The sequence below is a fragment of the Diadema antillarum genome, unplaced genomic scaffold, assembly GCF_040938485.1.
Source record: "Diadema antillarum isolate AM-2024a unplaced genomic scaffold, OU_Dant_1.0 scf00000067, whole genome shotgun sequence".
NCBI classification, from domain to species: Eukaryota; Metazoa; Echinodermata; class Echinoidea; order Diadematoida; family Diadematidae; genus Diadema; species Diadema antillarum.
Window position 1 is genome coordinate 1,021,016 of NW_027270956.1, and position 72,089 is coordinate 1,093,104.

Below are 72,089 nucleotides of genomic sequence, written 5' to 3' on the forward strand. Positions count from 1 at the left end.
ATTCAAGTTACCCAGGGTGGTCCAGGAAGGGTTTCAGCATGTCACTGTAACATGCTCAAATTCTTGTGCAACATCCTAAAATCTTGTGCAACATCCTCAAAAGCCAGCAACATTTTGTGCAACATTCTCAAGAAATGGCAACAAGCTCAAAATAAAATGTATTCAATTATGTGAAAAACAAGTGGAAAACATACTGAAGAAACATCATACTACCTGGTACTTAGATATTGTGTGCAAAACATGAGAGAGAACATTGAATGTAAGCAGCACGAAGAGATATTATAAGGTGCGAAATATTGCTTACTACGTGCTCGTGTTGTGCGCTCCGCGCACATACAATTTCTGCAATATTCTCAGATTCTGAGCTGCTGTCAACATGCTCAGATTTCAAGTTGTGGACCACCCTGAGTTACCTTCAACGAATACGGCACAATCCAACGAAAAGTAGATTCAGAAGTTTCATCAAAGTCAGATTCATTAAAAAAAAGTTTCTAATAAAAGGGAATGCATTGAAATCCGACATCAAATTGAAATAATGGTTTGCTTGTTCTGCAAGAATTCTATCAGGATTACCCACATGACACAGGTGCACTTCTAATGATCAAGGTGTTCTTGGTCAGCCGATCCCATCAAATCAGTAAACATCAGCCAGAATTCAGATTAATCAATTTCTTATCTAATTAATTATTCAAGCATCGAATTGTATTTTTTAAACAATCTCTATAAATTGATTGATAAAATTAACCTTCGTCGACGTTGTACACTCCAATTATTCAGTGTTTCGAGTAGTTATATGATAAAAAACACAATAATAATAATGGGCATACGGCCTGCATATTAGGCTGGGATGTGATCCGTGACACCCTAATTGTCAGATAGGCGTCATATCCACAATACTATAGAGCTACCGCCAGATAGCAATACAAAATGACCGGTCAACGCGAAATTCCGCAAAGACGATTTAATAGCTAAATCACACAAACAAAATGTAATATGGTTGCCCAGAATCGGTTTCCAAGAATACGGTATTGAATGATTGTAAAGTTGGCACACAGTAGGGGCCTATACCCTAACTACTTTTACTGCATGTACTGCGTTTCCCTGATACTTCAATTCTTCTTTCTTTTTTTCGGAAAGACAATTTGTCAAGCATATTTGGCAAGAATGGTCAAGATCTCCAAGAAGATCGAATTGTTTCGAAACGCACTTATCTTCAGAAAGATTACTATCAACTGCTAGGACACATATAAGACAACAAAGTCCTTACGCCACCTCGTATAACCGCTTCCACAGGATGTACGTTATCTTTGTCAGAGAAGGCGACTGACATGGCCCACTGGTCAATAAATGCTACGTGTTTGTAGTCCGCGAAGATTTCTCTTAGCTTCAAGTCAAGCGAGCGCGCGTACCAATCACTCGTGGTCAGGCAACTTGCCACTGAATTCTGCTCGCGAGTATTGGCGCTCTTTATGACTACCAAAGTTCTCGGACTTCGCGCATGCAATCTCTCAACTGCTTTTCGTATGAGGCGCACGCGCTCCTCGTACGATTCTAACGTGACCGTCGTCATGTGCGCCCAAATGGTGAAGAAAAACACCGTGTTTTCCGTGGCGACCATTTCGTCGAGAGCATCGGCGATATATTTGACTTCGGTGGCGTTGGTCCAGTTGTTACGTATCGGGTAACCATGGTGTCTGTAGTGAATCGAACAATTCAACAGTTCACTCTCCGCCAATGAGGGTCCGACTTTCCAGTTGGACTGTTTGGTCGGGGGGTTAGGCTTCAGTTCTGGTAGCGTCTGGACGAGAAACTCGTAGTACTGCCTGGCGGTTGAGTCGCCGTGAAAATAGAGAGTTTTGTTGGTGAGACACTTGTAAGCGTCCGGTGCCTTCCATGTCCGCAGACTGCAGTGGTTTGAAAACCATTTCAAGTCCAAGTAATACCCAGCAGCTACTGATGAATTGATGTGCGACCCAACGGTACATGGAGGAAGATTTTCGTTCGGGCAACCCCGTGCAGTAGAGTCATCTGAAAAAAAAAAAAAAAACAGGAAGAGAGAGAGAGAGAGAGAGAGACAGACAGACAGACAGGCAGTCAGAGTTAATCGGATCAGACTTCGAAATCTTGTCATAATGAAGTAAAACCCTTTTTATATGCATTTTATAAGCCATGATCATATGTCGATTCTATAATATATCGGCATACATAAACCATTACACGTAATGAAAAATTGTGATTATTGTGTGTTTGTATATATTTACATATGTATGTATGTATATATATATATATATATATATATATATATATATGCATATACAGAGGGCTCGACACTAACGGTGGCCCGGGGCCACCAAAAACGCACGTCGGGCCACCAAAGTTTCAGAAATGAAGAATTTGATGACCTGATCGGGCCACCAAAAAAGGTCGGATGTTTGCCTTTGGGCCACCAAAAATGAAAGTTTGTGTGGAGCCCTGATATATAGATATAGAAATGTAATGGAACTCTTTCAAATGAGCTGCTAACATTTTTGATAATGATAACGATTACCAGTTTCTGTGTTGAACTGTTTATACGAGAGAATGCAAATATTTTGCAAACAATACATTTTCATAGACAAAAAGTAAATAGGTACGCAAAGCACAGTTGCCGTTGTGACAGAAATACGTTCAGTAAATTTTCAATCCGCCACCATTAATATCCTCTCCAGCACTTCCTTCATCGTCCATGCATTCCGGACTTTTAAGATTTACCCGCAAGTCAGCCTGTTCTATACCGAGAATAAAAGAATTCTCCTATGCAGATGAACTACACTGACAAGCCCTGCTTTTGGAGACTCATTCGTATTAGTTATTTTTATCTTTATCGATTTTGGTAATATAATACCTGATAATTTTGTTCCTCTTAAAATTATTACCCGCTGCAACTCAAGCGATTTTGGTAATATGACTCTTGATTTCTTTTTTCGTTTTGCTTTATGGAAATGAACTGCTTGTAAAAGTTTGATTGTTCTTCACATCTATAGTATACTTGTAATGTAAAATAAACAAAGGAAATTAATGAGACACGATATTTTCATACTTGCACACTGCTTGACGAATTGTCTTACATTGATGTAAATAAGCACTGAATTGATCAATGTTATAGTAGTAGCGAGCTCCATGAGACCGCGAAATATTCAAACGCCTTTTAGTCGGTGCTTCTTGGAATCAAGGCGTTTCTTAACGAGTTAAAGCTTGTAAAGAGGAACTATATACTGTACTCCGCCTAACAATATACTTATGTCATGTAACAACTGAAACACATATCTCTGCATTTCCTTTTCTTAATTCAACAAAGAATCACGTATTACACGTTGCAGCATGAAATCTTTCAGCATTGTAAGTATACGATCCTTGAAAGAACGAGTTTTAAAATCGATTTTAAAGAATTCAAACACTCACACGCACACTCACGCACACTCACACAGGCGGGAATCGAATGGAGAGTTAGATCAAATTCCTTTAATAGGCCTATTCAATTTTCATAGATTATGATTATGGCCAACATTACTGTTTTGAAAATTCTTATTGAACTTAAAATTCCTTAGGTTAAAACATGGCGCGGATTTTCACCTTCTTAGTAGTAATTAAGCAGTAAAATAAAATGCATTCTTGTTACGGCGAGCATGATAAATTTAAAAGCTACTTACTTCCATATTGTTGAATGACAGTCACCTTGTCAGGGCCTCGGGCGCCTATTGGTGACTTTCGTCTTGAAAAGGAAAGGACAAAAAGCAACAATTACAGATACGGGAGTTTTATCACGTATGCAAATTTTATGTCTGAGAACAAAAAATGTCTGGGTAATCTTCGATCTTCGAATGTCTGGTACACGCGCGCCTGCGCGTGTAGGTATAAGTAGGCCTGCGTGTGAATATGATTACAATGTGTATACGCATACAATATATATATATATATATATATATATATATATATATATATATACTAATATATATATATATATATATATATACATATATATATATACTAATGTATTATATAAATTTATATATATATACATATATACATATCTACATATCTAGTAATGTATTTTTTTTGTTCAGAATAATGTGTGTATGAAATGATTTTTTTTTTCATTTGTTTGACAGCGTTTCAATATACTTTTTTATTTCCTCAAACAATGTTACATATGGTTGGATATTACGAATTCTACACCATCAGATATGATATTGATTGAAACAGGATTTTTTTTTCTCTCTCTCATATGCTATAGTATTTCAGTAATTATATATAATGAATGAAAGAAAGGTTTTGTGAGCAGGAAATTTGTGTTTATTTAGCTAGCCTGTTTTTAAAGGCCCTGTTATTATAAAATTATAAAAATGAATAAATTTGTGTGTTGATTGTTTCCGAAAAAGATTACAATTATGTAATCTGAAGTGATATGAAGAATTATGGATTATGTAATATATACATGTGCTGTAACCTAGACATTTTGATTTTTCATAGGTATGTCTTAGCATATCACTTTTCAGTGAACTGTAATGATAAAAATGATGTTATTTATTTATTTTCTACCATCCTCCGCAATGCTCAATTATTTGGCCATGTTGTAAGTGTACAGTAATTGTACATTATGTTATTTTTCTTGGTAAATGTGTCTACAATGTATTTCGTGATGTACGTTATTATATGTGTAGGGCCTCTGAGAATAACAGTGTTAAGCCACTGACAGAGCTACCCTACTGAAACAAAACAAATAAATAAATAAATAAATATATATATATATATATACAATGGAGTATACATCACTCTGTTTATCTTTAACTCAACGATGCCCAAGCTATTTACCCCTTCCAGGTCCAAGGGGATGGAGGGCACAATGTACCTCCTATAACTTCTTTGTTGTATCACCGTCATTTTGCACATGGGTAGAGCAGCTCATGCTCTACATAATGCAACATTTGAAATTTCTGAAGATCATCCATTGAGGGTTCTAATTACCAAACTATAAAGAAATACTTAGGAAATATGCTAAAATCATGTTTTTTCTTAATATTTCTTTATCCCACGTCTATACGTTTTTATTTTTATTTCTTTTACCAATCATTTTTATATTTGCCACAAAGGAGAAGGAAGCCAATCTTCACCATTTGTTTTGGTTGAAAATGTTCAAGGTCAACACATGGGGGCGCTATTCACTACAATATGATGATACATAATGATGTATTGTTTAGCATAGGTAAATTTGATTAGTATTACATTTCATATTTCCGTGATGTTAGAATTTTGAGCTTGCTGATTGATAATATGATGAATGAATGATACTTCAGGCTAAACTTGTGTGAAAATGACCCAAAATAAAAAGGTAGTGTTTGGAAAATGCTGTATTTTCAATGATTTCTATTTTATCTATGTTGATGCCTATGTCATATAACAATACAGAAAATAATAAGGAGAACATCTCAGAGTCATTCACGACCATAAGTACTTCACATTTTAATCTTTCAGCAAATTACAGCCAAGAAAACCCTCATTTCATCCGTTTTTTATGTATAACTGAAATTGGAATAGAAAAACGTGCAAAGTTTGACGGACATGGTTGTCAGTTTGCAGTTGTCAGGGCAACCCCTAATATTGGATATAGCTGAATATACCAAAATGTTTGCAATTACATTTTAGGAAAAGTCACCAAATTTGGTTGAAATTGGGTAAAGGGTACGTGTAGGAGTGGCAAATGAAAATATGGGAGGGGACACTATGTGCCCCAGACATTGGGCTTTATGGTTCAGTGTAATAATATCAGAGGTAGAAATGTCAGAAGTAAAAATGTCAGAAGTAAAAATGTCAGAAGTAAGAATGTCAGGGGTAAAAATGTCAGACGTAAAAATGTCAGCAGTAAAAATTTCAGAAGTAAGAATGTCAGGGGTAAAAATGTCAGAGGTAAAAATGTCAGAGGTGATGTAAGAGGTAAAAATGTCAGACTGAGGTAAAGATATCAGAAATAAAAATTTCAGAGATAAAAATTTCAGAAAAAAAGTTCAGAGGTAAAAATGTCAGAGGTAAAAATGTCAATGGTTAAAATGTCAGAGATAAAAATGTCAGAAGTAATGACAGAGGTAAAAATGTCAGAGTTAATTATGTCAGAGGTAAAAATTGGAAGAGGTATAAGACAATAACCTAGCCAGCGTGAACTGCATTTATCGAATTATAAAATCCAAACTGCGGATTTGAAGAATATTATAACGGTGTTCGAACAATGCCGCAAACCCCTCAAACAGTATTATCCGACGTTGTTACGCCCAATGAAGTTATCACAACAATGACCACCGCACTTAAGAAAGGGAAAAATTAGGAAGGGGGAGGGGTTGAGCCAATTCCAGTAATTTTGCAACTACTACTTTCCATCATTCATCACTACAACACGACATATATATTGCGACTCATCGTTTTACATCTGAATTATGAATGATTATGTGTCATCGAGCGAAGCGCCCAGCGACTTATTAGTATACAATAAAAATTATCCTTTATGGATGCTTAAGACAAAGATATATTTCTCCCTCTGTTATTAACCCGATAGGATATTTTTTATTGTATATTGTTTGTATTTTTTTACTTGTATATTTATGTCGAAATCGGGCCTTGCGAGATCACGACATCTGAATTTGAGAAAATAATATAAAACAGGTTGAAAATTAGCGGTTGTAGACTATGCCTCATTCACGTCTTCACACTAAACAGGTAAAAAATGAACAGTACTGATTATATATTATAGCCGTGATGGGCGTAAGAAGAATCCGTTTGTGTAAGAGTGTGTATGTAAGAGTATATCTGTGTAGAAGTATACGTCAATACCAAAAGTGGGTTCGTGTGTGTGTGTGTGTTGTGTGTGTGTGATAACTTCATCGGGCATAACAACGTAAGATCATACTGTTTAAGGGATATTGTTGGAACCCCCTTATAACATTCTTCAAATCCGCAGTTTGGATTTGATAATTCGATAAATACAGTTTGCTCTAGCTAGATTATTATGTTACACCTCTTCACATTTTTACCTCGAACATAATCTCTTTAATCACTTCTGACATTTTACATCTGACATTTTTACCTTTGATACTTTTACCTCTGACATTTTTACCTCTGATAATTTTACTTCTGACATTTTTTATCTCTGACATTTTTACCTCTGACATTACCTGTGACATTTTTACTCTGACAATTTTACCCTGACATTTTTCTCTCTGACATTTTTCCCTCTGAAATTTTTGCCTCTGACATTTTTACTTCTGATATTTTTATTTCTCACATTTTTACCTCTGACATTTTTACCTCTTACAATTTTACATGTGACTTTGTTTACCTCAGACATTTTTACTTCGGACATTTTTACCTGTGACATTTTTACCTCTCACATTTTTACCTCAGACATTTTTACCCAGCACCGCCTTGGTAGGGTTAATCATGATATCATTGATAAAGAATACATAATGAGGCATACTAAGTATCCTGTAGATGTAAACATTCATCAACATTTACGGAATGAAGGAGATACTGAACGTGCCTTGAAGTGAGACTCATGACAGGCACGAAAAAATAACGAACTACAAACCTGTGACTAACGTATTTCTCAAGCGTCCTCTTGGAACAAAATATTATAAATCTGCCGGTGTTCACATTAATGATCGTGCCTATATATTTAAATGATAATAAATAATATGTAATATGTAAACTGTGTAATATATCATTCCATATGTTATACATGATATGTAATATGTAAACTATGTAATATATCATTCCATATGTTATACATGATATGTAATATGATTATGATATATGATAGATACTGAGAACAAAATTTGATATAGAATGTAGCTTTATTTCAAATTCTATTTACCGAAAAGGCCTATTATACAAGGCTGTACAAAATAATGATTTCGCTGGATATTGTGTATACAAATGTGTACGTGTCTGTGTGTGTGTGTGGGGGGGGGGGGGGGGTCATCCTACGGGAAACGAGTGCAGCGTATGTCCACAACATGTGGAAGACACTTATCTCATATGGGTAATAATTATCAATATTTACCCCTCAAAAAACTTCTTGTCCGTGACTTCTCCAACTAACGGGCCCAGGATCTGGTTGCTGTAGGCCGAGTTTGCGCTGGTCCAGGCGAAAGAGGAGCACTCGAATCCCGCTGGCTTGGCGCAGAACCAAGGACCGTGCACTCGACTATTCGTCAAATCACAAACCGCCTCCTGTATGAGTATTATGACCAAGAATGATTTGCTGGACATAATAATAATATAAAATGATAAGCTGCAAGACATTAATTCTGTCATTCGCTGGTGGACATCATGGCCAGCGGAACCGGCCCCCCTTTTTTGCACCATATACAAAGGAATACATGATTATTAAGGTGTCATCACTTTACCCCCCCCCCCCCCCCACTTTTTTTTTCTTATTTCGGAAGTGCGTAGGTGGCACTATAATATAGAAAGAAACCTTGAAGTGTGAGCGCGGTAAGGTATATGTTTTTGCGCTTATTAGACCTTTTTTATCATTTTTTTTTTTTTGCTTGTCAGCTGAAGAAACCCGAAAGTGACACCAGAAATTGCGCTGATGCCTTTTTTAAAATGTATTTATTAGTATTATTTTTTTTTTCCTTTTTAGCTCATGAAACCGTGAAGTGCCCCCCCCCCCCCCCCCTCCCCACTTTTGAAAACGTTCCGCAGGCCTGGCATATGCACTATGATACAGCGAATGGAAACAGCTGATGAAGATCGGTCGGTATCACTGTGTCTTGTTCGGCTATGCGAACAAACAACTGGGACGCAAGTACTGTACGCACAATCACAGGTGAACAAGTTTGGCAAACTGTAAGCAAAGATATATCATTTTGGGAGTTCGATGTCAACAGACATAAAGATTTAGAACCCTTGACATAGTAATAAACATTGTCAGGAGCGGATCCAGGAATTCCGTAAAGGAGATGCGCCATTATATGAATTAAAGGGGGCGCACCTCCCCCCCCCCCCCATTCTTTCTGTTAATTTCTAAAAATAAATAAAGGTGCGCCCGCCTCTGGATCCACCACTGATTATGATGTACTCTTTTCTTTAATAAGACGAACAGACACATAAAATCTTAAGTCCATGCATGCAGTCCATAAATTATACGTAATTTTACGGGAAATACACGCCTGACACTTTGTGTAGGTCAGTATGATGAAAGGATGCAGATGCTGGACTAAATACAAAGTATACACTTGTGAATTTGGTAATGTAATTTATCACTTATCTCAAACTTAATGTTCCATTCTCGAACTTCCCTTCTCACAGCAATTCTTGAGGTTTTTCCAACAAAAGCTGGATGTCATAAATTTTCCAGATCAATATTAAAGTTGATATACGACTGCGACTATTGTAAAGTCGATCGTAATCATTAGAGCAAAGTTCTCACCGCTTCTGGTGGGACCACATTACATTGCACGTCCTTCGCAACCCTAGTGCTGCCGTTGGTTTGCACGAACCTCCCGGCGTACCCATATCTCGTCGGGAGAGTTTCCCGCGCTCGCTTCAAGACGTCTACGGCCTCTGCTGAGTGCACGAGGATGACGCGAACAAAGACTTCCCCCGACCAACGGGCGGTGAATTGTGCCTAAACAAGATAAAATGAGATGATGATTTGATTACGTCAGTCTATCATACATGTAATTACTTTCAAAGCAAGAGAAAGAACAAGGAAAACAATGGAAATACATCACAAATGATCACTGTTATTGTCATTAATTTTATCATGCAGTGCATAACGATATTATACAGGCCTACATGCAAATGTATTGTAGTATTCTTTAAACCGCATTGCTATTTCCCCACTGCGCAATGTGCACAGATGCTAAATGAGGGCAGGAGAAAATGTGTGTGTGTGTGTGTGTGTGTGTGTGCGTTTGTGCGTGTTTGTGCGTGTTTTTTTCTGCAGATTCTGTGATTCTGGAAAATGAATGTGTGTGTGTGCGTGTGTGCGTGTGTTTGCATGTAAAAATTGGGATGAGCTTGATATAGGCCTAGTTAGCCAAATCTGCATAAACTCTTCTTCATTAGAAATCTGAAAAGAGCTAGGATAATATTCATTTCATTCAGATAAATGAAAGAGATGATTGATTGGTAAAAAATTCTCCATAAAAAATTAGAACTCAGTCCTAGTAGTTGCAAGGGGGTTCTCACGCCGCTCAAACTATACATTTAGCAAAAATACGGCTTTACCACTCAAGATTTACAAATTTAATGTTTGGTGCATCTAGTAATTGTTGTAACTTGAAGCCAAAGGAAGGTGTACTGTTGAGTCGCGACATGAGGTGCATTTTGTCGACAAATTCACCCTCATTAATTTTGCTATTGCTCCCTTTCATCAAGCTGCTTTTGATGAATTTCCGATTTATTTCAGCATATGGTATGGAGATGGTCCATTTTATGTACAGTATGTCCCCCAAAAAATTACAATCAGATTTTCGAATTGATAACACCCAATATGATTGACCTGTCTAAATGCTACTTCAGGGTCGTAAAATATAACACCTTAGCTCGCTCTATTTTTCAGAAAACCCCATTCAATCTGGTTAAGCGGTAACAGAGAAATGTAGATTGTTGTAAAGCATGTCATGAGTCTGATTCTTCCAATTTTAGTACTTTGATGCTCATGTGTGTGAATACAATAGACAGAACTTGGAGGGAAGAGATTCCTGACATCCTCTACAAAATACCTCATTTTTCTTTGACCACTGAAGCAAATCGAATGGGGTTTTCTGTAAGATGTATGCAATGAGTTATAGTTTCATACTCTGAATTTACATTTAGATTCATTCACTATCTTTAAAGATAATTATCATTGAGGAGGGTCCCGTTGTATTTCTTTTTGGACATACAATATAGGCAAGATAGGACACCAACAAGGAGGGTTCAAGGCGTGCGTGACGAGCAAAATATTCAGGAGCAAGACGAACATCTCCATAGATGACAATATTAACGTTGTCTTCAATATGACAAGCTGAAGTACGGTTTATTGATAGACCATAATTGTATTTAGATTATTTGTATACTTCTTTGAAATGCAAAATGCCTTGTGTATTTCTATCTGCCGTATATTGGCATTGCCTATATGTTTAGCACCACTTATTTTATTGCATAAATCTAAAGTGCACGGGATAATGGACATAATATGCCTTGCCTAAAAAAGAAGATTCAGGGCCTCTTTATATCAAAAGTAATCGATTGCAACTTCAAAAAAATCAATTACAATTACTCCCCAAAAACGATCAGAAGATCATGAATTAATCATAACTTACACGACTTAACAATTAATAAAGGCATCAAGAGACTTAGAATTGAAACCAATTTCCAATCTCTTCGTGAAAGTGACTATATTGTCGATCGAAAGTTATATTTGATTTCAAATGGCTCAGAGATATAGATGATGTTAGAATCAATCATAACTCTCACTTGATAAAACAAGGCCAAGGTAAGATACAATGCCCTTTACAGGGCCTAGTGTGCTCTTCTATAGATGGACAGTTTAGTGAGATAAATTGTTCCAAATTTTTGAATAAACATTTTAATGACGGGGAGAACTCTTAGTTTCGATATTAAGTAGTACAGAAACTTGGCACCAACACTTTCTCGATAAGGGACTACAGTTACTTTGTATAAGATTTTGTCATCGTGTGATTTTATTCTACCTCAATACAGTGAAAGATGCTGACGCCATATATATGATATAGAGCCATTAGACCTTATTTTTATTTCACTTTTATATTTCGTTTTTTATTGGGTTTTTACTGTCAAATGAATGAACATGTGTATGTATGTGTACGTGTATGATGTTAGCATCTATAAATTGGTTAAATTTGGTATACAGAGTTACAGAATTTATGGTGGTTGGGATATGGACTAAGAATGTCTTCAAAATTGGAAGAAAAAAAATCGCAATGAACGAAGATGATGACATTTATAGCAGCTACACGCGTAGCTGAGTACAGAGTAGGCCCTATTCGTTTATCTGCTAAGGAACCACAATAAATTTTACATATACATGGAACCATCGATTTATTTACTATACGTGATGTCAAATCATATAAATCGTGTAAAATATCTCTTCAAATCCGAAGGCGGCAGTAATACTGTATCCCATGGAGATTCAAAGAGAAAGTTCACACACCAGAGGCCATGACAAACCGGTAAATAACCCTTTTTGGAGATAGTGCTTCAAAAATATAATGTAAAAAGTTCCATAAAATACACGAAATGTTTCGTTTTACATTGTCTAAGTGAACCACCTTGTTTCACCTAATTCCTGAAAATTGACTTGCATTTTGTCCTCATCAATTCTGCTCAAACTGCGCTCGGAGGCCCTTCAAAAAACCAAACCAAAACAAAACAAAGAACCTGTCACAAAAGAAAAACATATAAGAAATTCACGAAAAATTCAATGGCTTTCATGCTTGATAAAAGTATCAAGTCCTAAAAGGTAGAGTATAATATCTTCAGCACTCAAGATTTGTAAATGTTGGTGCATTTACGCTACAACACGACTGGCCACGCAGGAAGGCATATTGAGTTTCGAAATTATGTGCAGTTTCAACGAATTAAAATAATGATACTACTACTTCTTCTACTACTACTGCTACTGCTACTACTACTACTAATAATAATAATAATAGTAATAATAATAATAATAATGGTAATAACGATACATGTAATACCTTCTTACCTAGGGTAACCTCTACAATGTTGCCACTGGTATACCAGAGGGACCTGCCATTATTATTACCCTAGCGCTGTAATGTACACATTTATACACCTGGGTTGAGAGGAACACTGTGGGTGAAATCATCTTGTCCAAGGACGCAAGCACTGGGCGAGAATCGGTCCTCCGATTGGGAGTCGAGAGTCTTATCCATTATATGCCACAGCGCCCCTCATCTATACCGTCCGATAGCATGGTATAACGTTCGTTAATCAAAGAATGAAGAAAAAGGAGCGATTTGTTACTCTAACTTTATTTCATTTTCGGATTAACGAACCTCCTGAATAACAAACCAATTTTCTTTTTTTTTTCGACTAACGAACCTTCGGAATGCCGAACCTTCGGAGTAACTCCCCAAGTACTGTTCCAAAATGTCCGACTTTTTGGACACATCATAGAAAAGCATTATATGGGGAAAAAAACTTCTTTAAGGGAAAGTGGAGGTATAAAAAGGCGAGAGAGACCAATAATAACTTGGATTGGAAACACTAGCAAATATACAGGACATAGGCAACAGATATCATAGGAGACATTAACGTGAGCTCATCCATGTCATTGCAGCGAATGTGCCAACTGAAATGATTATGATGATTGCCTAAATTGCGAGTACGTCCTCAGCATTAATGGAGACAGATTTGAAATCTGCGATGCTAGACCCTACTAAAACAATGATGATGATGACATTGCTTATTATAATGGTAGCCCCAAGGGAAAAAAAACACGACTTCGCTTCAGCGTTGTTTCGTGGGACATTTACTGTCATGAACATTTCAAGTTATACAAGCAAACTTCGGTAACCTTGTCACGCCCCTTAAGTTCATTTGTTATGCCGTATCATCTTCCTCGCGTGAGTGTCTATGTTTGGTGTGTGTCATATTACTTCGATCGGCTGGCTGAGTTTGCTTTTACAATATATTTTCACAGTATTCTTCCCATGAAATCAATCTATCTTTCGGTATAATCGAAGCTACGTCCGGGATATCTTTTTTTTTTTCCCATAAAGGTGACTTTGATGTTCCAATGTGAAGCGGAGACCGGGTTGGCACAACTCTGATCTTTATGCAGAAAATCATAACAGATTTTGTCAACATCTAACGAGCTATACAACCATAAAGATGTGCGGTAAGTATTACAAAAGAGAACACACTTCTGAAAAGCTAAATGATAACGGTGATAATCATCTTTGATTTTCATGTGACATGTAATCCTTACTTGGCTTTCGTTAAAGATAATAAAGTTTTGGTACCTCAAAAGTTTCCCTGAGTTTCCATGTCTTAGTTTGTGTTTCAGGTTAAAGTACCTTTCATATAACTAACACTGTGAGACTTACTCGCCCCATAGTGCTCTCATGTCTTTAGTAATCATTATTGCAATAATGGTTTCGTACAATACGTGTACATTGATTATCGCGGTACCGCGTCGAGTCAAACGGCTCGTTCGAATTTTTCAGAGCCCGCTCTGCTCTGGTGCGAAACCATTATTGCATGATTACTAAGACATGAGAGCACTTTGGGGCGAGTAAGTCTCACAGTGTTTATAGTTATATAACTCAAATAACTCAAAATGGATATGTGCAACTTGTTTTATGCAGTATTATTGTAAAGTCGAGATTAAATTCTTGAATTAAAAAAAAAAGAAGAACTGGACGTCTTTGCTGTGCATTCGTTTTACTATACAGGGGGACGATGAATTCTGCTTTTTCCCTCTCTGAAAGGAAACTCAGAAGGCTGCTAGTTTTCTGGAACTCGGCGAGTGTCTAGGATTAACGAAAATGAATTTTTTTAGTTCAGTTTGAGTACGATGTATCCCCCTAGATTTGACTACTATCGAACCTAACTGTAACAACTTTTAACCTTAAATACAGTATCCACCCTGAATGTCACTTTCAACCCATCATGTAACATTAACCCTAAATGTGCCTTTTTTAACCCGACATGTAACATCAACTTTAAAGTAATAAGTTTTAACCGTCGTGTTATGTCAACCCTAAATTCAACTAGTATTAAAATTTGTCAAGATGACAAAAAAGGTTGTCTGTTTGATGCATGAAATGAGATTGTAAGTTGAGGTATAGTCATATCAAAAGCTGAAAAACTTGGCCAAGGATAAGCGATCTGCTGCTAATTTGACAAAGTCAGGCTAAATGATATATATATATATATATATATATATATATATATATATACACATACAAAGAATTGCATGGAGATAACGTGTAAGATGTTAAAGTTTTTGTAGGTTCACTTTAATTTGTCACAGTGAAGACGTCATCGAAATGAGGAAAAATGTCTCACTGAATTAGAATAGACTTTCATAGACTATGACATTATGACCGAATATGCATAGCCAAGATAGCCTCTGATCAAGGTGGTGTTATTTTATAAGAATGATTCATCTGATACAGTTTAAATTATCAACGCATCATGTCATGTATTGCATGAAACGGCATTAGATAAGAATATTAGGTTTCAGGAAACCAAAACCCAAGGAAAATCATGTGGATTGATTGAAAGCAGCAACATTATTAGAACGCATCAGTGAATGTTTGAGGAAAATCAGACTAACTATGCAAAAGTTATGAATTTTTAAAGTTTTGGTGTTGGAACCGCTGGATGAGGAGACTGTTTGAGTTCATGACATATTGTGTGTGGACAACAATATAAGGAAAATATAAAGAAAATTCAATTTGCTTCCAATTTTCTAACATAATGAAAGAGCACTTGACTAACGACTTTCAGAAAGTAGGGGAATAATCATCTACCCATAACATAATATGTCAGGATCAAGTTGATTGAATATGCAATTTTCATGAAAAATGAATTTTTGTAGAAGTTCCTTTATACTATTTTAAAGTCATAAAGGGCGTCTAATGCATGATAAAGATGTTATGTTAGGAAATGGTGCATTTGAGTTGCTCTAGATGCGTGCGAAATATAGCGGCAATAGGGCATGTTTCTTTTTTTTTCCAAAATACAGTAGTTACGTCTTTTGACATTATCAATTCTAATTGGTATGGCCAAGAAAGTTCTGATCACGAAGTTGATATTTCATGAAATGAACCGTTTGACAATGTATATCAACGTAATACGCAGATTACAAGGGTGATACGTCATGTGTTTCACCAAAGTACAGAAATGCATATTTTGTTTTAAACCTTTGACCCTAGAATTCATACCCTTAATGTGATATCTTGCAACCACAATAATTGTAATATTGCTGCTTTAGAATTAAGTGTCGATATTACATTTAGGGGTAAAAGTTGTTACATTTAGAGTAAATATTACATGAAGATAATCCGTCAAAAGATTGTATACGTACATATTTACACTTATAGATTATTATAATTAGGGAAGATATTCAATTCAGGGTTAAAAGTTATGAAATTTAAGGTAAAATGTTTTACATTCAGCACTGTTTAGGGTTTTGCGGTGATTACATTTTAGTGTTAAAAGTTATTACATTTAAGGTCCATGTTATATTTATGTTTGAAATGTTTTACATTGAGTTTCGATATGTCATTCTTTAACCGTTTTAAATACAGGTCCCATAAAAATTTCGCGCTTTTCTTTCACTTGGGTGATACAATGTACATGCGAGACTGCAAGTGATACCCGTGAGAATGCAAACTCTCTGTGACGGGCCCAATCGGCGTCGGAATCGCGGTCATGCCTGTCCGGAGATGCAGTGCCTTGACCTGGGGGGCGTTTCATGAAGGAACTTGTCAGATAAAAATAAATGTCCGACAAGTCAATTATATCCGACAAGTTCAGAGAAATCAGCCAATCAGACTAAAGAATTTCTCAAAACTTGTCGGATATAATTGACTTGTCAGATATTTTATCCGACAAGTTCCTTCATGAAATGCCCCCGATTGCCTTCATTCTTTCGAGATACCGGTTGTCTTCCAGTCTGTAATACCCACTTGCATTATCTTAGCGCTTAATGGTTTCCCCGGATATCCCTACCTATAATATAGGCCATATTCACATATATCGACACTAATGAAATTGTGCGTCGCTTATACCTAGCCACTCCAGAAAAGTTTGATATCATGCATTATTGCACATCATTTTGCATTCGTATTATACTTGAACACGCTCTTCCATGATATAACTTGGTCCCACATTAAAATTCACTTACATTTAGATCGATCTTATTAGGGAGAAATTCTCCGACTTTTAAGCTCGGTAGAACAACCTACAACCACGTGCCCTAGAAATTGTTCACATATTGTGTATAGGCCTACTGTCTTCATGTTTGTGCTTTAATCTGATCCGAGACCGATTACATGCGATATTCGCCATTTTGCATCATTCTAAGACCAGCCGCATCTTCCAACGTGTTCTAAATGAGCTCGTCGTCTCTCACTAGATTGCAGAGTAGCAGTGGATTATGGTACATTCGTACTGAAAACATTATTCAGGGATACCGCTGAAAAGCATGCAGGCGTGTAACAAAATTCTTATGTGGATTGCTGACGTTACAGCAAAATGGTGAAAATATACAACAACAACAAAATACAAGCCTGCATGCGCTGCTGGTTTTATAACAATCTCTTTATAAGTTAAGGTTGACAATGGCGCCAACTTTTCCAGTAACTCTACGCTTATATCAATAGATAGGAAAACTCAGATACACTTACTAGTCCACGCCCATGCAGTATATTTGGAAATGATAGATTACTGCCAATATATTGATATCACATTGTTTGAATTGTATGAATTACACTGATAGAAGTGTTTAATATCAGTGACGTATGACTAAAGCATTTATAACTCTTCTACATACTACGTAGAAGGATCTTTACTTTGCAGAAAGTTTAACTTAGGAAAGCACAGCAGTGTCTGAAAACAGAATAAACACAACAATTAATCATTTACAGATCTTTCCCTTATAAAGTTAGATGATCAATTGCCATAGCAGGGATGACTAAAGTAAAGACCACGAAGTTTCATAGATTCAGCGTTTTTATGTATTTTGTCAACAGTTGGAGGTGAGCTTATCAACTAACAATTGGCACAGATACTTTTGATAAAGTTACTGAAAATACGGAGTTCTCCTTTATACGAAACGGCGCGCCGTTTTAGTATAAACGTTTCGTATAAACGGCGCGCCGTTTCGACGCCGCGGCGTCGTACGTGCAATGAGTCTATTCGAACAACCATCTGTTTCAGTAAGACCAACTGTCACCTAATCAATATTTTGTCTTTCTGTTTCTTTCTGTGTACATTTTTTTCCTTTGATGAACTGATACGTGAATACAATGTTTAAGTAATATGGCGCGAAACCGGGTGTTATACGGGGCTGCACTCCATCCCCCTTTCGCACTTTTTGGCTATACACAAAGAGCACGACAGACTGCCTTAAAACATGGCAATCGAAAAAGCGGGATACCTCCAAATTAACCTTTGGGTGAAAAGTGAATAGTTCTGAACAGTGACATTATTCCAGGGGCGGATCCAGGAATTCCGTAAAGAGGGGACAAAATTAAAGGGGGCGCACGCACCCCTCCCCATTATTTCTTTTTATTTCTTTTGTTTCAACAAAAAATAAAAGGAGGGCGTGCGCCGGTTGCGGTCCTCCCTGGATCCGCCACTGTATTCTACGTTCCACCAAGCAGACAGAGTTGGTAGATTAACAGTCTGCATCACCTCAGTTCATATAGTGCCGATATGTTCCCAAGGCGAATACTGATGATTCAACCACTCTTATAGGTAGATACACGCGAATATTACATTTATCACATATAACATTACATAATTACATCTATTAATATGTAAAGTTTTGTTGGGATTTTTGTTTGATTGTTTGTTGGTTGGTTGGGTTGTTTATATGTTTGTTTGTTTGTTTGTTTGTTTGTTTTTGGAGAGAGAGGTTCTTATAGGTTGTTCATAAAGGGAAATTATGTAAATTACGTATCACGAACAAAACTGAGGTTGAAGGTAAGTAAAGGTAGTATTATAAACCTAAGCGGGGCGCCAACTAGTCTTACAAAATCACTACACGGGTTTCGTTTATCTAACTTGAGAGAGAGAATCACGTTTTAAAACGCGTTTGGAACGGTGTTTGCAAACGTGGTGTGAAACGCGATTCTCAGGGTGCCGCGTTTATCTAACGATCATACAATCGCGATTCGAGTGATGTCACTGCGCAGCTGCTTTGCGCCGTTTGACCCGGGAGGTAAAGGTCAACTGCATACTACCAAACATGCCTCATCAGTCACACACAAATAATGGGTGGAGAGTACAGCCGGAAACAGCTGGAATTTGACCTTGAGATAAACGCGTTTCAAAACGGCTTTGCGTTTATCTACTCACAGAATGGCGATCGTGATCTCAAACGTGTTTCAAAACGCCCTTTGAAAGGCGTTTCAAAACGGCGTTTCTCAAACGCGTCTGAAATCACGGTTGCGTTTATCTACCTCCTGAAAATGCCTCAATCGCGTTTAGGATCGTGATTCTGCCTCAGAAAAATTTTAGATAAACGCAGCCTAAGATCCTTCCAATAGTGTGGCCCCACTGGACCCACTATATAAGAGCCCTAAGGCGGGGACCGTATGCCTCATCCTCCTCCTCCTCCTTCCTCTTCTTCTGGTTAAATCTGCTTCCTTCAATAAGTTGAAGATTTTTTCGTGTTATTTACGTTATAATACACTTTATTTACAAATATTTACAAGCACATAATCATGAAGAACAATAGACAGAAAGATCCGTCTGTCCGGAGGACTCTTTTTGTATTTTGCCATTAACGCCGTCCTCCGTAGACAGACGGAAGGTTGTAGTACCCATCGCTGTGTGGATGTTCTTAACCACTGTCTCTATGGAAAATTGGGTGAGGTACCTCACCCTTCTCGATTGCGTCTAATTCACGGCCCTAGGTCGGCAAATTTAAGCTTGAATAGTTAAATCAACTATTCAAGAATAGACTACACTCACCAGATTAATGAATAATCCAATATTTCGGTCGAATTTTCAACGCAAAACACACATCAACCAGCCCGTCGCGTCGTCACGTTCAAACTGCAGAAACATACAGTATGAATCTATTAGCCAATCACATGCGAGGTAGCTTCTACGTGTTTTTTTTACTTAATAAAGTACCTCGCATGTGATTGGTTTACAGATTCAAAATGGCGACTTACAGCTAGCGAACGGCGATGTTGCGATATGGATAAAATTTCTGCATTATAACCGCGTTACTGTTAGTATTTCGATTGCAAAATGTGAGAAATTAACCCCAAATACTGCTGCATAATGTGTCATATCATGTCAAACTTGTTTGAATGTAAAAAAGCTGCCTGTAATTTGGTTTATCGTAACGTTTTATCTGTGCGCTACTGCCACACAGTAGCTGGCATCATTGACTTCGGTCTGTATACGGAGGGGATCCGTGAAGCCAGACGTAGTCTCCGCGGAACATTCCCCGACGGACAGATACAGACCGATCTTTCGGTCAAGAAGAACAAAGACTAACCATACACCTCCTGTTCCTTTAACCCCCCCCCCCCATATCTAAACTCTTTAAAGGACAAGTCCACCTTTATAAACTTGTCAAAACGCATTTTGAATTTTCTTTATACTTTCATTATATCGTACTCATTGGACATTGTGACATCACAAGCTGTAGCTTCTCATCCAGCAGAAGCAGAAACTTCAAAGGTTCATAACCTTTGAACGGATTGTCCAATTTTCTTCAAAATCTCACTGATGCGTCCTATACTAATATTGGTGCATTCATTCAATCCACATATTCATGAAGGAGGACTTGTCCTTTAAGAAAAATCCGCGTCCCTTATGTGTGGTGTTGCTCAATGTCAATATTGCCGAATGGCTATACATACTATGATGATATTATGATTTACACGATGTAGGCCTATTTTTAACATGCTAGCTGATACGGAGACCAGAAATATTTGGAATACTGAACAATGACTTGCTTTCTATTATAAATTTTGACGTGCAAGCCCTCAGACTGCGGTAGGTTCCGCCAACATCAACAGCTCGAAATCTACCGAACAGTAGACACATTTCAAATTTTCGGTTTTCTCTCACTTAAATCTCTTTATAGCCATGTGCCTTTCATGACCATTGCATATATATATATACACTGTACTTTCACTTTTCGATTGTTTCACATTTTGGTTTTGTCACTTGCATTATTTGAAAGTGAGTGGTTTTGAAATTAAATAAAGCGAAGTCCTATGAAATAATGGGCGCTGTTTCTTGGATTTGATTCTGTAATTAATGCAGGTCTATCTTTCAGTACCTGTTATACATGTTATATGCAACTCTGACAGGCAGCATGCAGTTGATCCTTATGTTACAGGTCTACAACGTATATGAAATGTAGAAGTGTATGTGCAATATGGAAATGAATGTAGAAAACTCACCCTGTATCGCCCATCTCCGATATACTGTACGTCTATCCCATCTGCCGACGCCCCGGCTTTGAGGGCCCTGTTATATATCTTCACCCGGAAGTAGTCACCCCCTCTCAACTTCCGCCTGTCCTTGTCGTCTCTAGCTTCTATTATAACCTCGATACGATCACATAGTCGATACTGCTTTTTCGGGTCTGTAATCGTGAAGAAGGACTTTTCGTAGTTTGTAATTCCACGCTGATCATCAGGGGTTGATGATGTATTAGCAATCTGTGATAATTAGTGGAGAATTTCAAGAGAAAACGAAAAAAAAAAAATCATGAAATAAACCGTCCGAGGATAAACATGTGCAATTCATGAAAAATTTCCAAGAAAAGTCCAACAAAATGTGCTACAAATATTTATTAATAGACTCCTGAATCCTAAAAGTCTGTCAGATGATGAAGACTATAAAAGAGGAAATCCAGTCCAATTACATAAGTTAGTCTAACAAAAAAGAGTAAAATTTTACGAGTTCAACGGTAAAAATTTGATTGAAATCGGATGAAAAATTAGGAAGTTATGACATTTAGAAGTTTTGCTAATTTCTGCTAAACAGTTCTTGTACAGTGGATATATGCAAAATAATGAGTGAGCTGACCATGTCATACCCTTACAATTTTCCATTGATCGTGTACAAAAATGATGAAAATTCAATGTTTATGTCATTGAAGTCTGAAACATGATGTTATTGTTTGTTTGGTTGGTTTTATTTCTGCCTTTTTTCATCATTTCGATTCAAAATAACATGAATAATATCTTCTTTTTGAAAGCATTTACAATACAATATAACATCATCAATGATATTTTTCAACATTACGGACGAGAGAATATACAGTGCAAACATAGCTTACAAATCTATTATCAACGATTATAATCGACGCCAGATAAAAGGGAATGTTTATAAGGTGAAAAATGCTTCAGACCACATATCGTAAGCGTGTGCTTGAAATGATAGTGGTAATACTAGTTGGATAACTTCAGAATAGTGATCAGTTAGATATACGAGGATTTGAGCATCGGGCATAATTGCGTTTGAATGAAAAACTAGAAATTTCAAAATTTTATGTACAAACTATGATAAGTTGTGAGGGAATGACATGCTCATTTTGCCATTTGCATATTCGTATTGACTGTTCAAGAATTGTTTCTCCCAAAAATAGCGAAATTTCAAAAGGTCATAACTTCCTTATTTTCCATTCGAATTTGATCAAAATTATACCACTGAACTCGAAATTCTTCACTCTTTCTTATCAGACTAACTTATATTTGGACTGGATTTCCCCTTTAAATCATCTGGCAGATATTCTTGATGCCATACTTCAAGTAAGATTTCTGGCCACTCCCTCAATTCTTTTTTTAATCATTTATTTATATCATATACGTGGAATTATTGTGGTGTTGTGTGAAGAAACCATTATATAATGGCAGGGGTCAGAAAACAAACTGCAAATCCTATAAGAAAAAGAATGTCGCCGATGGTTCGCAAGAGTGGAAGTAATATTTTTCTATACATTTTCCTATACTTACAAGTTTTCTGTAAATTTATCCTTTACTTTGTATGATGAAATTTATGCACTATATTCAATTTTTATAATATAGTTATATGTTTCTGTTGGAAATGAAAAATAAATGAATGAAATAAATGAATATTCCCATTCTTTTTAATGTGATCCGTTGTCACATACATGTCATGTTCAGAGTATCGCCTATTGAAATCCCGACAGAGCATTAGTATGGTTTGCCCTTGATTTATAGTCGTGCCGGAGGAAGAAGGGCTGCTAGCAGACGTTGCAATCGAATCCCGATGAAGACCCATTTTCTTTGCTCAAAGTTTTGAATTGAATTGAATTGAATTGAATTGAACAGGTTTTATTAAAAATCATGTCTGGCAGCCAAAGGCTGAATTGCACATGTTTTACAATCATAGTTATAAAAAAACAGACAGATTATATCCGTGCTCTGTACAAACAATCTGATTATAACGACATGACATAAATAAGAACAAATATTACAGTGGTCACATGTGGTAAATCACAAGAAGTGATCAATCTATGAGGGTACCAGCCCAATCAATTCTGAAATTGCTTTTGCAAGAACGAAAAAAAAAAGGAGATAAAAAATATCCTGTCAACATGGCAACACTGCTCAACACTGAATTAAAAAAAAAAATCATTACTATTACAACTGATACAGCCCATCAATACTCAGATTACTTTTTTAAAAAGAAAAGAAAAACGAAAAAAGAAAAAGTGAGAAAAAGGGAAAAAATTCACTGTTAACATATCATGACACAACTAGTCATTAAAAAAATTCCATTACTATTTCATCTACGTAATTGTATTAATTTTGATTTTAAAAAAATCACACCTACACATCACATTAATCACGTGTGCCAAATTTCAAAGTTTTCACCATATATATATATATATATATATATATATATATATATAATATACAGATGTATGTAGGCCTATTATGTCAATCGCACGTCGACTCTCTCCACGCAAACGCAAACACTCCAATGCTATTACAATAGGCCTATATATTATTCCCCTTGAGATTATGGATCACTATGCTTTCAGTGCACCGCTGGTCCAAGGCGTGTGGAACGTAAACGAGCGAAGTGTAGTAATGTGATGTGATGTGTGCAGATATTTGCCGATGTGAACTGATGAGGTTTAACTGGAAATCATCATCGTAACATGGAGCAATGGCTCCATGATCGTAGCAAAACTAGCACAACAAAGTTACGTAGTCGTACCGAATATGCAAATGGCACAAAAACATTTCTGAACAATGTATGACGATCGAATCATAACACTATATCAGTCACTACATGTATGTCAGCCATAGTTCTTCATCGAAATTCAATGAATAACAATTAACTTCTCGTTTAGTCATTTGCTTTGATTAAGATTAAGCTATACTGTTCAGTGGCCCAACCATTGTTCCCAACAAAAGTCATAAGACACATAATTATGAAGCATGAGCTATCCCCACAGATTCCTATTATCAAGGATCTGAATATATCAATCACAAAAGGAAAATAACTTATAAAACAAAACAGTTTATCAATTTTACAGAGGAGAAACCACCTTCGCAACTATATTTTGAGACCCTTTTAACAATATTCAGAAAACTCAGAGATGCCAAGTTTCTCAACTGGCTGGGAGTGAGAAACCATGATTTAGCAAAACACACGAAGGAGAAGGGGGAACATAGTCCCCCCCCCCCCCCCCTCCCCCTATATATTGAGCTTTTCCATTCTTTTTTTTTTTTTTTGGAAAGAAATATAGTACAATTTGGCGCACATACCACTTTATTTGCAAAATTCTTATCTTTTATCATGGAAGATTGTCCTGCAAGACATGATTTTTCAGCACTTTTGTCCAAATTTTGGTCAAGGGTGAATAAGTAAAGAATGTATGTCTGGTATGACTGAGTAGATCGCAGAATTTTTAGAGACCTCTTTGGATTATTGATTTGGAAAGGAAAATAACTGTTAGATACAGCTATTATAATATGTAAGAATCCGCGAGCCAAAAATAGATAAGGACAAAGTTTACCTTACTCAATATCAGTTAAGAGTAAGCGGGCTTGATCTGCCTGCCGTGTTTTTGCTTGTTTGTTATAGTTTGTTTCCAAGGAGGAGGCGTGAGAAAGCGATTGCTGGCGGGTGATCGAGCGTGAGATGGTTTTCGGGGAGTGGAACTCACACCTTCTGCGTGAGCCTTGGCAGGCTACACTGCATGCATGGACACTGATTCTTTCTTCTCAGTACACTGTTAGAAAAAAATCAACAAGGTTGTTTAAAATTTTAAACAACCACAAGTTAACCGGTGAATCGCTCAACTGTTGTTTAAAAATTAAACAACACGTAGTTGTTTAAACTTTTAACCCTTTGTTGTTTAAAAATTCTAAACAACTGTTGTTTAAAAGAAATTTAAACAACTGGGTTGTTTAAAAAAGTTGTTTAAAAATTTAAACAACTGTTGTTTAAAAGTCATTTTAAACAACTGGGTTGTTTAAAAAAAGTTGTTTAAAAGTCTAAACAACTGTTGTTTAAATGTAATTTTATACAACTGAGTTGTTTAAAAAAAGTTGTTTAAAGCTCTAAACAACTGCTGTTTAAAAGTCATTTTATACAACCGGGTTGTTTAAAAGTAATTTTATACAACTGGGTTGTTTAAAGCAAATATTACATATTCATGTTAGAATTTAAACAGTTCTTAATCCCATATTACTGTACAACTCACTTGTATAATAAGCACAATAACACAAATGTTTATTTTTTTGGCCAATTATATATTTCTGCACATTTTCACTGTCTATATCACTGACAGCGTATTAGAAAACCTTCAATCAGTCAATCTGTCCGTCGATGTGCAAACTTATTACAAATAACAAATTGAGCCAATCAAGAATTGTCTCATCCATTTTCAGAATATATACAGAGTAACAATTCTTCTTATACAGTTAACCTTTGATAAGTCGAAGTTCTCGAGAACCGAGAAAAATGTGTCGACTTGCGAGGATTTAGTAAAAATATGCAGTTTGGAAAAATCACGAGCTTTTGCTATGCTTCAGTTAAGTGATTTCCCAGCTGAATTGACCTCGACTCATCTAAAGCTTAGTGTATTGTCAAATGTACATTTTGATTCCACTTACATACAAATGGGGCGCTTAACGCCGTGAAAATCACATTTCCCAATATTTCAACTAAACTGCAATGGCAAATTGAATTGGAAATATGCAATAATTAAAGAATTTATTATTATGCATAACATGGATGTGTTCAGCTTGAGATTATCTATACCTGTGCCACATTGAATATTTTGTTGCTTCATTTCTCATATTGTGTGGGTGCATGGGGACCATCAGTTGCCCTCAGATGGGTCCAAAAGGGCTAACTGAATGAACAGTAAACAGAGAATGTAATTTTTCAAAATGCTTTTACAGTCCAATGCACACCTTACAGACACATTATCCAGTTTTATAGTGATCATACCCTGACAAGACAAGATAAATCTTGAATAAGTCTTATTTCCTGGAATAATTACATGTATCTGATTTTCTTAGAATCACTTACTTTGTTCTTGAAGTGTTTGTCACTATTACATGCGCTTGGAAATCTCATAAGCGAAGCTTAAGGGAATGGCCCTCTAAGGATTTGCTTTTCTGTCCCAATACTGTACTTTGTTGCCCCACTAAGAAAATATTACTGAAGGTATTGCACTACACAGCTTCTCTATTAACTAGATCATTTTTAACAATGTTCAATTTGATGTAACAACATTTTGAATCATTTCAGTTGCAATGCTTTTGGGGAACATCTGAAATAGTAAGTCAGGGGTTATTAGATTATATTTCCTTGACAGTACAATGATGACTGTAAATATACTGCAGATGGAGAAACCATTCACATTAAGAAATAAGTTTTATCTCTTGTGAAAATTCTACTCCATACCTATATTCAGCATATCTGAACAGACCAAATAACATATACAGTACATTGTAATTATAATGAAACTTACTCCTGTTTACTGGTGTAATTTGAGAAGTCATACCTGCTACCAACACATAGTTTTTTTTCTTCATAACTGGGATGTGCCAAGTACAGCACATCTGTCCAGCAAAGATCATCTCTGTCACTCCTGTGATAGAGATGGCAGTAATGAAGATTACTCTATATACAATGAAATAAATTCATAATGGAAATATACATTCTACGAAACAGTTCATCTTGAATTTTATGAAGGCCACATTCAGTACAGAGTGTCACCTCCATTATGCTCAACAGATATGAGGTTTTAATTTCACAATTGCTATATTTCTGAAAATTGACTGTCATGCTTCAGTATAAACCTGTGAAGATCTTGCCCAATATTTCATTAAGTCATTACTATGCAAAATACCCTTTTTAATTCATTTCTAGCCCATCTTTATCGCAAGTTTTCAAGGGCCAACATTACCCACTAATAGAACAATCTTCTCATGACCTTTGATCTTTCCATGTGACATGTATCCATTACTTATTGAGTTATAAACAAATAAAACATAGATACCAAACCTTTGCTTTGACGAATGACCTAAAAGTCAACTTTGTCAATTAAACTTCTGATGACCATGAAAATCTCATTCTACGCATCTAATCTTCCTGATTTGAAGAGTTCAGGTATGTCCTGATCTCTCTCACAGAATTGGACGTCACTTTACCAGGCATTTTGTACACAACTGTCTCCAAGAACTGCAAGGCAGCAAAACATTGAGCCTGGTAATCTACATCTAGGACATAATGCACTTTGAATGCACAGTCCACAGCCTTTGTCAAAGTTGGAAACAAGAATCCCTGTCTCTCTACAATAGGGAGTTTTCGCAAGCACAACGCGGCCGGGAGTTAAGCGTGTCGTGTGCGAAATTTGCTTCTGCACATGATCAAATGTGAGGAACGTCCCGTCCGGGGGAAAACGAGTACGGTACTTGGCCAAAATAGCGTTCGGTCCCGATGCTGGGCAGGAGTGAGCCAGCCAGTCAGCCATCCAATCAGCGATCTTGTCCCCACGCCTCCGTCTTGTACAGGAAAGCGAAACTGCATAGATATGGGGACGGGAGTCAGAGTACGGGGACTGTCACAAGTGATCGCTTCCTCGTATTCTCGGTCTTCGCGTCGTGTAGCGAAAACTTCCTAATCACAAAGGTTTGCAGTGGCTTCTTCCAGGATCCTCCCATCAGCAAGATGAAGGGCTGTGGTCTCTGCTTCCTGTCAATTTGTCCAATGTAGAAAGCCAGGTCTGTGCCCTCCTGTAAAATGAAATGGAAGTGGAAAAGAAACATGCATATACACTGTACATCTCAATAAAATCTTGAAATAATCTACGCAGAAGTGTTGGGTTGAGGCATTGGTATAATGAAGTCCATCAGAATAGATATATTTCCCACACTTTTCCAATGTTCAATGTTGAGTTCATAATAAAGTGCCTGGCCAAATTCTGTAACATTTCATTTGCAAACATATACCCTAAATTGGGTATTTTATGTAGTATATAAGATCCATGTATTACATTTTCTAGTCTTGCAAGGGCTAACCATGACCTGGCTGAATGAATTTTCAACTGTGTGGCCTATGGGAACTTCTGAAAGGTAATTAATTTTATTGCTGGCAAGCCCAGGCAAAAAGTATTATCAAGCAAAAACTACTTCTGAATTGCATTTCATTATTTTGGGTAAGTTACTCTTTCCAATACTAGTAGTATAACAATTGTGTCCACTTACATTGTAGGAACATTAAGGAGTATGCGAGGCCTTTTTTCTTTTTGGTATGGGGGGGGGGGGGGGGAGACACCCTGTATCACATTGGATGTATATGAGTGGTAGGTGATATATTTCCAGCATCTTCCTGAATATAATGATACCATAGGTCAAGTGCAATATTTATTAATGAATGGAATATTCCTTATTGGCGACATTTGTGACCAATTTTGCAGTTCATGCGAATTTTTTCCCCTTTCTATCAAAATGAAAAGGACATATTGATATTGGACAAGTGTGTGATTGAGCAGTCAGGCACAAAATAAAGTAAATGTGTATGTTGACTATGTAATATAAGATTTTTTTTTTCATAAAAAAATTGTGATTCACAGCATACATTAGCAAAATAGTAAATTTGCATAAATATGTAGAATCCATGGACTAAACTAACAAATGAAACAGCATAAACTGGGAATTTCTGTAACTATGGACCACAGCTTGATGATTTCTATATTTTGTATTGCAATGTCAAAGTCCATCTCATCATTTTAGTAAGAGGGCAACACATCACTTGTTTTAGAAGATTAGCCTCCGAACAGTTAGGTACTTACAGGTTGAAAGTCGCAGAATAACTCCAACGACTCCTGAAAGGAGCACTTGCCCCACACCCTCGCAGTCCAGCCTCGGCAAACTAGCGGCAGCATGCTGAATGCAAGCGTCTCTTTTTCCTCTGTGGAGCAAAATGTATGACACAGGGGGAGTATTTTGAATGATAAGTACAAATATACCCTTTAAAAATATTAACACAATCAAGGCTGATAAAGAGAAATGCTGACAAGTATCAGCTCATATTCAGATGCTAGCTTATGTACTTATATTGTACTTGATTGCAACCAGGATTACTAACTGTGTGTATGTGTGTGTGTGTGGGGGGGGGGGGGGGAGGGGCAGTTTTAAAGTTGTTTGGAGGGTATTGTAGAAAATACTACACATTTTGAATGAGGGACTGATTCTGGCAACGGCATTTACTACCAAGACGGGCAAGTAATTGTGGATTAGTAGAGCCAAACTTGTAAGGCCAAGCATTAGAATTATAATGCTGTAATAATCATCATGCTATTCTACAAAGCAGCAATCAGAGTTACCATGAACTTGGATGAAAGAATGTTGAATGGTGTTGACAGCCAGTGCCTTAATAAGAATAATCTTGCACTACTGTTAAGTGCTTAACAAAGACTATTGCAATATGAATGACATTTGGGCTTCTGCAGGAGGTTCATGTCATATTCTGGCATTGCATAAAGCAAGATCAGTTAATATGCATATATCTTAATTAGATTAGCAAGAGCAAGGGATGTTCAAGGTCCAGTGATTTTTATTCCAAGTAGTAGGAGAAAGAATGCAAAAATTTTAATAGTTCATAAAAGACTTCTCTGTTAATGTTATCCTATAATGACAAAAGCTTGATTATCATGTGAGTTGATCAGGCAGTGGAGAAGAAAAGGGGAATGGTAGATGAAGGAGGCAAGGACAAACCGTCCAGAAGTTTCAGGGTACATGAACTGTGTGGCCGTGGGGTGCTATAATGTGAGAGAGGGGCAGGAGACAGCCTCTCCCAAATAATTGTCCAAGCTGTATTTACAGTCATTAAAGCTGCACTACCGCATGTAATACAAGGAGCGAAAGAAGCTTGTATGAGCACAATTAAAGATGTTCTGAATCCACATGTCATCTCTTGAGGATTCAGTTCCAGCAGGACGAGGTCCAACATGAGCTAAGGAGGGACAATCTCTGCCTGACTGGCCTGCCAGAGGGGGCTGAGGAGACAGAGGAAGAGCTTACTGAGGGCGAGTCAAATGTTGCCAAGGAAGTTGGCTTAGACATTTGGAAAGAGGACATCTCATCTTCATGATCTTGTCATCATCTTGGGGAAAAGGCACGAAGGAAAGAGCAGGCAGATCAAAGTCCACTTTATTGCAAACAAAAGGAACAAACTGTATTCTGGGCATTCTAGTCTGAAAGGAAAAGAGAACATGAAAAGTGTGTGCATCAATGAAGATCTAAAGGCATGCAATGTGTCACTCGATCAGTGCATGATAAATGCCAAGGAAGCTCATGATGTCGAATCGGCAACAAAACCAAATACGGGAACATATATGCAAGTTGAATGATGGACAAAGAAGAGTCATCAAGAGCCCGGGTGATCTCTTTGATATTGGCTTTGAAATTACAGATCCACTTCAGTTTTTGCAGGTTTTTGCAAAAGTCTTAGAAATTAATTAACAAGCATTGAATGAATTTCTCGGTCTAACAGTTTTTGTTTTTATAGTCATGTACATACTGTAAGTATTTTGTTAATGTTGTTAATAAATTCACCTCAACTCAAATGCAAAAAAGGAAAGGGTAGTACTGGGGCTGTAGATTAGAATCTCTACACAGAGCAATACTATTTAAAATGTACCTTGGGAAAGGCCAGCGGTGTCACCCGTGTGACGAAGAAGCAGCGTTTGCTACGATGGACATCTTGATTCCCCATACTAGAGTATTTTGTCAGCATACATGGCCATGCTGCAAACATCCTGTCTTCAGCCATGATCTCCTGGCTGAAGTCTTGCTTGATCTGTACAAATTAGGGAACAAGATTGCATTTGTAATCATATTAAGGGTGGCCCAGAAAGAATGCTATAAACCAAATGGGGAAAAAAATTATAATACTCAAGTTAATAACAAAAACATAAATGATGGAGTGAATTATGCATGATCATTAGCTTCTGCAAAAATGTTCATTATAAACATTTTTCTCACAAGTTTGAGTGAATTTGCACAATGTGCTTCGTTTGGCATGGAAATCTTGACAGACTGAGAAGAAAGCTCCTAATCTTTGCATAGAAACTTATTCGAAAGTGACAAAAGTGCCAAAAATTGGTTCCAAACCACCTACCTACACGAAACAAACAGAACTCTACTAAGGTGGTATATTATTACTACAGGTATTAAGTTTACGTGTGGTGCATAGACTATATTGTGCGTTAAAAACACCACAGTCTGTTTTCTGTCTTTATCTTCATTTTCTATAGGGGTTCTAGGCCTTTCTTTTTTCTACTGGAAGCTTACGTAGACCTTAATTCATCGAGCATCATTGATGGCAATGATGCTCAGTAAAGAATGAATTGCTCCAGCAAAAGTAGCAGAACTTAACTTGCATTTTAGTATTGGATTTTAGGGGGTTCGTTATGTTTACAGTAATTGTACGGTTGGACCTACTACTCATCGACCGCCTAATGTTTATTTGCTTGATAAGAATATTTAACACTGAAATTCATGCAAAAAACTTGACCTACGTGATTGAGAAAATCCAGAGCTATATAGGCTATCAAATGCCTTTGTTCCCTTTTCAATTCGAAGTTTCAGTGCAAAAATATCGCCGTCGAACTTGCGAGGCTCCCCGCGGTAACGCTCCTTATTGAGATCGACCGCTGTTTTTGCATTGACAATGCACGCAAACCGAGTTGTATTAACACCGTGTTGTACGAAGCTTTTTAGAAACTTCCATAGACATTACATTATGATTCAGTGAAAATATTCATTCAAAATTTTGCCCTTGATTAAAACCATTAACTTTGTTAATGAACGGTGAATTTTCGCGTTTTCCCACACCATCCTCATCAACAGTCAAAGCCAATCCATTTTTATGTGCTTTGCGTGCAGTGAAGTGTGTACTATACGTTCAGTGCGCCAATTAATACACGGTCGGTTTATTACAAGAGGGTGGTCGTAGGGCTATCATACAGCCGACCATGGCATAAGTTCTAAATTATGAGGTAGGAAATGATCGAGACAGGTCATTGTGTAATTGAACTTAGTTAGCATGGTATTAGCAGTCTAAAATATAGGCCCTAGCCCTTGACTAGGCCCTAGCATTACCTAGCTAGGCCCTAACCGTCACGTTAGACCCTATGCCTATTAAACTAACTTGAATGTTAGATTTCTACATCATCGAACTCGGACACTGCGCCTATAATTGTGCATGATGAGATACGGTGCCTGTTACAACTTAGAATACTGTACAACGAATAGGCTACTGTATTGTGTCAACAATGGGAATATTCCGTACGCTGATTTAGATGATTAGTTTCTGTAAAAGAAATTCGTATTTTATCTGAAGTTTTGAAAATGTATGTAAGGATTGAATTATGCAAGTGTTTATACAAGCACGAGTTGGTTGAAAAACATAATGTACGTACCGGTACAGACGACCTAACTTAAACATTAACAGTTTGTTAGATCTACATTACATGCATGAAGGCGAGGCGTAGCGCAGCCCGGCCAAGAACCCAAAGCGTGAGCCGTGACTAGCTTCATACATCATGCAAATTACAGATGGGCATGAAGCGATATGTAACTATCAGTTAAATAAATAAATACCTTGGGATGACTGGCAAAGTTCTTCTATAGCTAGACCCCATTTGCTGAGAATGTTCGTGACTCCATGATATAGCTGCATTGCAGTCATCGTCACCGCCGTCCATCATGATGAATAGCCGCGCTATGCGCTACTGTATACTGTAGCTATACGTACATAAACGTGTGATGTATGTGTGTGTGTGAGGAGCGGTGGCCGCCCGGCGGCGATCGATTGCGACGAAAAGGATACATGCAGGCCCGCTGATTGGTTCATGACAATCACATGACTTTTGCCCATCAATTTCTAAACAACGATGTTTAATTGTTTGGACAATCATTCCGAATTGTTTTTAAACAACCGCTGTTTAAGGCAATCAAGCTCCAATTTTCTATATTTAAACAACATTGTTTAGAATTTTAAACAACAATATTTTAAACAACGAAATTTTACACAGCGTTCTAACAGTGTAGTTACTATAGGAATCAATGCTTTTCAAGCCTCGGGTTCACAATGAGCCATGACAGTTGTGGTAGAGGCACATACAGAGCTACCAAGTCTCACGCATTCTGAGTGAGACTCAAGCATTTAGGGGTGATCGTCTCACGATCTCACGCATGGCACCCATTTTTCTCACGCATCGGACAAAGTCTGCAATTTGGGCACATAATAAGGATACTCAAAGTGATAGTTACAATTGAAGGTATATTTTCCTTCTGTCTTTCAAAATAAGTAAAAAAATAGTCACTTAAAGGGGATGGCTAGTAACTGATCAGTGGGAATCAGTGGGAATGCTGGAGGATGATTGTTCCAATCCTTGTGGGATTCATTTAAGAGTACACTATATATCTATTCTTGTGTGAAAATTATTTGCTTCAGAATGGTCTCATATTCAAGTAATGTGCAGTTTAATGTTTCCAGGTAAGCGTCTCTGGTCAGTGACGGGGCATTAATCTGCACATTACTTGAATAGAGTATTACTCAAACACTGAAAAACAGAGTTCTTATCGAGGTCGATGAAGGCAATTGATAATTGTCAATAAGTTACAATAAAAACAGCTCGAATAAAGAGTCATTGTTTGGACTACCGTAGATATGCAGTATACCAGTTGCTTAAACGGATAAGGGACAGAAATTCGTATTTCTAGTTTAGAGACCGCGGCACCCCACCCAACGATCATGTAGGTTTATATGTGGCTATGTCAAGGGCTATGTCAAGTTCCGTCTCAATTTGTGGAATCTAAATTGCATACTTTTATTTATATTCAATAAAAGGGAGAAAATAGTTTCTTGGCAGTTGTGCATGACGGGTTGAATGTTTAAACAGACAGTCCTGTAGTTCTAAACTGGACTGAACCAGTTTCTTGCAGATATTATGCATACCATGAATGTAAATTTTCAGGCTCTGGGGGTGGTGCTTAAGTGTGACACTAATTTCACACAACGTTTGTTGCCCATTGATCTGGGTTTTGGTAGTGTGTTGCACCACACCCAAAATGTACCCGGTACGGATTCTTGGTTCGGCAGGTTTCATATTCATTATGCATGACTTGAATAATCTGTTGGCAGTTAATATAGGAAGTCATTATCATCCACCCGGGTCAAATCAGTGCATGCATGTTACGCAGGAATTTTTTTTTTTTTTTTTTTTTTTTTTTTAAGGTTATGTTGGGGTAAAGTATACAGATTTTGCAGAAACTCATTTTCTGTACGGAGATGCATGTTTGAGGGCCGCTTTCAATCATCTCCTTGCGTTATGGAAAGTTGGTTAGTTGTTTTGGTTTGGAGGTTTATTTCTGTAATGTTTGAAGTTGTGTACTGGGTAGGTATATGTTGTACATGGGTATTAGGCTTCTGTCACTGAATTAGAGATTGGGATAATTTAGGCTGTAATAGGAGGGAGGGATGGGGTATGTTAGGGTATATGCCAGGGATTGTAAGGTTAAGGGCTTTGGTGTGGTTCGATGTCTGATACGTTGTATGGGGTGTTGTTGTGGTTGTTTCTGCTCGCATTCAGAAGCATGTATTAAATCGGCAGTTTGTTTGGATAAAAACAAGCCCCGTATTGATTGTAAGTGGAGGTGCCCGGTATCAAAGTTAATGATGTTACAAGATTTTCAAAGGAGATTGTATGGTATTTGGGCAATAAGGTCACAACATTTGGGAATAATTATTTGTTTAAAATGGCGGGTTTAACTTTAATTTCTGTAAATGTTAGAGGTTTACGGAACAGGAAAAAAAAGAAACAGAATTTTTGAATGGGCTAAAAGTAAAGGAGGGGATGTCGTATTGTTACAAGAAACGTATAGTTCACCCGATATTGAAGATTTGTGGAAACGAGATTGGGGAGGTGAAATGTTTTTTAGTCACGGCTCAAGTCACAGCAGAGGTGTTCTAATTTTAATAGCTTCTGGTGGTAATATCAAAGTTGATCAAATAAAAGTTGATGATATGGGTCGTTATATTTTTTTAAAAGGAAACATTTTTGACTCTCAGTTGTTATTAGGTTATGTTTACTTTCCAACAAGAGATAAAACATGGGAACAAACGGAATTTCTGGGAAAAATAGATGCACTTATATCAGATTTCTGTCCTTGTGAATGTTCTCTTATTCTAGGAGGAGATTTTAATGCAATTTTGAATGAAACTTTGGATTATATAGGGCCTAAAACACCTTCAAAGAGTAAATTTATAGAGAATTTGAATTTTTTTCTTAAGAAATATAGTTTATTAGATATATGGAGGAAAAGAAACCCGGACAGTAAGCAATTTACTTTCAAACAGTTAAACCCTTTAGTACAAACTCGTTTAGATTATTGGTTCATATCAGACCACATGGTGCGATTAGTAAGAAATTGTGAAATTATGACATCTGTTACTCGTGATCATTCCGGTATTAGATTAGAATTACAATTTGTTCCGGAAAGTTATAACTGTAGGGGTAAATCGTATTGGAAATTTAATAACAGTTTGTGTAATGATAAAGAATTTGTAGAAGGAATGATAACGGAAATAGAAAGTATTATGAAAACGTGGGAAGATGCATTTAATGATAAATTAGTTTTTTGGGATTTTTTAAAAATGAAGATGAGTGAATATGCAAGAAAATATTCGAAAGGAAAAGCAAAGGAAAGGCGAATGAATATTGAAAAGTTAGAAAAGGAATTAAAAATTTTAGAGCAAGATTTATTAACTGCTGCTGCTTCTTTAGAAATAAATACACAATATGTTGAAAAGAAAAAAATGTTGAGTGAATTATATGATAGATCATTGGAAGGACTTAAAGTTAGATCACGAGCAGCCTGGTATGAGAACGGGGAAAGAAATAAAGAATATTTTGAACAATTATTAAAATCAAATAAAAAGAAAACTATAATATATGAATTATATAGTGAAGATAATTCTGTTATAAAAGATAGAAATGAAATTTTGAAGTTAATTCGAAATTTTTATGAAACATTATATTAAAAGAAGAGGGGTGCAGTAAAAGAGGTTTTAAATGAAAGGTTTTTTTTTTAAAGTATTCCAAAGTTAAGTGAGGAAAGTCAACAATTTTGTGAAGGAAAGATTACTATAGATGAATGTTATGAAGTTTTAAAAGAAATGAAAAATAATAAAGCTCCAGGTAATGATGGGCTTTCGGTGGAATTCTATATCATTTTTTGGCCATATTTAGGCAGCCATTTAGTTGAAGTATTGAATGAAGCGTATGATAGGGGTAATTTATCAGTATCACAGAAGCAAGGGACCATTACATTAATAGAAAAAGATGGTAAAGATCCTCTTTATATTAAGAATTATAGACCGATTACACTTTTGAATGTGGATTATAAAATTCTTTCAAAGGTTTTGGCGAAGAGAATGAAACAAGTTTTGAGTGAGATAATACACATGGATCAAGTGGGATACATGGAAAACAGAAATATTGGGGAAGCAATTCGATTAATAGATGATATGATTTTTCACTGTCTGTCATATAATATAGGTTGTTATTTAATAGCTGTTGATTTTGAGAAGGCCTTTGACTCGGTATCTCATTCGTTTTTATTAACCGTTTTGAAAAATTTTGGATTTGGCCCTTCTTTTTGTTCTTGGATAAAGACATGTTATACTGATATTAGCAGCTGTGTAATGAATGAGGGGTTTTCAACCGGTTATTTTAGAATTGAACGGGGTGTGCGTCAGGGTGACCCATTATCACCTTATTTATTTTTAGTAGTTATTGAAATTTTGGCACATGCTTTGAGAAATGAGACTACTTTGAGAGGGATTGATCTTGGTGATTTTGAAGTAAAGCAGATACTGTATGCCGATGATATGACAATTTTTATAAGAGACAAAGAGTCAGTTAGGTTACTACAAAACTTATTTCAGATTTTTTCGGAAGTCAGTGGTTTAAGGGTTAATATGGATAAAACGAAGGTTTTGATTATTGGTAAGGATGAAGAGAATGTAGCACAATTTCAGTTTGGAAGTATAGTTACAGAAATTAAGATTTTAGGGATTACATTTGCTTTAGAAAGGAAGAGAATGGAGGAAGTTAATTATAAAGAAATATTAAGTAAAATTAAAAGACTTTTAGGTTGGTGGAAGCAAAGAGATCTCACCATCATGGGGAAAATTCACTTACTTAAAACTTATGCTTTATCTGAATTGATTTATGTGGCGTCATCCTCTGTTGTTCCAAAATGGTTATTTGATGAAATTCAAAAAAGTTGCTTTGATTTTGTGTGGAAGGGCAAGGATCGCGTCAAACGAGCCATTATGTATCAGGATTACAAGGATGGTGGATTGAGAATGATGAATTTTGAATTGTTTGTGAAAACTCAGAGAGTGATGTGGGTAAAAAGACTTTTGTATGGAGAACGAAATATGAGTTGGAAAGTATACTTTGATCACAGTTTTAAAGCTGTAGGAGGTAGAATTTTATTTCTTTGCAATTATGAGACTAAAAAACTTTCACTTTAAGGCACCATCGTTTTATTTAGAAATGTTAGCTGCCTGGGAAGATTTATATAACTGCAGAAGTTTTGAAGAAGGGAAAATTAATCCAATTATATTTAATAATAAAGATTTTTTATTGAGAGGGAAAATGATATTTAATGCAGATTTATATGAGCGGAAGGTTTATCACTTAGAACAATTATTTGATAAACAATCCATAAGACCAATTAGTTATTTTCAAAGTTTAGGTTTACAAAGTGAAAATATTGCTCATGTATGGAGTTTTTGTGAGTCCATTTTGAAAAGTGGGAAATATGATGGAATTTTATGCAATTGGTATGAAGTAGATGTCAGTGATTTTAATATACCTTTAAAGTTTTTTGGCCAAATTACAGATTTAAAAAAGATACAATCCAGGAAGATTTATTCACATTTCGTGTCTCTTTTAAAGCAGTCTTACTGTTTAGAAATTAGAGATGGACACCAAAAATTTGTTTTCGCTGATAAAAGTATGAGAGATATTTTTATAAGGCCCAGAAGTTCAACTCTAATTGGAGACTTAAGAGAATTTCAATATAAGTTATTACACGGGGCGATTTATACTAAGGAACAGCTCCTAAAATTTGGTTTTGTGGCTGATAATTTATGTTCCTTTTGTGGAAAAAGCTCTGAAACTTACTCGCATTTATTTTGGAACTGTGAAAAAGTTAAATCTTTATGGCATGATTTCATTGAGTACTTTCAGTTAGAAGAGTTACGTAATTTAGCTTGGCGGGATATACATATTGGTTTAGAAGGAACTTCTCACAGAATCAAACTGTACAACACTCTTATTCTTATAGTTAAACATATGTTATATAAAGCGAGGTCACAGTTAATAACACCGACATTGGTAGAATTAAAAAAGGCATTAATGCAATGTCGAAAGGAAGAGAATGATATTGCCATAAGAAGAAATAAACCGGGTTTGCATTTGCTGAAATGGGAATGTTTAAAAAATTTGTAAAGGATTAGTTTATTTATGCACCCGTACTTCTCCCCTTTTGTGTGTGTTTGATTACTGACTTCTTTTCTTTAGATATTTTTGAGTTCAGAGATAAGTATTGTGTATATAGAATATATATGCAGGTATGTGGATATGTATATTGTGTGTATGATATGTGTATGTGCATGCATGTATTGTGTGTATGCAGCATATATCCTAAGCATAATTAGCATAATTATTATGTTCTGAATGCGAGCAGAAATAGCTGTGTGTTGTGGTGAGTGAATGTGTGTGCAGGGGGTGTGGAAGTGTGTTTAAGTGGATGTGTGTGTGTGTGTGTGTGTGTGTGTGTGTTTAAGCGGATGTGTGTGCAGGGTGGGTGTGTAAATGGGTGGGTGGATGAAAGGTGGATGAGATGAGAGGTGGATGAGAGGGAGTGTGTCTGTCTCGGGTAAGGAGGTGGATGTAGTGTAGAGGGTGGGGAGGTGGTTTAGAGATGAGAAGGACGTTTTTTTTTTTGGGGGGGGGGTTTAAAGTTTAAAGTTATGAGTAGTTGAGGGTTGGGTATGGTGGAAAGGTGGGAATGAGGGTGGTTTATGTTGTTGTTGTTGTCATCGTTCTTTTGATATAATAGAAATTTCATTTCCTGTTTTTTTTAGTGTTTGGCTAAATTGCTCACAAATGCATATATGAATTCTGCTTGTTTGTTTTGTAGTTAAAAAGGAATGATCGGATAATTCATTCTATTTCCTCTCTTCTGTTTGATATCTGACTTAAAATGAATTGAATGATTATTCTTGTTTTATGGATTATGGATTATGTCTCATAACTGTAGGAATATCTACATGATTTATGACAGATGTTATGTAGAATGTGTGTAATTTTTTTTGAATTGTTATATTCTCAAAGGAAATGGAATTAATAAAAAGATCACTGAAAACAAAAAAAAAAGGCTTGACAGGGTTACACGAGGAACATTATGAGGGCAGTGTATATAAATGCAGTCGCAAATAGTCATTAATATTTCCATGGTGTGCATAATATCAAACATGACATACGTAAGTATGTGTGAGTGAGTGTGTGTGTGTATGTGTATGTGTGTGTGTGTGTGTGTGTGTGTGAGTGCGTGTGTATGCAAGGTCTTCTGCTGAAATGGTCATGTCAAAGCAGACCGAGCCTTAAACATTCAGTCAAGGCAATGGTTGCATAGCGCTAAACGCGGACATCACAAAAAAACACTTTTCAATAAAGTCGACTGTAATCGGTTATCATATCCAAACCATAAACACTTCATGTGTCATTCTACAATTGTTATTCGTAGAATTCAATTATGACCCTTCCAAATAGTACAGGTATTCAAATTGTTCGTTGCTGGTGTTGAATCCCCAGCATGCCCAGGAAGTCATTGCAATTTATGGTCTTTAATGTATCATTACAGGAACCGCATATCCTCTTCTTACACTCAATATAGTTGCACTTCGTTATTCCGAAGGTCCCTGAATCCGAAAACGGAAAAAGAAGAAAGAAAGAAAGAAAGAAAGAAAGAAAGAAAGAAAGAAAGAAAAAGATTCACAATTCCGAAAGTTCATTAGTACGCACCTCCCTCTCCCTCCTCGTCCCCCCCCCCCTCTCTCTCTCTCTCTCTCTCTCTCTCTCTCGATCTCTCCCTCTTTCATTTTCGGATCAATGAACGAATCTTACATATTTAATTCTGGACTAAACTATACGAAACTCGGAATACCGAACCTTCAAAATAACGCCAAAATGTGTGCGGATTAAAGAACCTGATTTCATTTTCAGATTAACAAACGTCTACTTATATATATGGAATTAGCGAGAACATACTTTTTTCTTTTGGTCATTATTATCATCATCAATAGGAGGTTCAAGAAATAAAGTCACATCAGTTCCATTCACTGTGAACCCAATTTCATTCCACCACTACCACCATCCAAGAAAAAAGAAAGAAAAAAGAAAACAAAAACACTGAAAATATACCCGACATCAATGCTGGTGTCTATGAATCTTCAATTAGTCGCTAGAAAAAAAAGATGGCGGCATCAAATGCGGATCACTGAAGGCACAATTTAATGCGCCTTCAAAAGTCTTTTGAGCTGTGCACCCCTTTAAAAACTAAGGGCTGTTTGGATAATAGTCGGCTGGAACTCCAGTTCTCGAACTAAATTCCTTGTTATTACCAATTTTCCTGCCCATCTAAAGCACGATCAATGTGCATGCTTTCATCCGCTCTGGATATTTAAGAAAGTGAAAGTCATCTTGGTCCTGTCTTATAATACGCAAGTGTTCGTTAAGCAAAATGTAGTAGCATAGATGATCATGCTCAGACTTATGTCTTTCCTTACGTCTGTGAAAAGAACAAAACCAACAATTTAATTTCAGTTTCATCCACAATGTAAAAGCTATAGTTCGGAGTTAGCTCGTGGGCGCAGTGGTACGAATGACCTTTCTCTTTCCTAGTCCGTTGGGGCACTTCATTCGTTTTCAGAGCGACATAATGCATAAGCTTTGGATAACAATTTATAGAATTCAAACAAAGAAAGACCTTGCGCAGACCAAATGACCAGTATGATTCGTCACTAACACTTATAGGGAAGCATCCATATGTTATTTTGCATCGAATATATTGACTACTCTTTCGATACTGATATTGCAACTACCAATTTTTGCTGTCAGTAGATGTGTTGGCAAGCAGCGCATTTATACGGATTATATGATAAATAACCATTGTACCACAGGAGTGATCCCTAAAGTCACTCCAAAATGAGTGAAAATGAACATTTTCACTCACAATTCACTCCAATTTCACTCGAAACTCACTCTGTTCCGTTATCCGCTCCTTCAAGAGTGAACATTTTCACTCTTCTTTTTTTTTAGACAGTATAGGATACTCATTGGTGGTCTACGAACCACTTGCAGTCTGACTTGTTGAATTAGATGTCTGCATGCTCTTCATAACTGCCATGATTGCTTAGTCAGCATTGAAACAATTTTCATGATCTGCTAATAATGGAACATCTGCACAGACATGCGAATGTTGCTAACGGAATTTACAAACTCGATGAATTCTTTTTAGCGATGTCTACTGTTACTTATAGCCATGCTATACAGATATTAACTTGACATGTTTTTTCATAGCTAACCAGATAAACATAAACTTCCCTTCTCCTGATTGTCTCTTTAAAGTTATGTGGGTTTTTTTCAGTATATATCTCTGAGCATCATCGCTATTAAGGCAACAGAAACATAAATATTATCAAACAAACCATGCATGTATAAACACAGCATATAAACACGTACATTATTGCGTAGTAGCTCATATATACATTCGTTTACTAATTCCCAACCTACTTTCCTTAACAAAGAACATCGGTTATAAGATGAGCTAAAACGTTGGCATACGGTAAGCTGAACCGCCATGGCAGTTATATTCAAATATCATGAAATGGAAGTCTTTAAAGGGAACGGACCAGTGATGAAAGGCTGTAAGTACCCACTTTGCGCATCTGCCAGATACCGATGTTCCAATAAAAATAAATTCGTATATAAGGCATGTTGGAGGTGTTCGAAATAATGTCAATCTATAAATGTAATTCATTTCCTTGAAAAACTATGATTTTAATTGCACTTGATAATCCAAAGATCGATTACTAGCTCTAGATCTATGAATTTGGTCACTTTTGTTACAATTCACATAATTTTATGAGAAATATATATCCTTTTCTTCAAAATAATTCGTCAGCATGGCATTGGAGGAAGTTGTCAGAGAACGCTTGGGATTTTAATTTCAATTGAATGAGTAATTCTAAATAAAGGTCCTATAGATTCAACAACTCACATTACGTTTTATCATTACTTATTTGGAAATACATGTATTTTTCAAAAATAGTTTGTTACCATGGCAAAAGAAGACAAACAAATAACTACCATGCACTGTTTATGCACTTGAAAGATTGATTCCATTTTAACAATTGTATAGTTACTTTTCCTATTCAGTTTGATCTAATTGGAAATGCAAGTTTTTATAAGCGTTATCACGGCAACGGGAGAAGACATCTAAAGGGCTCATTATTCAAATCTGCAACAGAGTACTAGCATATCAATTTTCATATGTGGCAAATGTAGTGCTTTCAAATAAATATGAGCAATAGGTCTAATATACTATCCGCGCTATATGCCGCTGGACTATTGAGAAATCGGCAGCAATACTCAGTGAATCAAAGAAATGTTATAAAACTTAAATTTAGAGTCCTGCCGGGATCGAGTCCTTGAACTCTGATTTTCGTTATCCTTTCCAGATCAACAACATCTTCATTTACAATACTAAATAACAAGCCTGCCTATATGTTGAATTGTTCTACACTGTCATGTCGGCTATGTATGAACATGAATTGGCTCTTGAATCTATTTGTATGCTATAAACGGAATTTTAGGCCTACTCAGGACCGCCACGGTAAAATTTAACCCCTTGGATGTACTCTTATGTACAATAGGTTCTGATCCTACCCATAAATTCAGTTTACAATAAAATATCCGGGTATCTTGCCAATACATCACCCGTCTTTGAAACACGTTTCTCTTAATTGATATGACGATACTCGAGTGAAACTTGGCACGTATACCGATGTAGGCCCTACACTGCGTGATTATGTAATTCTGATCATTAATCTGCGGTGTAGAGGCTAGGTTTCTTGACTTTCAAATTGGAGTCCTTGGTAAAAACTCATGCCTTTTTTCCCCCTGTGTAATGCACTGTGAATCTACACAGACAAGCACATCAATTTACATTTGACCCCACGCTGTACTGCTTATACTATCTTAACTGAAAAAAAAAGTAGATGTAGCATTGAATTTTTAATGTCGAAAATAATAAACAATCCAAAATACATGAATCGTTACACAAGAGAAGAATTAAATCGGTTTGAATGCGTTGCAAAATGATATCGTGTTACACTACAGTTTGGTTCTGACGCCAATGAAAAACAATCAACTTCAAAGATTGAAAAAACAATAGAATATTGGACAAACCAGGACATCATGCTCGCTAGTTCCTCCAACCCCGCCGCCAGTTGCGTTCAGCTGCGGAGCCAATCGTGGAGCGGGAGCAGGTGGGGCGCTCCTTATGTTCCAGATAGGAGTCCCGCAAAAAGGGAAAGAGTATAGAGCAATATACCAAATACAGACGAGGAGAGGCAAATAAAACAAAAGCAATAATTTTGTAGATGCCATGCTGTCGATCACCAAGTTGGTATCTTTCTCTGAATATCGTCAGTACAGATCCTGTGGCACGATGACCAGAGGGAGATGGAAATGGAATAGTCACTCGATTGATGCGATATGTTGCATAGGGATGCCGCGAACATAATGCTATAGGCGTTGATAGTCTGCTGAAGGTTTACTGCAAAATAATACAAGGACTGGCCGCCACCAGCCTTTCTCACCGAACCTCCTCAATCGGGTCGAACCCGAACACGCGGCTGCTACTGCCCTATGTATGTACTGAAGACTGTTGATCGGACATGGGGGCGGAACGAACCGAGCAAATGACACAACTCAAACTAACAACACAACAACCAACCAGAACATTGTTTAACATGAACAAGTCATTCAAAGGCTAAGCAATGAAAGCTGAAAATTGATAGATGGAAGCCAGCCTTTATACCTACTCCAAACGTTCTGATAAACACCCACGCAGAAATCCTACCAATTCACGATATTCCAATGTCAGGGGCGGATCCAGGAATTCGGTGAAGAGGGGCGCCTTTACAAAATTACATATAGCACCCCTCTCCTATTTTTCTTTTTGTTTCAACAAAAAAAATAAGGGGGGGGCGCCCGGTGCGCTCCTCCCTGGATCCGCCACTGAATGTTAAAATGATAACAGCAGGATGTGGCCAGTAGTTTGTCGAACTTCGACATCTTTCAATGCTACAATTTCCGGCAGTCTATTCGACTTTATATGAATTAGATTTAAAGACGTACATACAAATAGGCATTCGTTTCAATGTCTGTGTCATTATGTTTTCACCAAAAAAAAAAAAAATGATGTGTATTGTATGTGAATTAGGTCAAGATATGGCCTGTGTATATACATGGCTAAATAACTCTGGCAGTAATATGACGCATATTTGTAAAAATATAAGTTTATGTCCGTGATACAGCTACCCTGACTCTCTGTGAGAAGTATAACTCATTATTTCAAATGTTTTCAACTCCATAATAATTCAACGCGGATGATAGTTACTATCTTTTATTCAATCCACTCCATTTAGAGAAAAGATTTATATGCGAGCCAATGGAAATTTGGCGGAGGGATAAAATAATTTCCTCACACTCTCTCAGCCGATTTAATTTGGACCAGTAAAATGTTTCTAAAATGTTGGTAAAACTTCAAAATTCAACACTCAACGTATTCTTATAGTAATTCTGATGAAACTTTCGTCGTTCAGATTATTCTATTCAATCTACTTCAGTGAGCTTGGACACTGACGCATCACTTTAAATGTATAACATGAGGTAGATCATGTGAACGCAAGAAAAAAAAAACGTAAATATTGTTTCATCCTTCCTGTCATATGTCACAGGTATCTGCACATACAGTTCACCACAGTTCACTAAAATGCTACAGTGATATTACGTCACGTTTACGACGCTGTTTCGTCGTGGTGTCATGTGAAACACACACATATAATTTTTTGTATATTATCCTAGGCCTACACACTTTTTTAAGGAAAATGTTTCATATTCAAGCACAAGCGTTTCCGACTTTGTAAGGACATGCCTCAAAGCCATAAACCAGGGCTGTTGGAAGAGAGGGCCGAAGAGAGTGGGCTGAGGAACGTTCTTTAAGTGTGTGTGTGTGGGGGGGGGGGGGACCAGAGGGTGCATGGTACGGGTCAGTGGTACCCCCCCCCCCCCCCCAACCCCACTAATACCCCTTTCCCGCTGAAGAAAATCTTCCCCGGGGGCACCTGGGGGCACCCGGGGAACCCCGCAGTGTGAAAGGTCACTCGGTTGAAACCTAGGGGAAGCCTAGGTGAAACACCGATGAAATTTGGGGCAATTTTTACCCGAGAAGCGTCCTGGGTGAACACCGATAGTTCAACGGGAGATCACCCAGTGGTTCCCCGAGAGCGCCCAGCGTGAAAGGTTGTCTCGGTGAAACACTGGGGAAAATATGCAGATTATGTCAAAGGTCATGTTTTGTTTCTGGTCCTGCACACGTTTTCAGCTAGCTAGCGCGCACTCGACCTCCCAAATCCACACGTAAAGGGTACTAGTAATTCGTGTTTGTAAACATACACACGACACTACATAGTACATGTACTACTAGTAGTATGTCGTTTCGTGTGCAATGTGGCGTTCACAGTGCGACGGCATTGTTTTGCATCGTGCTGTGCATTGTATTGTTTACTAGTAATTAGCACGCCGTGTACTGTATACAAAGCTGATATAGGTTTACAGTGTACATATGTATTTGATCGATTTGATGCTTCCTCCTTCTTCATCTTCCTCTAGTGTCTAGCTCTTAACTCTTCCAGTAAAGTCTGATCAGTGCGCCTCTTGATTGATTTTTTCGTATTTTGTGCTTTTCTCGTCAAGTGCTGGGTTTACAGTGTGCAGGAGAAATCCGTTGACGTTTTGTGCTGTTGAAATTTGAGGGAATTTTGCAAATGGCTGGAGCGTGGACCAAAGACGAAGAGAGACTGTTACTTCAATTGTAGCGAGGCAGCAGTGAACGAAGAACTGAGCGGGACGTCGGCTGACGCTGCCGCGTACGAGTCCCTCCTCCGAAAACTTGCTGAACATGGGATCGAAAAAACCAAGTCGCAGATGCACAACAAACTCAAGTACATAAGATCACCCACGTTGCGAGCAGAAAACCCGTCTAGGGGAAAGTTTCACCGAGAGCAGTGTGAAACGACGGCACTCAAACTTTCACCGAGAGGTTCCCCGGTGAATTCACCGGGGAACCTCTCGGTGGTTCACCGAGACGGGCAGCGGGAAAGGGGTATTAGACGGGAAGAAACTAAATCTGAAAATTGAAACTATGATGTATGAGATGTAATAGGTGCTGTGACTTCTTCTTCATGTATTTTTGTTTGGTTATTGTTGGTTTTTTTGCTTTTGCTGTTGTTTGTTACGAGCTTAAAGTATGGGGGTTGCAGCCCCCTAGTTCCACGGCCCCTAATAAATACAACATTTTGTTGACACACATACATGCTCACAAACACACATGCGCACACACACCACACACACGAATTCTAGCGCTTGATCGTGCATTGCTATTCCTTTAAAATTCTAATCTTTAGACAATAAGACTAAATATTTTGCAACGATTGGTTTACTGTACAGTGAACTGCAGTCGATCTCATAAGCGTACATTGCTGCAGCTTACTACAGTACTCTACGACACCACCGACCTACTAAGCTCTAGAAGCCTCTGCTAAGAATTTCCTGATGACGCAATGGCACGGGCGGAAATTATGGAAGGGCTTTTGGTTTACCTCCTCCAGCCGGCTTCGCAGAAGGGGGTGGGGGAGAAATTACCCTGAGTCATGCAGTTACGAGGTAAGTGAAATAGAGCTTGTAATAAATATGGAAAGGTCTTACAGGTTCTTTTCATCTTTTATTTATATCGTTACGCTCGTATTAGACCATAATTGCTGAAGTTTCATTTCTCATCCAGCGACGATTATTTTGATCTCTAAACTCTTCCCGTTTGGGAAGATGGATTTTTTAAAAAAAATTCCATTAGAACTCCACTGAAGTGTTTTAATATATATATATTATTTTTCTGTTACGTTTTCACTGATTTCCATATAAGAGTTACAAAATAAGATTGTATTGCTTACTTGTTTATTTATCTAGAAACCAAATTTGATATCACTATAATATTGTATCCATGTTTTGTTGAAACTTATGTGATTCGTGATTCAAAGTTCCTTAAAATGTCATGTAATCATGTAAGCGTTATGTATCATTGGTTTGTATTAATAAATATGGAAATAAAATGAATTGAATTGAATTACAATAAATCATCAAAAGGCAAGATATTATAAGATAAGATGGAATAATTATACACAGAGCAGAGACTAACGTCTAGTCTATCTCGTTATCATGGTGCTTTACAAGCGCGCAACGCATAAAAGTTCATGAACAGCATGAAAAGAATATCAACAAGGCAATTCCCGAGCATTACATTTTCTTTTTTGTTAAGGCCATCAAGCCTTGGGCCACCAAAATCGTGAAATATATTTTTTTGTAGCCCTACAATGAAATGTGGTAGCCCTAAAAGATAACAAAAATAGTCATTTGATAAAGCATTAAAATGATAGGCCTACAATAAACCAGGATAATTATTTGAAAATTATCAGATGTGCAAAAATATTGTTTCAAAGGACACTATACCTGTGACTAAGAATTATACAAACAAGCAAACATAAAGACATGAATAATTTAATAAAACAATAAAGAATATTAACGCTGACAATATAGATTACTTTCATATGAAAATGGCGGGAAGGGTAAATATCAAATACCACGTACACATATCATCACCAAGTTCACTATACTTATAATTCTGAATCTTGAATTGAGGCATAAACATAGTTTATCTATGACGTCACAATACACATATTCATGAAATGATTATTTTAAATGGGTTAGTCAAATACCGTTTAGTGATTTGCTAAACACAGTCACGTGATGGAGGTACATTCGTTATGTTCGCCCATGGGTTAACATTCTTGTATTTTCTCCCATGGGAAAACATTTTCACGTAACAAAGACAGAAGGCCTAGCCCACAGAACTGTGGCCTAGCCTAGGACCGCGCGCGCACAGTACATTTGGCTCTGCGCGATCAACGAGCGACCGATCGAGTGCGTTGTGCTGCTGGTGGTTGACGTTGACGTATTTGACTAACCCAACGCATAACAGATGGTGACTTGGTAAAATTGTTGTCGGGAACATGTACCAAGCGTCACTCTCAGGGTCTGAAATGCTTTTTCGGGAGGCTATAATTCCCTCGACTTCGTCTCGGGACTTATAACCTCCCTCAATAGCATTTCAAACCTTTCGGGTGGAACATTCGGTATGTTCCCTCCCCCGCCAGTCATCATCTAAAATGTTCAGCGTATATAGGGCGTAATTCCAGAACCTGAAAAATGCCTATCTGAAATTGAGCGGCAAGAAAAAAAAAAAAAACGGCTGAAAAGACGGTTGTCGTGTATACTAGCGGCAATGTGGCAACCGTGGTTGCGAGAGTTCTGGATTTAGAAAGCATATCAAATAAAAGGGGAAAAATGATGTGTACATTGTACACTCGCAAATATATAGTGGCCCACTCTGAAAACTTGAATTTGTTGCTGGACTAGCATAAAGGCTAGTCCGTCCTGCTGGACTAACATGCTTGACTACCTTTAAAACTAGTCCGTCGAGACGGACTAGTTTGCTGGACTAGCTTTTTGGATTTGCTTGTGGCACACTGTACAGTACTAGTTTCATGCTTGTCTCGTGAAAACGTATAGTCCAGCTCATCATTCTTCGTTAGTACTATATAGTGTTATGCTAGCCCAGCAGGACAGACTATAGCTTTATATTCTCGTATTTCTGCTGTAAAACTATTGTCCGTCGTGCTGGGCTAGCATTTATGGACTAGCATTTGTGTTAGTCCAGCAGACAGACAGAGAGACAGACTAGTTTAGTTTTCAGTGCAACCTCTTTTTCTGGTGGCTCCGGCCACAGCGCCACCGCTAATGTCAAACTCTGTATAGGACCCTGAGACGTCACTTCACAGTGCCTCTGTCATCAAATTTATGGCTTAGTGTAATTTGGTTGATAGTTGACGGCTATATCTTGTCTTTTCTCTCTGCACTGTTTTTCCAAACATAAATATCCAATACACGATTTATTAAAAAGGTATATAAAAGGTATAAAACTGCGTATGACTCAAGACTAATACCTTGTGTGTGTGTGTTATAGAATCATGGAAAATCATGCGCGTCATAATCTTTACCGAAAACGTAATGCGTTAAAGGACAAGTTCACCTTCATAAACATAAGGATTGAGAGAATGTAGCAATATTAGTAGAACACATCATTGAAAGTTTGAGGAAAATCAGACAATCCGTTCAAAAGTTATGAATTTTTGAAGTTTTTGTACAGTACCCGCTGGATGAGAAGACTACTGCAGTGTATGAATAACTTAGATGTCACATGCGTACAACAATATAAGGAAAATATAAAGAGAATTTCATAAAATTCCATCTTTTGAAAAAAGTACACATTCCCCTGACACGTTACCGATAAATGTTATGGGTAATATTATTCCCCCTGCCTTTAGAAAGAGGCAAGTCAATTGCTCTTGTATTATGTGAAAAAAGTGAAAATATGTTGAATTTTCTTTTATATTTTCTTTATACTGTTGTACGCATATGACTCACAAGCTGTAGTAGTCTCCTCATCCAGCGGTTCCAACACAAAAATTTAAAAAATTCATAACTTTTGCATCGATTGTCCAATTTTCCTCAAACTTTCACTGATGTGTTCTGCTAATATTGTTGCATTTTCTCAATCCTTATGTTTATGAAGGTGAACTTGTCCTTTAAGTTTACAATACATGAGACTATGTATATAGGTAAAAGTATAGGCCCTACCGTACGTCTGCTCTTTAATAATGGCGAGCTCATTAAACGCAATGGGGTAGGCCTCACGATATCCACTCACTGACATACTGCACAACGAACACATAAAGAAAAATTAGAAAACAGCCGTTTGATGAATAAAAACAGAGAAATACATAATGTAATGATTATTATTATAGGATGTTACAACATAAAGCGACACGATATGAGCAAGGATCATGAACGCGAATCTGAAATGTTATAGTTAGCGTGCTAAATTCGTGTTGTAAAGGCCGGGTTAAAATATTGTACTTATACATTCCTGTGTTTCAATGTATTGCACAATTATCCCAGCAATGTTATATATAAAAGGACATCGAGCTAGGACACCGGGATCTTATGACAAAAAAAAAGGAAGAAGAAAGAAACTATAATACGACAAAATGAACAGCTGTTGTGGTCTAGTCTCGTCTGTGTCAGCATGCGTCAAGGAGGATATTGTGAGTCAAACCGAGGCAGTGTGTGATACCTTCTTGGTCAAACACTCATACAGAAAAGCTTCTATTAGCTTGAGAGTTCTTTGTGTATGTTGTGTGTGTGTGTGTGTGTGTGTGTGTGTGTGTGTGTGTGTGTGTGTGTGTTACGTTACCAAATACTCGGTTTTGAAAATCGATAGCTACAGCACACGTATTGTTTATGAATTACCTTTTATATGCAGGAATAAAAGAAAGCGGATCTGAGCAGGAAAGTGTTTCACGAGTAATATAGACTGTCATGCACAAAGTCTGTATAGACCTATCGATTTTTTGTTTTTGTTTTAATTGCGACAGCGTTTAATAGGCGACATGTTACGGCGTAGACAGGTCCTCAGATATTGTGGGTATGATTTGAGGCCCAAAGACAATGAAAGAGGCGATCACAATATTAAATTGTTTAAATGACGACACACACACACACACACACACACACACACACACACACACACATGTCCTATCGAACATGTAGCAGACCAGTTTATAGGGCGGAAGAATATAACATATTTAATATTTGTGAGGGGAACTGAGGTAGGAAGCGAAAAGACGGAACGGAAAGTTTGGGAGGGGAATACCCCCCCCCCCCCCACACACACACACACACACACATACACTAGGGAGATTTCGCATATTTAGCACTGAAACACAAGGATCTGGTGCACCCTTTTAGTGAAAAAGTGGAAAATTTTCAATTGAAAAGTAGTAAGAATGAATTATTGAAAGGACTTTGCGAATGCGGCAATTATCTTTCACACGGGTGTGTTCTCATTGCATACTAATTAAGTCTATGGGAACTGGAAAAGAAGGGGTGTGTGCAGCTTTTGTTTGTTGTTGATTTCTTAAGAATATCAAGAGGACTCCGTTTTAAAAATCGATAGCTACAGTACACGGTGTATAATATGAATTGCATTTACATGCAGGATGGAAGTGGATTTGAGCAGAAAATGTTTTCAGGAGTAGACTGTCATGCACAAAGACTGTATAGACCTATCGATTTTTTTTTTTTTTTTTTTTGTAATTGCAACAGCCTTTAATAGGCGACATGTTACGGCGTAGACAGGTCCTCATCAGATATTAGGGGTATGATTTGCGGTCCAAAGACAGTGAAAGAGGCGACCACAATATTTGTTTAAATAACCACACACACACACACACACGCACTCACGCACACACACACACACACACACACACACACACACGGGTAAACGTGTGTATAGGAAAAGACCCGCGAGTGGCTGGCCAGTTTTTGGCGGGGGGGGGGGGGGGGAAGGGGGAGAACATAATTATTGAATATTTTGTAAGGAACACTCAAACTACTCGGAAGCGAAAAGAGAGTCCGGGATATAGGTATCCCCTTCCAAGACACGGAAGATTTTGCGTTTTAGCCCTGAATATCAATGATCTGGTGCACACTTTTAGGGAATATTGTTTATAGGACATTTTTTTTTATCGAAAAGTCGGAAAAATAATATTCAAGGACATATAGCTCAGTGGTATCTGCAATCCTCGTGTGTCTCTTCATTTTAAAGGGGAGGGTGTGGAGATCTTGCACTTTTAAAACTGAAATTTAGCGATTTGGTACGTACTTTTTTTTGGGGGGGGGATGTTTGGAGTAATATCAATCAACGATAGAAAGAATGAACATTCAAGGCAGCGTGAACAACCAAAGTGGTATTTGTCACATCGATTTCAGCGTCTGCATGCGGCATAACTCGGTCTACGGAAATGGAAAGATGGGAGAGAGCACGGGAGGGGCTACCACCTTCCGTACGAGGGAGCCTTTGCATTAATTTTTTAGAACTGAAACTCAGCGATCTGGTACACATTTTTTTTTTTTTTTTGTGGAGGGGGGGGGGGAGTATTTGGAACGTTTTTGATCAAAAAGAAGACAAGATTAATGGTCAAAGACATTACGAATGGCAAAATTGTGGTATCTGCAATCACCTCTTTTCCGCGTGTGTATTTTCACATTTTCAAATTCAAATTAAAACTTTATTTTCACTTTTCATGGTGTACTAAGTTTATGCAGCTAAAACCAAGGGGAGTGTGTTTAGCTTTTGCATTTTTAAAACTATAACGATCTTGTGCACACTTTTAGGGAAATAAATGGAAAATGCTTAATCCCAAGTGAGAAAACTGAATATTCAGGGAATGTGTATGGCTACATTTTCCGCGCATGCGTCTTTTCACTATATATCGTAATCCAATAGTCAAGTCTTTTGAGATGGTAAGAATAGGGTAGGAGGGTGTATCCCGGTGTTTTTGCATAAGAACTGAAATGTATCGATCTGGAGCATAATTTAGGCAAATTTTTAATGAAAAACTCGAGAAACAACTATTGAGGCCAGTCAGGCATGCCGAGTGACTAGATCATTTTTTTTTTTCGTTTTCGTCTTTTCACTGAGTAGATAGCTTATCGAGGTGTAACTTGGGGGGGGGGTGGGATAGAATCAAAATTCAACGTTCTGATTAATTCTTTTGGTGAAATTTTGAGAGAAAGTTTCAAGATATCAAAAAGATCAAAATAGTAAGGAAATTAACATTTAGTGATATGGTAAACGAACGGTTTAATTGAACGCTCCCTTCAATGACAAAGTGGTGCTGGCTTACTATTTGTTAGTTTCAAGATTACAAGACATGTAATGATACAGATAGTAATGATAACAACAACAATAAGATTTATGCGTCTACTCCATCCCTGTCTTAAACGTCTCTTGATGAATATTAACCACACTGTCCTATTTAGAAGCAGAAGAAACTTGTATTTAGGGATCAGAAGTATAAGTATATATGAAATAAATACGAGGTGACAATAACGAAGATGACGGTAAGGATTTTAACAGCAAAATAACGAAAATGATAATAAAAAATGATGATAATGATGATGATGATGATAATGATAATAATAATAATAATAATAGTAATAATGGCAATAATGATAATAATGGCAATAATGATAGTAATGGCAATAATGATAATGATAATAATAATAATAATAATAATAATAATAATAATAATAGGAAGAAGAAGAAGAAGAAGAAAAGAATGCAACTAATGAAAAGAATATATTTTCCCCAAAACCGGGAGGGGTGGGGGATGATTATAGTACATGCCATCCCCTACCTTGTGAGCTGGGGATGCATACCCTCTCCTTCCCCTCCCCCCCCCCCCCCCCTCCTCGCTGTTACTCAGTGGCGTAGACATTATCCTCAGACCTGGTTGGGGGGATATGATTTGCGGCCCAAAGAGGCAATCACTATATATTTTCCAATGAATTAGGGGCGCGCGCGCGCACACACACACACACACACACACACACACACAAACAGTCCAGTTTATAGGGGGCAAGATTAATCCAACATTTTAGGAGGGACGTAGGGAGCAAAATGACGGAATGGGCCGGAAAAAGGTTCGGGAGGGGGATGTCCCCCCCCCCCCCCACCCACACACACACAAACACACACACACTAGGGAGGTTCAGAATATTATGCACTGAAAATCAAAGATGTGCTGCCCACTTTCGAAGAAAAAGCTGGAAAATTTTCAATCGTAAAGTAGGAAAATGTAATATTGAAGGATATTGCGAATGATGGCTTAGTTATCTGTAACACGGTGTGTCTTCATTAGTGCAGTACTATACTGACTATGAATAAAGTCTATTGGAGCTGGACCGAAGGGGAGTGTGGAGCTTTTGTTGTTCAACGATTTGGTTTTAATGGCTAAATTGTGGCATCTTTAACCTTTTTCCCCGCCATGTGCTTCCTTCAAGACTGGTGTTTTTTGACATGGACATAAAGGTGGATGGGGTGGGAGGGGGTATCCCCCTCCCACACAACGGAGCTTTGAATATTTAGAACTAAAAGTTAACCATCTGAAGTATACATTTTGGGAGATGTTAAGAATTCTTTTTTAATCAAAACCAACTATTGAATCCATTCAGACAAGAATGATTAGATCAAAGACTATAACATCGTGATATTTCTTATGAGGGCCTTTTCATTGCGCACTACTATCAATATACGGCGGTAGAACTAGCGAGAGAAAGGTGTAGGATGGAGTTCCTCCTCTTTCACGAGGGAGTTTTTACATTTTCAGAATTGAAATTCTATGATGTGGGCAACTCATTTGGTGGAATATTGGTAAAGTTTTCAATCAAAAAGTAAGAAAAATAAAATTGAGTGATAAAGCGCAAACCGAACGCGACGGTTCAATGTGAATATTGTGCCATGTTGTATAATAGTCCAGTCAAAATATGAAATGACCCACAACTAATTGCAACAGAAACGATTCCACTTGCATTTGACCCGGAAGAGCTATCAAAATAACATATTAAAAGTTCCCTAAAATTCGAGTGGTGGATCAGTGTCTAATTTGCATAAATTCAAAATGGCCGCCATACAACCTATTTATGCCTATATCTGGGGATATATAACCCACAGAAAGTAAATTCCGGTGTCTAATCCTATGTTTTTTAGGTCAAGGAATACAATTATGTTATGTATAGCAACTTTCAAACATCCTTTTATATAGTTTTGCATATATTTGCATATAATTACATGCAAAATGGCCGCCATATTGCCTGCGCAAGCCCGTATCTTCGTATATCATTAATGTAGTACACTCAGGAATAAGTCGCTACATATCTGGACATAAAACCCGCAGAAAATAGATTCTGGTGTCTAAACCTATAGCTGTTTTTTAGGTCAGGGAATACAATTATGATATAAGCAGTAACTTTCAAACTTCCCTTTATACAGTTTTTGCATATATTTGCATTCAATTAAATGCAAAATGACCGCCGTAGTGCCACTACAGGCTTATATTTCTATCTGTAAAAGGTACCTAGTGATGGTGTCTGTGGTCTTAATTTTACTGTTGAGAATCACTGATGTAGAATACGTTCCACTCAGGAATAGTTACCTATATTTCACTAAAAATTTGCATATATTTATACATAAATCTATTCAAATTACTACTGTGAATATGATTTCAGATATACGAATACAAGCTGCAGAACGTTAATTGTACTGTAATGTCTCATCCAAGATATCAAGGGAAAATTGTTATAATACCATTTAAAACCTTGATGATTATCCTACTCCTAGTGTGTATATTCTTGCATTTATCAAAAGTATTGTATTACATTGTACTCACACTTTCTTGAGATACAGCCTCAAAACAGAAAACAACTGTAAGTAGCATCGAATAGAACATACCTTTATTTAACTGTAAATTCAACTTATCTTCCAAAGTGTGCTCAATAGGCACACAAATATTAAAGTCTGAAATTATGTAGTAGGAATCGTTAAAATATTTCATGATTGCATGATATTTAATGTATTATGTTTTGTAGTTTGCCCTCATGTTTACTGCTTATTACTTGTGTCTATGTTGCAATTCTTTATTTCTTCTCTCTTTTTTTTTTTTGCCAAAGGGGGGGGGGCATATCATCAAGTTCATGATTATCCATAAGCTACTCTACAAAAGTTTCATGAGTTTGGACATATCTCATATAGCTTTCAAAGTGTGCTTACGGTACACAAAAATTCGTCTTAAATCATTCGGCAGGGTTTTTTTCAAACATCTTTTTTCTTACTTGCGATGATTTACATCCATGTTTAGTTGATACTTGTGTCCTTTGTTGCAAAACTTTTGGTAAAGGCATGTTTATCAATGAGCAACATATGACCTTGATAATTTGTATGGAAGTGGATTTTGTCATATTCTTGCACGGTTTCACCCAGTGACTCACTGAAAATGTAAAACATTGTGATTTACAGCCAGATACAAAGAAAAAGGAAAAAAAAGAAATGCCTTAAAGGAGACCTCCGGATGACTTTCAGATTTTTACATTTGAATAACTATTAGTTATACAGAGGACAGAGTTTCAGAATTTATGATAACTGGGTTGAAGAATAAGAATATTTTCAAAATTTAGAACAAATTGAAATGAACAAGGATGATGACATGGCAGAGTCACCATAAGAATGCTTTAATTGGGACTCAAGGAAGCAGAACAAAAGAAGAAGGCATGCATAGATTATACACAGGTGAACTCGCAAGCAAGTGGTATTGTAATGGAATTACACTGCTACATTTCTGAAATATGTGAACCTCCAATGTCATCATCCTTGTTCAGTGTAATTTATTTAAGGTCTTTCAAAGTATTGTTTCTCTGATCAAGAACCACAATAAATTCCACAAATCTATACATGGAGTTGTCGATTTATGTACTACATGATGTGAAATTATGAAAATCGTCTGGAATGTCCCTTTAACAGTTCTATTACTAGTACTCTGGATTCATCAGTCGATCAATACAAACAGCATCCTTCTCATTGGCTTCAAGCTCATACAAGACATATAAATTCTTATAAGTCTTACTTTTACCATTTTTCGTGTTGTATCTGCAGCTTTATTAAAAGAAATGTTTCCTATTGCATTGAGGCTTCGCACTAATAACATTTTCACCAACACACAGTTGTTGTTTTTTAGAAATGCGAGCAGCATGAAGGCTGAATTCAATTTTGCTGGCGAAAAAGCAGTCTTAAGTCAGATAAAAAAGAAAATACATAACATCATTTTCTGTTCCTAACCCTTCCAAAAGGTCCCTTCCCTCCACCTCGGTAGCAGCTTTTCTTCAAGTAAAACAGTGGAAGGGAAATGACATGCAATCATTGGAATTGGGACGATTTGAGGAAGATGTTTAATCAAAAAATCAAATATGTTCTGATCACTACAGACAAAGCTGCAGCTATTAAGGAACTCCTGAAGAAAGTCTGATGCAACTGCAAGACAGGATGTTAGCAACTGGCAGTGTATAGTTGCAGGGCAAGCAGATTTGACTGCACACAACCCATACCAGTGTCAGATGCAGGCCATATATCAGACACTTGTAATGTTGTATTTCTAAAATATGTGAGGAGTGAGATTATGCTGTTCTAATTGGTGACTAGGAATATGAAGCATTCTCGAAAGACATCGACACAGTGTGCAACAAACGTGAGACTTACCACGCTTCAGTATGAAATGGAGCCGAGATCCTGTTTGCTTTAAATTAATCAACTGCAATTTCACACCATCCTAGTCCAGAATTTGTGGTAAACACATAAAACACTGTGAGTGTAAGCTATACTCGTTTTTCACTTTTGTCATTGATCTCTATTTTGAGAGATCACATTACATACCTTAGTATCTGTATTATCACAAGCTAGAAAATGAAAATAATGTACAGGAAACGAAAGAAAGTTTTCTTGAAATCAAGTGACTTTGATCCATTAGATTTTAAACTCATCTTAGCCAAAGGTTCAAGACAGCAAAAAAGGTTCAAGCTAATATTGCAAATAGCAATCATTTATATTCTACTGTCCGGTCGTCGGTCATGCATACATTTTCAAAAACCATTTCCAGGTTCTCTTTAAAAAACCCATGTAATGACAGATTTTCAACAAACTAGGCAAGTAGCATCCCAAGGATGATAGACTTTCAAGGTGTTCAAATAGACACCATGTCCAAAAGGTCCCAGAACCCCGAAATTAAGGAATCTATTATAAAAAAAACTCCCCTCACACACATACACCCTCACACACACACACGCACACACACACACACAAAAGTAGAACCAAGTGTAACAGAGCTAGGTATAATGTACAAAGTTGAATATCTTGGAGATTGCATATAGATTTAAGTTTACTTTCGCAGTTTAACTTGTTTTCGAAATATTACACATTGTATATATGTATATATATATATATATATATATATATATATATATATATATATGTATGATACTTGTAATCCATGTGTTAGTACCAGTACAGAAAAGATGACGAATTAGGGTGGTAATGCATTTCAGTCCAACAGTGCTATTTATTCAGACCAAATTTTCGACGAAAACATTCGTCTTTCTTCACAATTGTCATTGTCGATCCTGAGGAAGACGAATGTATCCGTCGAAAATTTGGTCTGAATAAATAGCACTGTTGAACTGAAATGCATTACCACCATACTTCGTCATCTATTATATATATATCTATATATATATATATATATATATATATATATATATACTCCAACCCCCCCCCCCCCCTCCACCCCAGGCCACAGGATGCCCAAAGGCACCTTAAGTATTACTTATAGGTGCGCACGCCTTGGGGCTGGGACCAAATTATTGGGGGCCACTTTTGATTTTTGATCCTCTTTTTGAAAACATATATGGTCAAATTTTCAACAAACTTAGTACTGTAGGTGCATTTATTGCTAGTGTCATGAATATATGAACATCATGCCTCCCTGGACCATGGAGGTCCCTAAAGGCTTGTAGATATGGCCCTAGAGGTTCCCAAAGTCTTCCAATTTCCTCTCTCCCAAGTAAAACTCTGTAAGAATGGATGGAAGGTGAACTTGAGATACTCAGTGAGGGCTGGACCCCTGGGTCTTTTATTCAGAAAGTGAGTGAGTGACATGGTACCCTGATATGACAAGAACATTCTCTAAACAAATGTCCAAACTCATGAAACTTTTGTAGAGTAGCTTATGGATATAAGCTACTCTTAATTTGAATAGATTTATGTATAAATATATGCAAATTTTTAGTGAAATATAGGTAATTATTCCTGATTGGAACGTTTTCTACAACAGTGACTTTCAGCAGCAAAATTAAGACCATAGACACCACCACTGGGTACCTTTTACAGATAGAGATATAAGCCTGTAGAGGAATTATGGCGGCAATTTTACATTTATCAAATGCCAATATATGCAAAAAATGTATAAAGGGAAGCTTGAAAGTTACTGCTAATATCATAATTGTATTCCCTGACCTAAAAAAAACATAGGTTTAGACACTAGAATATATTTTTTTGTGGGTTTTAGGTCCAGATATATAGCGACTTATTCCTGAGTGTACTTCATTAATGGTATACGAAGATACGGGCTTGCACAGGCAATATGGCGGCCATTTTGCATATAATTATATGCAAATATATGCAAAAACTATATAAAGGGATGCTTGAAAGTTGCTACAGATAACATAATTGTATTCCTTGACCTAAAAAACATAGGTTTAGAAACCGGAATTTACTTTCTATTGGTTACGTATCCCGAGATATAGGCATAAACAGGTTGTATGGCGGCCATTTTGAATTTATGCAAATTAGACACTGATCCACCACTCGAATTTTAGGGAACTTTTAATACGTTATTTTAATAGCTCTTCCGGGTCAAATGCAAGTGGAATCGTTTCTGTTGCAATTAGTTGTGGGTTAACCCACTTTTTGTCGTATTTTGACTGGACTATAAAGCGCAAGAGCTGACCCGCCCATTCAATGACAAAGGCACTCACTTACTGTGTACTATTTTCAAATAATATCAAATATTTTCAAATAATATCAAATGATAATAACAATTTAAATAACAATAATAGTGATAATGATGATAATAATAATAATAATAATGATAATAATAATAACAATGAGAAAAAGAAGAAGAAGAAGAAGAAGAAGAAGAGTGATAATTATACTTCACGTTTACCTACCTCTCACAAAGAAACATTTTCCCCGGAACCCCCCCCCCCCCCACCTCCCCCACCTTGTGAGCTGGGGGATGCATACCCCGATCCCCCACCCCCACCTCCGCTGTCTACGGCCCTGTTGGTATCGTTACGAATAATTGATTGATGTGTAGTAAACAGTGATGATGGTTGACATCGACCTTACCAAGGCCAGACTCTTCAGATAGCACTTCATTCTTCAAGAGGGGGCCAAAAATGTCCCCTATACACCCGTTTGTTGGTCAGGAGGGACACAACAGGTGGAACATCTTGTCTTAGGATATACGTGGGGCAGTGTTCTTTATAGTGTAGTTCCACCTTGTTATGTAGCAGACTGGTGCTAAGGAGTAATATAGGAGGCATAAATGCACGCCAACACCTACGTGCACCTTGTATATAAAGACCTAATGGCGTGCAAAATGTGTGATTGATGACCGCATGATGATTGCTATCGCTGTTTGGGTGCATATTTTAATGGTCACCGCGAAATAAAACAAAATTTTTGAGAAACATACGATACCCCTTATCTGCCATGTCTGACGAGGGGGAATGTGACTTTGTCTCTTTGTTTGTGTTTGTGTGGGTCTTCGTGTTTTATATATATATATATATATATATATATATATATATATATATATATATGTATATATATGTATATATATATATATATTATATATATATATATACATATATATATATATATATATATATATATATATATATATATTCACATCCGGGTATGCTTAGCTCTTGTCAGTGGTTGGATGCACGAAGAGAGTATAATGTCGACATTTGTGCACATCTTTGTTTGAAGTTCAAAAACCTGTAATACCTGACCTAGTTGATCAGATATTGGGGGCAATGTAATCTAGAACGAGTTTCCCAGCAGTACCAACATCACACATAAAAATGTGACCCTCAATATCGTGTACTTTGAAATTTGAGATACATAAAATATGTAGATAAACAATAAGAGATAAATAAGACATGTTCTTGGCTACTATACAGTTGATTTAGTAATCAAATTATCATCGCAACCCTGTATAGGTGAACGTAGCAGACTTTTATAGTTTCTTTCATAGACACATGTTTGCACAATATAAAAAATGTTTGCAAACAGTATGAAGTGGTTTTTATACAAACAGTACGAACTTTTGTCACAAACACATTACAATGTCCATTCGTGCAATCTTTAGGACTTGCTATAACATACATTTATGAGTGAGCAAGGTAATAAAGGTTTTCCCGGTCAATTTCATACTTTTGTCATTCAAGTTCCTATTCTGAGCATTCAATTTTACGCATTCCACGCTCGGAGCACTGAATCAGCAATGGCAAATTCAAAATCAGAATTGTTGGCTTTGTGATAGAGGGCCAGCTAACCACAGGCTTTGTTACAGAGAAAAAGAACGAATATTGAATAATATCTTTAAAAAACAAACAAACAAACAAACAAACAAACAAACATATTTGCTTACCCATGTTGACAATGGCCTTACAGCTGCTTTACTCCATGCAATAGCGATTTCGTTGTAGTATGTGAGCACAGCGAGCAAAACGACGAAAAGAAAGAATAAAACAGCAGATGCGTAGGCCAGTTTGATCATTTTCTGTTTTTCGATCAGCACTAAAACGAAAAAAAGCTAAAACAATTCAAAAAAAGTTGAGACCCTCCAAACTGTGGGATACACGCGCCAGCCTGGGTAGAATTCACTCTAATGGATAGCTAACTGCACGCTTAACACTGATGCTGCAGAGGTTCAATGAGTTCATCCTGCGTTTATGCTTCCACCGTGAGCATGATCCCTATACTCCCTGGTACTATGAGCAACCGCGAAACTGACGGATGTGCACACTTATGACTTCTTACAGAAACCTAGGAAGGGACCAATTTGCAAGTCTAAGATTGTCATCAGAATACCCACGAAAAAAAAGGACGCGGTCCGTATACGCAGCACGCACAGATAATAGGAAAGAAACTTTGCAAACGTGGGTGTCGGCACCCACGTAATGTCAGACATGCCGACACAAAGTTGAAGAATAAACCACATTTTATATGTTTTAACACAAAACTAATAATCATATGAGAATGTGATAATTGTGCGTATAGTGATAATCACTCGATTGATACCGTAGTAGCCTTATAGGTGCACTTAGAATAGACTACTAATACCAAATATCCCTTTGTATCAGTAGGGATAAGGTGGACGAGTATCATTCTATAAGCGTGGACCTCAGAGAGCTTCGTGCTCGTAACGTGCACTTTACGTTCCCGTATTGTCCTCATGTTCTCGCGAAAAGAGTCTCCCGTTTCCTAGGGGATTCAGGATCGAAATTCTCTCATTAACCCTTTCTGTACCAGTGAGTCTTATTGTGCACAGATTTCACACACAAATCTATGGACAGTTTGATTGATGTGGCATGCAAAGGGTTAAGATATGCTTTGGGTTTGGACTTGTTGGAGTTTCTGAATTCGTCTCTGCACGATTAAAGGTATTGTTTGCCATTTGGAGAGGTGATTTAAAAGATGTTCGAGTTATATACATTTTGATACATGTGTGTCGGTCAGTTGTATCACATAACATCCTGAAAAGATTAAAATATATAAGGAGATATCACTATTTTTTAATAAACCGTAACATGAGACGGTTTGTTCCCGGCAATTTTGTTATAACTTTTGTTCACAGTTTGTATATTTAACAATACTTAACAATTATTATACTGATTAACACGTTTACATTGCTTTTTATTTCTACCCTAAACTCACATTTTAGAACTATTCTGAAGCACCAAAGCAGGGTTTTTGTTTCATCTGAAAAAAAAGAGAAATAATGCCTTTCAGCTTTACCTATCACGTGCCCATACGCTCGATTTTACTACGAGTTTCTATTTAAACGTGCATGTTGATATCTAATGGTATAAGCGCACACACATACAAGCATCCTACTTTGTCCACAACTGGGGACAGGAAAACAAAAGATAATTAGTTCGTTTCCGCTCCCGTGGAGCAGCACGAACACTCTAGGTCTTTATAAAAGAAGTCCTCGACTATATTAATCAACTCCTTCCATACAATATATATATATATATATGATATATATACACACATATAATATATATATATATATATATATATATATATATAAAATCATATATAATATATAATTATATGTTTGTGTGTGTGTATGTGTGTGTGTGTTATGCGTCATCACTCTACCCATTAAAAGTCAGAGATCATTAAAAAAAGAAAATGCGAGCATTGCCGACATTGACGATATCGTGCTTACAATTTTCTAATTTATGTACAACAATTATATATTCTATGTATACATAATGACGTTTGTAGTCCACGTGTTGGTAGTATTACAGAAAAGATGACGAAGTAAGGTAGTAATGCATTTTGGTCCAACGGTGCTATTTATTTAAACCGATTTATTCATGGCGACCCTGAAGAAGACGTGATGTGTATGGGTCGAAAATTTGGTTTGAATGAATAGCACCGTTGGAATAAAATGTATCACTACCATACTTCGCCATCCTATCTCTCTCTCTCTCTCACACACACACTCTCTCTCTCTCTCTTTCTTTATATATACATAACATTAAACATGTGTATTAACATTAAGGTACCGATTAAAGTTTAGCATAAAGACGAATTCATTGTTTCAATTGTCAAAAACCAGAAAATTATTTTTCCTTTATATATATATATGTATATATATATATATAAATGATTTCAGACTTACATGTCATTTTAAACCTTGAAGAATAAAGTATTTTGCTGATAAAGGTCTAAAGGTTAAAAACATGTATTTCTATCAATTAGGAAAATGAGTTTTAATTTCATGAATGTGAATTGCCAAAGTTCTGTGATGATTGTATCCTTTTGTAGAAACGCCAGTGTTCAAATACCCTACAAGACGATCTAACAAATAGCAAAGTTATACTCTGCACTATAGTCTCGCACAGAATACTTGCTTATACGGGGCCAAGTTTTGGGAATCCATTTGGTGATGGTTTTATATATGTATGTATATATATATATATATATATATATATATATATATAAAGTTATATGTATATATATATATATATATATATATATACATATACATATGTATATGTATGTATGTATATATATATATATATATATTATATATCACATATATTTAATGTACATGCACCGAGCCTGTTGTATTTAAACGAAAAGTCGAGAATTGCATTGTACTTTTTCTTCTTTATCAACTTTTTTGCATAGTATTTTCATAGCAAGTGTTTTGTCTGTGCCGAGGATCCATGCCTCCTCTCCAGTAGACCTTCCTACTCTTTCTAACAACCCCTTTATTTTCAATGTCGCATCCTTCCTGCTGGAAAGAACACAGTGTCCCTTACGACACAGTGTGAAACACAGTGTGAAACACAATGTGAAGCGCAGTGTAAACACATTGTGAGCACAGTGTGCAATCTCTTCACACTGTTAAATTCGAGCGTTTTTAACATTGTGAACACATTGTAAACCGTCAGTTTACAGTGCGAATCATCAATTTACAGTGTGAACCACAACGTTACTATCATAGTATCATTATGAGCTGTATGTGAAAAATTACGACACACTGAAATCATCTGCACAGTGTTAAATTCGAGCGTTTTCGAAGTCAAAATGTGAACACATTGTGAACACAATGTAGGACACTGTGCTCTTTCCAGCATGGATGTTTTGTCCTGTCTACGACTTTGTTTCCCCCTACCGTTTTTGTGCATGTGTGTGTGTGTGTGTGTGTGTGTGTGTGTGTGTGTGTGTGATTGATTCTGTGTGCTTCCATTACTTTAATTACTTCGTAAGTCAAATTTATTGAGTGACCGTCATCGCTACAGGCTTGTAGCTTAATTTGGCCTCTTGTTTCAAATTATGCAATCATTCTAAATTAATAGTTCCATATCGAAAGCAAGAGAATATTAATCAGTGGAGTGAAGGCTGAGGTATGAATTTTCTTCAATTTGTCTCCCTCCACAAATGAAATCTGCAAGTTCGCAACTACTGATCTGTAACTTATTAAACATGCTTCATTTGTAGATGGAGACAATTGAAGATTCACACCTCATAGTTTCATATCAAACGGAAATTTAAAAAAAAAGTATTTTAAATAACAGTTGAGTGAAGCCAAACGACCGTGTACCATACAGCACCGTGAGAAATAATTCATCATGTCAACAAGAGACTTGAGGAAAAAAATCCTTGAGTATGACAAAGAAGAAGGAATAGAAATCATCTCACCCTGGAAGGGTAAGACTTTCAGTCTGTAGTCAACTTTGAATCAATTTAAAAATAATGATGTCCAACATGCTTCATGTTCATCCTGTGATAGCTACGGAAACAGCAGGACAGGTTTGAAGGTCAAGTGTAAATTTGTATAATATGTATTTCTCCAGGGAAAAATTCCGTTATTTACATGAGATGCTATGACTACAGATACGGCATAAAAGCATGGGATTGGGAAATATTTCAGTTAATTGATGATTACAATAGTCCACGATATAACATTTGACGACAGTTATTCATTTACATGTTATTTCCATGACAATTTACTACCTACATAATCACAACAGAATTTCGTAAATAGACCATTTCAAGCGGAATGTTTTATAGCACACACAACCATTGCGGTGGTTTTTCGACAAGCCCACAACTAATGGTTTAACCGGCACTTGATTTGTTGAACGAGAATAGATTAATGGACGTATAATATAAGGAAGTTCATACTTCTCAGCAGGATATCAGCGTGTAATTAAAGTGGATATTGTAACTGTGGTGCGATATATACATGCATAGTGATGACACGATATTGATACCTACTCATTTCCACGTGCCGTCTCTATGTCATGTAAATCATACTTACTGACGTACCAAACAAAAATCTACTTTGACAGGTGGATAACAAGATACAACACGGGATATCTCTCTTACTCTCTTTCTTAATAATGATATCTTTGCATTGAATTGTTTAGTTGCATCAGTGTGACCTTGAGTAATGCAATTGTTTAGCTAATTGCAAATGTTAGGCGAAAAACACCTGCACTGGGACAATGTTTCTTTGTAATGTATGTAGTTTATAGAATGATTGTAAATCACAATGATGAAAGTAAGAGATTGTTCAGCAAAGGGGTGGAGATATGGGATATGAGTTTTTGTTCAATTTGTCTCCTGTTTAGATAAAATGTATTAAAAGTTTAGATCAGCAGTTCATATCATATTCATTATACAGTGAGACAAAAAAAAATCATACCCCAAATCACCACGATGGTTATTAAAACACAGTCAGCAACGTTACAGTGACACTGTTGATCACATGGCGGGAACAATAGAATACGAAAGAAGGCATTGGTGGTGGTGGTGGCTGTGATAGGTATTATAATGATGATGTGATGATGACGATGATGTGACAGTGATCGAGATAGTGATTGAAATGAAAACGAAATCCCGAACGAATACAATATCTAGGCTATTGTAATGAAGAAAAAAAAAAACCGAAAAGGAAATCAAGGAAGCATGTCAAACACGAACTGATTGACCTTATCATAGCACACTGTAGTTAGTCAGTGTGTGTGTGTGTGTGTGTGTGTGTGTGTGTGTGTGACACTTTTCTATTGATGAAAGATTATTGTGAGAATTGCACGGGTAACTTGATAAAAAAATGTAGATTTAACAACAGAATCACGCTGGCGAGAAAGATCGCGGTAAGAACTCAGACCTTTTTGACGTTTCGATGATTCAGCAATTCAATGGTACTATTGGTGTTGATAGCTATAACTGATATTTTTTGTTCTTCCTCAGGGGACTGTGAATAGAGCATTAATGTATCATGAACAGCCCAACGACAAAAACTTTTAGAGCAAAGTAATATAATGTATAGTGGATATTTGTGATGAGGCTTTGGTTTTATATGTATATATATTGTAACAAAATTTGGTTGAATCGATTGTTATTAATTGCTTCCAAACTACAACTTGTTAAAATCGATTGTAATTAATTGTTTCCAATTACAACTTGTTAAAATCGATTGTATTTTTAACAGTAAAAGAGGGCGTCCTATTCATTTCAACAGTAGTGCCGTATACGGTACTCTCAATAGTCGTTATTATGGGATAATTCATTATCATGATTTAAACATTGATGTTAAATAATTAGTTATATTGTTGGAAATTTATGAGTTGGCACCATCGTAGTATTTACATGTTTGTTTTAGCCGTCGGTACATACCGTTAGATGGAACAATGAACCCCAAATATGTTTAGAATCAATAATTATGTCGAATTTACTAACCATGACATGATAATAGGTTATTTGATTGATATCCGGAGGATTCGCTCTGCACTACAAGGTCGTGCGGGATTGCATCCTCTATCCTTCTTCTTAAAGATCCTATATGAAGGGAATAAATGTTCGTAAAATTCGTTTGTAGATGAAATATATGTTGGTAATTGACCAATTATGCAAAAAGTTTGGCTCAAATCCCCGCAAGCATCTAGATATCCGCTATTTGCAAGTCCCAAACATCCCCCTCCCTCCCCCTCGAAAACCAGCCACAGTACGGGACTCCAAAAGTTGTGACGTCACGCCAGGGTAGTTAGAGCCACGGGCCCCGGATGCTCTGTAGAAAAGCATTTGGCATCGGGAAAGAATTTCTGTCAATTTTTTTTCAAAGTCTGAAATCTCTGCTATTTATACTTTTGACACCAACTCTTTACTGTTTGTCTACACTTAATAGTATTATCATGAACTGCTTCTTCTCAAACAATTATTTTGTATTACTATGATCTGCAACAAGCCCAAATTTCACACAATTATCACAATTTTCTCCTCATAGTTTTGGTGCGAAAGTAGATCCGGTCGGCCGTCGGTCGGTATGACGTATCACCTCGCAGCTCGTATCGTATGCATTGTACGTCCGGACGTACGTGCGGTTCACATTTGTATCATCGTAACTTTTTCATAGCGGTTCGTTTCGAAATTTCGCGTCGATCAATTTTGAGCTTTCACTCCTTCCGAAAATGGCCGAGAACAGTGAGTTATCAGAGTGATCTTTTTATGGACTTTGAGGAGTACGTTAGTGAAGAGGAATGAAGCGACAAAAGCAGAGAAGGGGACGAGAATATAGACGAGGACGATGGAAGTTGGGAAGATGTAAGCTGGGGAGAGGACGATGGAGAAGTGGGAGAGCAAGGTGCTGTCGACGTCAATCCAGCCGGGGAAGCAGCGGCAGGGCCACGGGTGCCGCAACCCTATTGTCATGAGCCGCTGCCTTTCGATGGAGATGGAATGGCAAACGACGGGGATGCTCCTCGTCTCGATTTTAGACATATTCATTAAGACATATTTCAAATTTCATGGCGAAATGATGTTTCTATCTTGAGAAATTTAACTTTGAAATCACAGCAATATCACCCCATTTTTTTACGAGCACGCATGAAAATGTGACCCAAATCATGTTTGCAAACAACGCCGAAAAGCTGCATTCGCGTGTGGATCTCCAGCGATCAGATAATGAGCGTACAGCGGTTAGAAAATACGCGTAACAAGCGCAGAAGCCACTCCCCCTATGTGTTGTCATACCCTGTGTGCGCTGCGTGCGTACGTACGTGCTCGGTATTCAGTTTACATTCGATTCACATGTACCGTATTGAGCGCCCTACAACACGTACGAACCCCGCGTATGTATGCAGGCGCAGCTAGCTAGCAGCAGCTAGGCAGCCCCGCCGGTAAAATTCGGGGAGCCGAGCGGACGAGAGAGCATCGCGATTGCAAGCCAGGGCAGCCGGCATGGCGAGCATGGTTACGTTCGCACTTTGGCTAAGCGGACATGATTGTATTCACAACCGACTTCTCGGCTTTATAGTGCCAGTGACTCGAGCATCGCGAGTGCACTTTCGAAATATAAATGCCATATAAATGAACAACGATAAGATCATAACCAATCCACAAGTAAACTAATAATAGTAGACAGAAATTTAGTCTGGTTGTTTTGCAAGACGTACGTGATTTGTGAGCGTGACTGTATCCGATATGTACAGTACAGGGTGCGTGCTATGCTGTGATGCGTGTTGTAGGCCTATAGGAGCTATCGCAAGCGACACCAGCCCAGTTTCCTGCCTCGATATGCACATCATACACAACACATACACACACACACGTAGTGACACACACACACAGAGGTAGCTCTTTGCTGGCAGCATCTGGCGTCCGCACCGTACCGCGCGCTGGCACGTACAGAGTCGCATCACTCGCGGATTAATCTTTTACGCGGGACGTTATTTTTCCAACCAAAATAAAACTAAAAAAGTCCTCTCAAAATTCTAAATTTTCTGAATATTATGTGATGTATCAAAAAATCGTTCACTAGAACATTTTTTTCTAATAATTCTTAAACAAATTAGAACATAAAATCCATCATAAGAGAGCGATATGACGCAATTTTAAAGCTTTGACAGCACTGCATTTGCGTGGACATAAGAGGGAATACCCTTACGTGACATCATAATCTAGGGGTCTTGACTCAACGGGGAATAAGGCTTCGATATTTTGACGAAATTTGAACGCATATTCCTCAAAAACCAACCTTTTTAGGGGTTTGAAAGATGTGAGATAGGAAAGTATGGTTAATAAGCCTTTCAAAAACACAAACAGTCCAGTTTTTGGCGATCGGCTTCTTATGTGAACTTTAAGGAAAGGAAACATATAAAATGGCCGCTGTCCGACTGCGTCGCCAGCAAGTAGTCCGTAGCACTAATAATACAGTAAGTGTTTGCATGAGTTCATTTGCTCTTGTTTCACTGCTGCTTGGAAGCACCAAGTAAACTGTTTATACGGTCATAAAACATTGACTCTTTAGTCTCCTTCTTTGAGTTTGACTTATAAAGCAAGTAGTATTTTGGTGGTGGCACAAGCAGTAGAGATCTACCAGCCAGCAGCATTGGATTTCGGGTAGTGGTAATGTGACTTGTCGCATAGTCCGTACCCAATCCAAGTTCCAGTCGTCGCCGTTGGATTTCGGGTATAATGGTAATGTGACTTGTCGCATAGTCCGTACCCAATCCAAGTTCCAGTCGTCGCTATTGGATTTCGGGAATAGTGGTAATGTGACTTGTCGCATATGCCCGTGCCCAATCCAAGGTCCAGTCATCACATTACCTTGTGCCACCACATAGTTGTGAAATGTGTTTCCACGAGTTGGTAGCAAAACATGGTAGCAAAACATGGTAGCAAAACATGGTAGCAGAACTTGGTAGCAAAACATGGTAGCAGAACTTGGTAGCAAACCTTGGTAGTAGAACTTGGTAGCAAATGTTGGTAACAAAAATAGGCGTACCAATTAACATCCTCAACAAGAGACGCTTGGGAGTGAGATACATTAAGTGATGATGAACTTGTATGTATGCCGCTTGTGTTGGTGAACTGCTTCTGACCCAACATATTACATGGTAGACATAGACTAGTAGTTTTAGTAATTTAAAAGGGATCGTTGTAAACTGCAACAAAACGAACCCCGCCTACTCGGCCATCCTGACACGGCTCGCGGAGACATTTGTACAAACAGGCAAATACACTCTCTTAATTCACGACAAGAAGGCGAGTTCGTCACAATATATATATATATATATATATATATATATATATATATACATATTGTACATACATACATACATACATACATACATATAATGGACTGAGGATTCAAATTCTGTCCGGTGCGACCATTTTTGGAGGAGACGTTTTAACCTCTTGACCCAGGTGTATAAATGGGTAAAAGGGAATGCTGACGTGGCCGAGGTAATCATAATGGTAATCATAATAACAGGGTTATCTGGAGGAGCAGTGGCAATTAACACACACTGAAGACGTTACTTTCGGTTAGTAAAAGGTTGATGTGCAATCCCGGATGTGCCAATGAGTTTAATTTATCCATATTGTGCACGGATGTTTGCACTGCAGCCACTAATGGAAGGGGTTGATTAATACACATTGTGTTGCGCAGCTCAATGGTCCAAGGCTATGTAACCTCTATTCATATAGTCCTTCTGCGCTTGCCGCTCCAAGGGAGCGAAAACGAACTGAATTGTTTCTGGTCATTTATTACTGATTAATAGATTTGTCTGTGGACTTGCGATCGCGTTAGCAGACTTCTGAGATTCGTTGGCTGTCTTTGGGCATGCAGGAGAAGTATTGCTACCTCGGGGGCTAGTGATGGAAATTGTTTGAATTCCTTCCCAACCTCTTTCACAAATTGCTGTGATGTTGGATGATATAATATATGTGGTCCCCTGTATACCCCGCTTCAACGGGTCCCAATCATTACAATTTTGTACGAATGCTAAATGCATTGTATTAGAATACACCCTCTGTTTATTTAGTACAATTATCATTACCATTCCGAAGAATACTGTGAATTTTTAGCTTGATCTTAAGAAATCTAATGTTCATATTTGTAATCATGTTCCTCTCAAATAGCACAGTAAGATTATGCGAAGATTAACGATGCACCAGAATTGAATTTTATGTGTATGTTGA

At 37.2% G+C, this 72,089-nt stretch overlaps 1 protein-coding gene across 1 annotated transcript; it reads right to left on the bottom strand.

Annotated features, from left to right (window-relative positions):
- Positions 1-942: 942 nt before the first annotated feature.
- Positions 943-44,193, bottom strand: LOC139716601 (NXPE family member 3-like). The gene is made up of 6 exons (XM_071628127.1): positions 43,847-44,193; positions 21,189-21,449; positions 9,461-9,658; positions 8,087-8,256; positions 3,690-3,751; positions 943-2,028 (listed from the first exon to the last, which is right to left on the bottom strand). Exons 1-6 carry the CDS (start codon positions 44,045-44,047, stop codon positions 1,229-1,231), a joined length of 1,692 nt encoding a protein of 563 aa, XP_071484228.1. The 5' UTR covers positions 44,048-44,193; the 3' UTR covers positions 943-1,228.
- Between the last annotated feature and the right edge of the window lie 27,896 nt (positions 44,194-72,089).

Coding starts and splice junctions, on each gene's coding strand:
- LOC139716601 (XM_071628127.1), bottom strand. CDS start 44,047: ATGGCATCTACAAAATTATTGCTTTTGTTTTATTTGCCTCTCCTCGTC. Junction 8,257..9,460: donor ATGTGGTCCCACCAGAAGCG/GTGAGAACTTTG, acceptor ATACTCATACAG/GAGGCGGTTTGTGATTTGAC. Junction 3,752..8,086: donor GACAAGAAGTTTTTTGAGGG/GTAAATATTGAT, acceptor TTCCTTTTCAAG/ACGAAAGTCACCAATAGGCG.